This window comes from Dipodomys merriami, unplaced genomic scaffold (genome assembly GCF_024711535.1).
Source record: "Dipodomys merriami isolate MVZ:Mamm:240054 unplaced genomic scaffold, mDipMer1.0.p SCAF_614, whole genome shotgun sequence".
Lineage (NCBI taxonomy): Eukaryota > Metazoa > Chordata > Mammalia > Rodentia > Heteromyidae > Dipodomys > Dipodomys merriami.
In genome coordinates this window covers 67,535-128,482 of record NW_027206196.1, presented here as the reverse complement: position 1 = coordinate 128,482, position 60,948 = coordinate 67,535, and the positions used below count along the sequence as shown (strand labels likewise).

The 60,948-nt window shown below is 41.5% G+C and overlaps 1 long non-coding RNA gene across 1 annotated transcript; it reads right to left on the bottom strand.

Annotated features, from left to right (window-relative positions):
• Positions 1-5,236: 5,236 nt before the first annotated feature.
• Positions 5,237-35,631, bottom strand: LOC138814825 (uncharacterized). Its single transcript, XR_011368100.1, has 4 exons — positions 35,366-35,631; positions 22,595-22,645; positions 12,172-12,412; positions 5,237-5,461 (listed from the first exon to the last, which is right to left on the bottom strand). It is a non-coding gene; the product is annotated as an uncharacterized lncRNA (long non-coding RNA).
• Positions 35,632-60,948: the final 25,317 nt, after the last annotated feature.

Sequence of the window (60,948 nt, the reverse complement as noted above, 5' to 3'; positions counted from 1 at the left end):
CACCTGTTTATGGGGGTCATTTGCTTGGTAGATTTTGTTCCAGTCTTGCACTTTCAAAATGTGTTTGTTTTTATTGGCAAGTTGTGACTCCTGAAGGCAGCAGATGGAAGGATTTTGTTTTTTAATCCAACTAGACAATCTACGTCTCTTAATTGGAGAGTTAAATCCGGTAATGTTGAGAGATAGTACTGAGAGGTATTTTTTTATTGTGGAAATGCAGTACAGGTGGTTTACAATTACATGGACAAGATAATGAGTACATTTCTTATCAAGCATTATTGCCTCCTCCTTTGTTTCTGCATCCCATCACTTCCCAGACTCACCTTACCCAATCCACTCCCCCCCACCAAAATTGTAAAGTTCAATTTTCAACATAACGACTTGTATATTTCATTGTCGCAATAGTTCCACCTGTATTCCTATTTAAACAATTTGTTTTTTCTCTAACCCTATTCAAATTATACCAACTATAATACAGTGAAAACTGGAGTTGTTTTTTGTTATGTAGAAAAACGAACATTACAACTTTGGCCAGGGAATGGGGGAGGGAGGGAGTGGGGATGAGTGTGGGGGGGAGGTGAAAGGGATGTGAAGAGGAAACAAAGGAGGAGGCAACAATGCTTGAAAAGAAATATATTCACTACCTTGCTCATGTAATCATAACCCCTTTGTAGAGTATTTTCACAATAAAAATCTTCACTTATTATAATTCAAATACCAAGCAAGAGTAATTTTATATAATCATTACAAGTATCATTTTATCACTATCATAAAACAGAATAAAAGAGCAGTCCCAATTATTACCTACCTATCATTATGCTTAATTTCTAATCATTACCTAAATATCTTAAACAATCTAAATAGTCATGTCTTTAACATAGACATAAATATTCTATAATTTTACCTAAACATTTCCAGGGTCATACATTCATGATTCTAAGAAATGTGCACAGCAGTTAAAAAATGCTTTTGTGAAATTAATGTGAGACATGTTGTTGTTGTTGTTGTTTGCAAGTCCTGGGCATTGTCCCTAAGCATTTTTGTGCTCAAGGCCAGCACTGCACAACCTGAATCACAGGGCTAATTTCTGTTTTTGAATGGTTAATTGGAGAATAAGAAACTCAACTGTAGTTTTCTGTTTGGGCTGGATGTGAAAACAATTGTTAGATTTCAGCACCCAGAGGAGCTAGATTTACAGGCGTGAGTTACTGGCACTTGGTTTGATGATTTTTTAATTTTAATTATGTTTTAAGATGTTTGTTTCACTATAATGCACATAATTCTATAGATAAATTTATATATATATGACGACAAATTCCCTCTAAAAATGTATGACTTTCTACACATAACATTTATACACACACACATATAGATGTTTCTGAATATATATACTTCCTCTAAAATTTTTATGCTACTATTTTTTTACCCTTTTCATTTCAAAGATATAGTCTATTTTTCCAAAAGTTTCCTAGAGTAAAATGACTAAAGTTTCAATAGAAAGTCGAACATATTATTTTTAAGGTAATTTTAGATATACACATGATATAGTAGTAATATTTATAGTATATTAATTGAAAAATTCTGTTCAAACCCTTAAATATTTGTTTGTAATGGGAGGAAGAGGGGAAGTTAATTCACACTGGTTAGAAATGTGCAATGCTTCTAAAATCTGTTCAATAATTTGTTATAATCACATAATCAAGCTACCTGTTATGATTTAGTTTTTTTGTTTCTTATTTATTCAAAAATTTAACACGGATGTATGCACAGTGGTAATAATAAAATTATTAATAAAATACAAATAATACAAAATCATAGGCACATACCAGATTTTCAATAATTAACACTTAAGATCCTAATAATAATTTTGTTGAAGATGATGATAAGAATGACTTTGATAATGGCAATGTTATAATTGAAAAGGAATACATTTTAGACATCTTTGAATTTAGATTTCCCACATTGAATACATAATAATAAACAGTGTTGGATTACATACAATAAGGAAGCAGTAGGGAGGTTGTCAAAAGACTTCACATAGAACTCCCCTATGACCCAGCAATCCCACATTTGGGCATTTACCCAAATGTTTACAAACAAGACCACACTAAAGCTACCAGCACAACTATGTTTTTTGCAGCATTATTTACCATAGATAAGATATGGAACCAACCCCGATGCCCCTCAGTAGATGAATGGATCAAGAAAATGTGGTATATATACACAATGGAATTCTATGCCTCCATCAGAAAGAATGACATTTCCCCATTTGTTAGTAAATGGAAAGGTTTGGAAAAAATTATATTAAGTGAAGTAAGCCAGGCCCAAAGAAGCATAGGTCCCATGGTTTCCCTTATTTGCAATATCTAGTATAGGTATGAGTCAAGCGGAAAAGGTCAGATAATGTGATGTCAGGAAAATGAACCCTTAGATGTGTACTTTAATGTTTTTTTTTCTTTCATGCATGAGGTTCTAATGCATTTATAAGATTATCTCTTTGTTGTTTTGTATATCCCTCCCCCACATTATAACCACTGCTTTCACTATATTTGATGTCAGTATAACTTGTGGAGGAGATGGGGAAAAACCAGTTGTTTAAGGATACAGGTGGACCTGTTGCAACAATGAGAAGTACAAGTTTTCATGTCCAAAACTACCTTTATAATGTCGGTGCAGGGGGGGGGAAGAGAAGGATTGGGATTGGGGGGAGGGGGGAGGCTGGGAAGGGATGTGAACAGTAAACAAAGGAGGAGGCTGCAATGCTTGGTAAGAAATGTATGCATTATCCTGCCCACGTAATTGTAACTCCTCTGTACAGTATGTTCACAAATAAAACAAAATAAAATTAAAAAAAAGAATAACAATAGGAGAGTTTCAATATCAAGAAATAACAATCACATAATCATGTGAGACAGTAAATCCCTAATGTTATTCTTGTAGTCTCTCTAATGTATATTCACTTTTCTTGGTGGTATTGTTTTCTTATAAATAAAATTGTTTATTTTCACGGTTATTATCCCACATAGATAAAATATAATAAGCTGACTGCTTTGTTATCAAATGATCTTGTTTGTTCTAGCCTTGGGAACTTAGGAGAAAGCCTTTCACCACCCACATAGCCAGTGGCTTAGTTATATATCCCTAGAAGGTAACAACACATGCCACAAGCATGCTTCACTCATTAGGCAGAAATCCTTGGTCAGTTTTAGTTTCTATCCAGTTCACTGAAGAAAATCTATGTATAAATTTATGAAGCACACTTGGCAGCACATAAAGCAATAAGAAAATTCTGATGGACTAAGATTAGTTTTCAACCTAGTGTGATTAGTTCAAGTAACTTCTCATATACATACTATTCAATAACCAATGTTTTTCAGAGATATGTTGAGTATGTTCTTCAATACAAATGTAGACACATGACCTACTTTACATAATATCAATTACATATCTGTGGTTGCCTTAAAAGGACACAGCCCTTAGAGCGAGGAGGTAAAATTTATTTTTATTTCTGCATGAAGCAATTTGTGACTTTATACCAACAAACTGAATTTGACTCTTTCCTTATTTGTAAGCTAAGGTGGAAAATGTAAGGACTCTTCACTTTTCTTTTTTCTTCCTCTAGGAGTAAGCAAAGTATTCTTCAATATTTCTGGTAGATTACATCCATTTATAGATGAGAAATGTAAGGCCAACAGTCAATTTAGTGAGTAAATAATGATACTAGAATTTGTGTCTGAGCTCTTCCCTCTGCACACTTAACAAGGAACAGTAATTTGTTGATGGAGAGGACCAATATGAAAACACTATGTGGAAAAAATATACTTTGTAAAAAGTTGTTTAATACTAGGTGACCAGTGATGAGTACATGAAACAGACTTGTGTCAGGGGCATAAAAAGGAGTACATAGAAATCATATTAGTGCTGGGCACCAGTGGCTCATGCCTGTAATCCTATCTACTCCAGAGGCTGAGATCTGAGGATCATGGTTCAAAGCCAGCCTGGGCAGGGCTCAATCTCAGGTCCCGGGATGGACCTAACCCTCTATTGGCTCACAGAATGTTGTACTCACCATGACCCATTCATCACTTTGGTTTGCTAGGCCTTGAGTTAAAATCCCAGAACTGTCAAAAGATGAATACTGATGTGAGAAGCCAAGTGATCTTCCTCTTTTCCTGTGCTGTGAGAGTCCTGCTTCTCAACTAGGAATGGAACATTCTATATAGGCAAATCTATAGCCATGAGAACAGGTTGACATCCATGTCAGCACAGTTATACCTGGCACCATACTCAGTAAAGTACACAATACCTCCATGAATTAGACACAAATTAAGGAGAAGTGCACTGAACACAAGATGCTGTCTACACATGTATATCAATAGAGGTCCTATGTTTAAATTATGAATTTATGATCATCCTGGCCCTCCCTGGTGCTCAATGTCAGGTCCTGGAAATGGTCTAGCTCCTCAGTTGATCACATACCAGTGTCCTCACCTTGACCCTTTCACCAATTCGGCCTGCTAGGTCCTGAGTTCAAATCGTAACACTGTCAAAACATGAATCCTGATGTGAGCAGTACATCAGTTCACCTCCTTTCCAGTCCTGTGAATGTCCTGGGTCTCATCTAGGATGGACAAGGCATATGCTACTCTATAGACATACGAATATGTTGTCATGCATGTCAGCACATTTATATCTATCATCACACTCAATAAAATACCAAATTCATCTCTGACTTAGACACACAACAAAATAAATAACTAAACTGAAAGCATGATGCATTCCACACATGTATGTAAATAGAGATCCTATGTGTAAAATAGGTAGGCATATGATTTTTGTCAGTGTTGGGCTTTAATTCAGGCACTGGGATCAGGCCTGAACATGTAGTCTTCAAGGAAGGTGATGTTCCCCTTTTTCCACAGTGCAACAGAGTTACCCAGACCTGAGTTTTAATCCCAGCTCTGGCAGTAAAATGGGGAGTATTCGGACTAGGGTGCTTCCTTCATAATTTTTTTTAACAGAGTCAGAGATTGAACTCAAGTTGTGGCAACTCTGATCAGTTCCGAACATCTTAGGCTGCAACCTCTGGACCTACAACCCATCATCGGATCCTAGGACCCCAGGGCTTGCAGGAACAAAAAAAATAGCCGCGAAGGGAAAAGAAAAGTTGCAGGAAGTTCCACCTGGCACTTTTATGTTCATTTTCCTTTGCATGGTGATCATGCTGGGTCCGAACTCAGCGGCCTGCAGAGTGAAGGTGACCTGGAGTGGCTGAAGGTCTGCTGGCTCTCGCGGAAGCCCAAGGGCATCGGGGTATCGGAGACCTCAAGGTCGAATCCAAGTCAGTCCCCCTCCATTGAGGGAATGGCAGGAGATCCTGAGATACTCTTTTCCAGCACTTGGAAGGGTCGTGGAATTTGATCAATCTCATCTGTGAATGAGTACTTTTTGCAGGATGCACCTAGGAAATGATAAGCAAGACTCATTGTGTATAGATTATTTTCAATGAAGAGTTGATGAAGCTTGACCATAATCATCACAGTCATGAAATGGAGGCATCGGGGAAGATCCAAGAATCGGTAGTCATGGGGTATATTGGATTCCATCACAGGTCGCCATCTCTCCTAATGTATGCAAATATGCAGACTACCTTCAGCTTATGAAGGGATGAGTATTGTGCTCTCCCTCTGCCACTCCTGGGGCTCAATCTCAGGTCCTGGGAACAGCTTAGTTACTTTTTAGCTCTCAGCATGGTATCCTCACCTTGACCCTTTCTCCTGTTGTGTTTGCTAAGCTCTAAGTTCCAACCACAACAGTGCCAAAAGCGGAATGCAGATGTGAGAATCCAATACATCCACTTGTTTTCCTGCCCTGTGAAAATTCTGGGTCTCAGCTAGGATGCAGAAGGCTTAAGCAATGTTACAGACATGGGAATTAGTTCTCATCCCTGCCAGCACAGTTATATCTCTCATCATAATCAATAAAATACAAAATGCATCCCTAAGATACACAATAAAAAGAATAACTACAGTGAACACATGATGCATTCCAGACATGTATTTAAATAAAGATCATATGTTTGAAATAGGTGGGTATATGAATTTTGCCAATGCGGGGGCTTCAATTCAGGCCCTGGGAGCAGACCTGACCTTGTAGTCTTCAAGGATGGTGATCTTCCCCTTCACCCACAGTGCTATAGTGTTACCCAGATCTGAGTTGGAATCCTAGCTGTGGCAGAAAAAATGGCAGTGCATGGGAGAGCTGAAGATGTCGGCTTCTGTGGTCAATGATCACAGAATGAGACTGAAATATTCTCTGAACAGCTGCATGATGTGAACCTTCTGCTCAAGGAAAAGGCCAGAATCTTTGATTACCTGGAGCAAGTAAACTCAAAATTATAGGAGGAGCTGGAAGTGCTCTGGACAACAGGAAGAAAGGAATCTGCAAGTTCCAACAAGCACTGGTGGGCATGAGGTACTGAAGAGACTTCTGGACAACTTGAGCTGACTGGTGAGCACAGTGAATCTAGAGAGAGACATCTTCACAGAAGACCTGAGCATTGAGAGGTCCACGTGGAAGGAGGAGGCCCGGCTGCTGACCCAGTGGATGAACGAACTGACAGAGGAGAAGGAGCAAAAGGGAGAGGGGCGAGGCAGGTGTTTGGCCTAGAGAACAGGCTGGAGGAACTATGGCCCATCTCAGGTCGAGTGACAGTTGCAGGCCCATGCCTACTGCACGCACATGGAGTTGAAAAACCAGGAGGAATAACTTCACATCCAGGTCCAGGAAAACCAGAGGCTCCGTCTCCAGAACCCGGAGCAGCAGTAGCAATGGTGGAGACTGGAGGAGAAGGCCAAGGATTGGCAGGAGATCCCTGAAACCCTATGATGCGCACATATGTGTGACGGACAGCTGGAGGAGCAGCTGGCCCTGCTGAGGGATGCTCTCCACAGGGTGAGCGGTGAGAAGGAGGAGCTTGGGAGCATCCTGGACACAGAGCAGCAGGTGAAGAAACACCTGCGGGAACAGCTGGTCCACACAGAGGAGAAGATAGAGGAATGGAAAGAAGTGGCTGAGATAGAAAGAAAGCCAAGCATCTCAGGACCAGCAGGAACAGTCTCTGGCCCAGCTGCAGGAGCTCAGAGCCACCTGTGAACAGCACAGCATCTCCAATTAGCGGCTGAGCTCCAAGAAGGAGGCCCTGCAGCAGCACCTAGAGAGGCAGACCCAACACCTGTAGCAGCTGAAGCAAGTGCACGGCCCGACCAACTGGGGAGACTAGGTGGTGCCACCAAAGTGGCAGGACACTCTCAAGTGCTTGAAAGCAATCAGACCACAGGAAGAGGGGCGGCAGGCCCAGCTGAGCTTCCTGGCTTTCCCTGGGGAAAGGGAAGTCAAAAACCCTGGAGAAGCAAAAGTTGAGGAGTCGACTCCCCCCATACACATGAACATTGCAGAGGATGGAGACATTCCCCAAATTGATAGGGATGTGGATTTGTGAGCACTCTTAGTGGCTGAAATCCACAGGGGGAAACTCCTGTAGTGGGAGTGGCAGGCCTGCTGTGGGCAACCGGTTCACCTGGCAGCTCAAGTGCCAGAGAAAGCTTGAGCCACAGGCCCTCCATCCCATGAGCTGGCACCACAGCCTGTGTGGGGATGGGAAGAGGGACACCTGGGTGTCCGAGAAGAAAATATACTTTGTCCACGACCTGCCTGATGAGATGGACTTCCATAGTCCAGCGGGTGATCCTCAACATAGATACAGCCAGCTCGGCACACATTGCACTGTTGAGGAGTCCCTCGTGGCATGTAAAGAGCAGATGTTCATTCTGGCTGAGCTGTGTCAGAAGAAACCTGAGCGTGTGTACCAACTGTCCTAGGAGAAGATGGAGAAGAGGAGAGAGCTGCAGGACCCGCTGTCACTCCTCACAGGGGAAGACATGGACAACGGGCTCCAGATGCCAGCACAGGCTGAGCCTCCTGTCGCTGCCGCCGCTTTGGATGCCTCCATGCTCCAGGGCGGGCGAAATGAGGGGGGAGCAGAAAAGTTTTGAAGAATTACCACTTCAACACAGTGTGGAAACTGCAAGAGGAGAGATCAAGGTTCCCAACCCCATAGAGGACTCCCCCACAAAGCACATCCTGCCACGGCTGCCCCACATCTAGAGACACCCACAGCTCATGGGCTCAGGTGAGGAGCACTCCCTCCCTTTCTTCTGTAGAGTGATGCAGATGATGACTATGTGACATGACTCTTCAAGGCCTCAGCAGCCAACATATGTAGGTGGCCAAGTGGCCTTCTCTCAGGCCTACATCTGCTGGGTCATGGTAATGGTAAACTGCGGTTTGGGTAGGGCAAAGGCTTCTGGGAGGTGGCCCAAATTCAAGGGGCATCTAGTGGCCTATTGGTGGCCAGGGAAGAGGGCTATGTTACGCTTATCACAAAGAATAAATTGTTTTCAAAGGAAAAACAAGCCTCCAATAAAGAAGGCTGTGTGCTGAGTTATCCCAATGGGTGCAATATGCTGCATCCTTGAGAAGAGAAGAATGAGGAGAGTGCTGTCTGCCGAGTCCTGTAGACTGTTTGCTCTGTACTGATTTTCAAATGGTGCTGTGTGCTGAGTTCTTCTACAAGGTGTTATGTGCAGAGTCCTTCAAAACTATGCTATGTGCTGAATTTTTAAAAGGGTGCTGGACACTGAGTGTTTTACACAGGGTGCTACATACTCAGCCCTTCAAAGTGTGGTGTGTATGGAGTCTTAACACAGGGTGCTATTTGCTGAGTCCTGGGAAAGAGTGCTACGTGCTGAGTTTTTCAAAGCGTGCCATGCACTGAGTCCTATACACTGCGTGCTATGGACTCCCTCATTCAAAGGGTGCTGTGTGCTGAATCATCCCAAAGGCTACTATATGCTAAGTCCTTCAAAGGGCACATTGTGCTGAGTCTATTACTCAGGGTACTTTGTGCTGTTTTTTGAAGTATGCTGTGTGCTGAGTCTTCTCAAAGGATGCTATGTTCTGAGTCCTTGAGTCTGAGTATCTCTCAGTATCTCAGTCTCTCAGGCTCTCTCTCTTTCTTTCTCTCTCTCTCTCTCTCTCACTCAGTCACTGTGCACGTTCTTGATATGTGGAGTGGAAAGGCTTGGAGGAGTGTCTCCTCTAGTAGTGGAGCTGAGGGGAGATTCGATCCCCTGAGCAAGTGCTAGGGTTGGTGGGGAGTGATGAGCTGAGGTGAGGCGAATGAAATGGAAGGTAGAGTGTCAGATACAGAAGACAGAATACACCAACTGGACCAAAAAGTGACAGATATGGAAAAATCACTCAAATTAAACCAAAGGAAAATTCAAGACCAAGCAGATAATGCCAAGAAATTTAACCTTCGTATAATTGGAGTGGAAGAAGGTGAGGAATTCCAGAGCAAGGGAATGCAACACCTATTGAACAAGATAAAAAAATTATACACTATGAACAGGTAGGCTTCATCCCAGAGACTCATGGATGGTTTAACATACATAAGTCAATAAATGTAATCCAACACATCGACAGAGCCAAGGTGAAGAATCACATGATTATCGCCACAGATGCAGAAAAGGCCTTTGATAAAATTCAACATTCATTCATGCTAAAAGCTCTGGAGAAAATAGGAATAGAAGGAACATTTCTAAAAACAATAAAAGCCATTTATGACAGACCAATAGCCAATATTATACTTAATGGGGAAAAGCTACAACCAATTCTCCTAAAATCAGGAACAGGGCAAGGATGCCCACTCTCTCCACTCCTCTTCAATATAGTCCTGGAACCCTTAGCCAGGTTAATAAGGCAAGAAATAGACATTAAAGGGATCCGCATAGGGAAAGAAGAAGTTAAACTACCACTTTTTGTAGACGACATACTATACCGTCACGATCCAAAAAACTCCCTCCACAAACTCTTAGAAATCATTAATCACTTCGGCAAAATAGCAGGATACAAAATAAACCCACAAAAATCAGTGGCCTTCCTGTATACTGACAATGTACAAGAAGAGAGGGAAATAAAGGGAGCATCCCCATTCACAATAACCTCCCAAAAAATAAAATATTTAGGAATTAACCTAACCAAAGGTGTAAAAGAACTATTTAATGAAAACTATAAAAAGTTAAAGAAAGAAATTTCAGAAGACACTAGGAAATTTAAAGACCTCCCATGCTCTTGGATAGGCTGACTTAATATAGTAAAGATGGTAATACTTCCAAAACTAATATACAAATTCAATGCAATTCCTATTAAAATCCCAATGACATACATCACTGAAATACAGAAAACAGTCCAAAAATTCATATGGAACAACAAAAGACCTAGACTAGCCAAAACAATTCTAGGGGATAAAGACAATATGGGAGGGCTATCCATGCCGAACTTCAAACTCTACTACAGAGCTATAATAACAAAGACAGCATGGTACTGGCACAAAAACAGACCCGAAGACCAATGGAACAGAATAGAAGATCCAGAAATAAATCCACAGGCCTACAGCCAGCTGATATTCGACAAAGGAGCCAAAGACATACAATGGAAGAAACACAGCCTCTTCAACCACTGGTGCTGGGAAAACTGGGTGGCCACATGCAGAAAACTAAAAGTGGACCCCAGCCTATCACCATGCACCAACATCAACTCAAAATGGATTAAAGACCTTAACATTAAACCTGAATCTCTGAAACTACTGCAGGACAGAGTAGGAGAAACGCATGAACTAATAGGCACAGGAAGGAACTTCTTGAACAGAGTCCCAGGGTCACAACAAGTTGGAGAGAGACTCGACAAATGGGACTACCTTAAAATAAAAAGCTTCTGCACAGCTAAATCTATCGCAACTAAGCTAGAAAGACAACCAACTAATTGGCAAAAAATATTTACCAGCAATATATCAGACAAGGGGTTAATATCCTGTATATACAGGGAACTCAAGAAACTAATCCCTCCCAAACCTAACAAACCAATTGCTAAATGGGCAAGGGAACTAAAGAGGGACTTCTCAAATGAAGAAATAAAAATGGCAAAGAAACACATGAGGAAATGTTCATCATCCCTGGTGGTGAAGGAAATGCAAATAAAGACAACCCTGAGATACCACCTTACCCTAGTCAGAATGTCCCACATCCACAAATCAGCCAACGACAAATGCTGGAGGGGATGTGGAGAAAGAGGAACCCTATTACATTGCTGGTGGGAATGTACACTTATACAACCACTTTGGAAAGCAGTCTGGAGGGTCCTTAGAAAGCTAAAGATTGACCTCCCTTACGACCCAGTCATACCACTTCTAGGCATCTACCCTGAACAACGGACACATGCACCTCCATGTTTATTGCAGCACTATTCACAATAGCTAGGATATGTAAACAATCCAGATGCCCCACCACGGATGAATGGATCCAAAAATTGTGGTATCTATACACAATGGAGTATTATGAAGCCATTAGAAATGACAAAATAATGGCATTTGCAGGGAAATGGATGGAGCTAGAAGGAATCATGTTGAGCAAGGTAAGCCAAGAACGATGAGACAAATGGTACATGGTCTCCCTGATAAGTGTATGCTAAATCCAAAATGTTAGGTTATACGACAAAACCAACAGGACTTAAGAAACAAAGAACTCCCAATCATCTGGTCGAACCACTACTAAATAACCCATGCTGCTGATCACATGTATGGTGTATAACATGTGAACACCGTTATATGTTACAGACTGTGATAGACAATTTGCTCCAGGAAAGTTAGAATGAACCTATGACTTTAAATGAGCATCATTATTCCATAATACTGTGAAATATGGGAAATTATGTAATCACTTAATCCCAATAAAAAAAAAAAAGAACCTCGGGGAAGGTAGGGAGGGAAGGGATGGTAGGAGGAAAACAATGGAGGAGGTAACAATGCTCAATAGGAAGTGTACTCATTACCTCACTCATGTAACTGTAACCCTCTGTATAGCATCTTTACAATTCAAAAAAAAAAAAAGTTCTATAGTTTATAGGCAAACACCCGGGGAGATTTTCTCCTGATAGCGTTATGCAAATTGGAGTGGTATCTGTCATTCCTTCATAATTAATTGTTTGAGAAATCATATGAGAATTAGAATAGTCCTCCAAACCCCCTAGCAGGTCACTATTATTTGTCATTACCTGTATTATATCCTTATCCCTCCCATCCCACGGGATGTAGAAGAGGAGGATTAGGAACATAAGTCCAGTATTGTTCTCCTGAAACAGACACTGCCTGCACAGCAATAATGGCAAGCATAGCAAGAAACATATTTTCAACAGTGATAGTCTTTCCTGTAGAAACAACAATCTCCTCCGCAGAATGGCTGAGCTTCTTAATTAGTTCCCAGGTTGGTGGTTGGGCTTCTTTTGTTGTCTTCGCCTGTTCAGGAGAAAGGTGAAGAATTTTGAGCTTTTGCATCGCTTTCTTCATTTGCATCTTCTGTTGTTTTTTTTTTTCCCCTGGGTTTGTGATTAATTACAAATAAAGCATGATGGTTTCTCTAGTTAATAGGTCAGCCATCATATTTCCAAATGAAAGAAGACCTGGTAAATTTGTATGTCTCTTATGTGTTCAATAAATAATTTTTCTTTTCTAAGTTGAATTAATTTTTGTAACTGATGTAACAAGTCTATAATTTTTTATTGTCATGATAAAAGAGCTGTCTCTATGGCGGGAAATAAGTTAACCACATGCTTACAGTCTGTGTAAATGTTAGGCTGCTGGGGAAATATGGTTAAAGCTAAAATTACAGCAATAATTTCCGCCTGTTGCTCTGAAATGTCGGATGCCCTTTTAGTAATGGGGAAGTGGTCTGGAATGTATACCACCGAAGTTCCATTTGAGAACCCATCAGTAAAAACTGTTAGAGCTCCTTCTAAAGGTGTTCTTACCACTAACGGAAAATGGTTTTTATCTCTTCCACAAATTTTAATAAAGGATGTTGAGGAACATGAAATTTTTTTTGTCCTGTATAATTTAATAATACTAATCCCCAATTCTCATCATTCTGTAATAATATTTTAATTGTTTTTTATAATAAGGTATAATTATATTATTCATTTCTTTCTCAAATAACTCTAGGCACCTACTCCTTGCCTTGGCAATGAGTTGGCTGCACAAATATACAAAAGAAGCTATCATTCTTGTCTGACTGTGAGGCAAGTGAAGCCATTCCAGGAATGCATCTTGCCATAAACATCTTGTATGGGTATAAGATGTCTTTAATATTATAAAATCCCAGTCATTATTATAGTCCAATTGGACCACTTTTGCTTGTAACTTTTATTCCACCAATGAAATTTTTCTAACATTATTGGAGTGAATCGTCTCTTAGAGTTAAGATTAGAATCACCTTTTAGGGCTTCACACAATGGGTGTAATTCTCCTGTGATAATTTTCAAGTAGGGTCTAACCCAATTTATGTTCCCTAGTAATTTTTGAAAATCATTTAATGTTTTTCATTTATCTAGCCTAATACTCATTTTTGTGACATGATGTATTATTTTTCCTAAATAATTTAAAGGTTTATTATGTTGAATTTTATCTGGAAAAATAAGCAAACCAAAGTTGTTTAATTGCTCAATGGTTAATTGTTAAAATTTGTTCTGTTAAATGTTTACTTTCAGCAGCTATTAAAATATCTTCCATATAATGAATAATATAAGCATTAGAAAACTCTTCCCTAGTTTTTTGTAAAGCTTAATCCACAAATTTTTGACACAATGTAGGAGAATTTTTCATGCCTTGTGGCAAGACCTTCCACTGATATCTCTGCCAGGGCCTTTTCCAATTACATGAGGGCACACGAAATGCAAATCTTTGAAAATCATTAGGATCCAATTTTATTGTAGGAAAAATCCTGAAAATAAATGATTATTATATAATCTCCTTTAGGAAGAGCCACAGGAGATGGAAGTCTTGGCTGAAGAGTCCCCATGTCATACATGGTGTTATTAATGGCTGTGAGGTCTTGTAACAACCTCCATTACCCAGATTTCTTTTTAATTACAAAAACTGGAGTATTCCAAGGGCTATTGGATTCCTCTAAATATCCTTTCTGTATTTGCTCATTTACCAATTGTTCTACAGCCTGTATCTTCTCTTGAGTTAGGGACCACTGATCAAACCACACTGGCTGATCATTTTTCCATGATATTGCATCAGCAAACTTCTCATCAGCGGCCCCTATGAAAAATTTTGTACACTAATGTAATCTGCGGTAACTAATTTTAGTTCCATGTTTTGCATAATGTCTCTGCCCCATAATGTAAGGGCAAAGAAGATATAATATAAGGTTGAAAGTTTCCAAATCTATTTTCACACTCCCACTTTAAAAATTTTGAAGTTTGAGCAACATTGTTAGCCATATCCAATCCCATTAATGTAGATTCTGTCTTCATAATTGGCCAGGAGGAGGGCGAGTCTTTTCCTGCAATAAATGTTGGGTCTGACCCTGTGTCCACGAGACCTTTAACAGGCTTTGTATCCACTTTTTTGGTTTTCATGGGTCCATCCTTAGAAATAGATTGTACCCAGGCCACAGTTTCTGTGGAACTGAAACCTCCTGTACCTCGATCTTGTTTTAGGATTTCATTTCGAAGATGGACATAATTTAAAATTAAGATTTGAGATAATCTTTGATCCATATGTATTTACATATTTTCTTTTAAAAACCTTACCGTTACTTTAATTTCCCCTTGATAATCTGCATCAACTACTCCAGGTAATATCTCAAAGTTTTGTTATAATTTGAGCTTCTACCAATTATCAAGCCCACAGTTCCTTCAATTACAAGACTGTAAACTTGAGTGTTTATTAGCTGAATACCATACATGATAGAGACAATGTAATCTCTTTTTTGCTGCCAGATCTAACCCTGCACTTCCTGGAGTAGCTCTTGGCAAATCCCATACTGCAAATGAAGGTGACAAGAGATTTAATGGAACTGATCCCTTAGGGGATTTTTGTGTAACAGTAGGTGTTTCCCCTCTTTCGTTTACGGGGCTGAGGGAGCACCCCTCTTCTTGTTTTTTGTCTCCTTTTCTTCTTCTGTTAGGAGAATTCTATCCTTATGATATTTTGATCTACACTCATTTTTCCAATGATTGCCTTTATTTCATTGTGGACAAAGTCCAGGCGCTTTACCCTTTTTATTGTTACTAGGCTTATTTTTCTTTTGTTGAAAATCTTTACTCATGTGTTCTGACTGGTCACATGAGAAACAGACCCCATTTCTGGCCTGAGGTCATTTCTTATGTAATTTTTGTACATAAGCACTGAAGGGTTCTCCTTTCATTGCTGCAGCATGTGCCATTCCTTGAATGGCTGCTGGTGAGGCATCTATGCATGCTTTAACATTATCTTGCAATGATCCTGTCAGTAATTTTAAAGTACTTAATTCATAACTTTTCATACTTCTTACCTCCTCCCTCATTTTTCTCACAGTTTTCCTTTTCCTCAATACCTCTCACAAGTTGTTATGTACATTTCCCCTATATTGTCTTGTGAGCATTGCTATTGCATTGGTTTGCCTTTTGTCTTTTTTCTCACCATTTTGTTTTTCCTCTTCCATTCCCTAATTAAGGTAAATGTATACACAAAATACAGGGCACCAAAATCAAATACAGCAGGGATTAAACTATAGGGAGAAAACCCAAAGCAAAATAGAAATCACATACTACATTAAAAACAGCAAGCTAATAAAAAAGCCTCTGTTTCCATATCTTGTAGTTCATTTTGCTCGGCATTAGCTTCTATAGTAATATATATGCATAACAAAGCCACTGGAAAAGAATAGTTGCATGGACACTATATCATAAAAACAATGTTAGCTGTTTCTGATGGTAAAGGTGGAATTAGGATTGGTGAATTTGCGATTCTGATAAAGGAATTTCAAAAGAGTTTTACAATTATGACAGGTAAATTTTAATTCTTCAACATTTTTAACAACTTAGCCTATTAAGAAAATTTAAAATTGTGGAGTTCCAGGAAGATGGCGGAGGACAAGCTGGAGGCTAAACAAGCTCTCACATATTAAGCAGTTTTAGAGTTCCAGTGAACAGTCCTAAACCAGACAATCACGCCAAGTGTGCCATCACACAACAGAGAGTTAGGCCAGAGAGGAAAAATCCAAGCAAGGGGACAGATCTGAGCTCTTCCCAGCAGCTGCCACTGCGGCAGCAGGGGTGGTGGCGGCCTTACTGCCATACCTGAAATAGTGAGAGTCCAGGAGGAAAGAGCCATACACAGCGGGTGAGCAGATTCTACTCAACACCAGCAAGAACCGACAAGGAGCAGACATTTTCATCCTGCAGTTCACAGACCAGAGATGATCCAGGAACCAAGATTCGGCAAGAGTTGAAGCCTGATGTCCTCACTCCTTCTTAGGGAGCAGAGGAGGGAAGGCCACCCTTCCCCCCTCCCCAGTACTGGAGACTCCATCTTGGATACCGACAAAGCTTGGCAGAGCTGCTAGCTCCAACTCAGGCCTTGGAATAAAAGGAGTCATTTAGCAGGTCACAAGAACTTAACGGCGTGACATGCCAGACTCAGCTCCACCCAGGGAAAAGTCACCCAGTGAAGAAAGCCACTCAACAACCATGAGAAGGAATATTACAGAGCTAAGCCCTGGGATACACAAGTATGTAAAACATGACAAATGAAGAAAAACAGTAATACGTATGTAATGCAGACTTATATGGGTAGGTATTTTTAATGTTTAAGGCTATGAACTGATTGTGTGATGACCTAAAATTAAGAAATTGATAGGTTCAACTATCCTTTGGTCCAACCATAGCTGATAGTTTAAGTGAAACGGGGCCACAGTAGTGTGCCTTGATTTACCAAAGTGAAAATAGGCCAATATTTGGAAAGCTACCATTTGGACATGTGGTTGGAGTGGCAATTACTTCAGTTTGTTGAAGTGTCAGTAGAAAGCTACAGTTTTAGCACAATGATAGAAAACTTTCAGGGATCTGGTAGATTTTCCCTTTGTCTTCATTTTCCCTTTTTATCTGCGAGCTAAAGTATCATTACTGGAAGCCTGTCCAAATTGTGCCTTTGGCAAGTTAACAGATAGTCTGTCACATGCCAAATAAAAGAGAATTGGAACAGTCTATATTGAGCACCACAGTAGACGGGTCTCTGGACATTCTCAGGAAGAGCCTTCTGCCATTGTGGGATAGATAGGACTGGATAATATGCAAAATAGACACCATAGATTGAAAGTATTCTGCTAAGTTGACACTTGAGATATCAGATGTAATGCATTGTATTAATTTTTATGAATCAGTTAATCAGATTCATCATACCATATGATGTTACTAGACTGTCATATGCATGCTTATTGCATTTCCTTTGTATAACATATAATATGTTTTGAAATTTGGTATAAAATATTTGCATTTTCACTTATTTATTTTTACTCTGCATTACTTTAGTTCTCATGAGTAGGGAAATGCCCTGGAACTTTGTAATTTGTTGTCATATGTAATTTTTTTATTCTTATTTATTGTCTATTACAGCACCCGGCTATGTGTAATTTAAACTGTAGTTTTCTTCAAGTGTATCCTCCTACACTGAAGTTTTTTTTTCTTACAAGCTTTCTAATAAATATGTAATCTATTCAATTTTGAAAAGTACTGCTGTACCTCCCACTTATTTGTGGCATTTCTGAAATCCAAGTTCCTCTGTGTGTCAGAGTGGATACTTTTGCCTGTAACAGTTTTGTTATTGAATACATAAAATCTGGCTACTTAGGGAACAAAGGATGTGAAGCTACAGTATTCCAATAAAGAACTTCCAGGACAATTCAAGGGCAACTCATGTACTCTCTGTGTAGGTGAATAGGAGCATAGAAAAGAAATTCTTATACATGAAAGTGACTGGGAGTGTGTGCACATAGGTGTATCTGTTGTTATAGTTTTACATATTCCCTATTATTAAACGATATTTCATATATATGAATACACACACACACACACACACACACACACACACACACACACACACACACACACACACACACATATATATATATATGATCACAATTTCCAAAATCCAGAGAACCACATTCATGGGCATTGCTTTCCTATGTTGCTCTTTGGGTAATAAGAATGAAACCTGGTATTGTCCTGTGGTAGAGAAATAACTCAGAAATTCAAACATTTTTCTTTCAATATGTTGCCTGTTCCTACATCTAAAATTAGGAAGTCTTTTAATACATAATACATGTTATAATATATTTAATATATTATATAATGTATAATATATTCTATATTATAATATATATTATATATCATAACTGACAGTGTTATATATTTATAAGGAAAAATACAACAAAAGTATCAATGTCCATACTTTCCTAGCCATGATTAGGTTCAGTAGAGTCAGGTGCATTACATCTCAACAGGAAAAGTCTACTAAAGTTCTGATGACCTTGAGCTAGATTAGGAGAATTTCTGTAAAAGGAACCTCTCTTCAATTTTGAGAAAAGATAAGTTTGGAGGTTGTTTCTTTTGTTTGATTTTATATTTTTTTGTTTTTATTTAGGCCGGACAAGGGGCCTGAACTTTGGGCCTGAACACTGTCCCTCACCTCTTCAATTCAAGGCTAGTTCTCTACCACTCGAGCCATAGCAGCACTTCTGGCTTTTTCTGCTTATGTGGCACTGAAGAATGGAAACCACGGCATCATGCATGCAAGGCAAGCATTCTACCACTGAACCACATTCCCAGCCCAAGTTTGAAGTTTTTGAGAAGAGGAATTTGGCATTTGATTTGCATCCTTCATTAGTAAAAAAATAGATATCATTTTGCCCCAAATTTTGTCTCCTTTTATGTTCCCTAAACAGTCACACATGATCATCATTCCATCGCATATCTTTAAGTCCTTCTTTTATTTCTTTTATCATTATTGTTTCTTGTTGTTTTGCTGATCCTAAAGCTTGCACTCAGGGCCTGGGCATTGTCTCTGAGCTCAAGGCTCATGCTCTACCACTTGAACCACAGCACCACTTTTGGCTTTTTCTGCCTGGGCTTACTTTGAATCATAAAATTCAGATCTCAGCCTGCTGGGTAGCTAGTATTATAGGTCTGAGCCACCAGTGCCCAGCAAGTCCCTCTCTTTTAGATATTATTCTAAAAGCCTCCTATCAAAGGTCACTCCTAAGATAGTAAATGGACCTATGCCAATAGATCCTTCATACTCTCATCTCTTCTTATGGCTATGGTGTGTCTTTTCCATTGTATCCTGAACCTACTTCACTGTTGCCTTCCTAATCCATAATTCTAGATGTATTACTAATAATTACCTAATTTTTTGTGGCTATAAACCCTAAATTACTCAACTATTAATTTATTTTAATTTTTTTCAATATGATTGTTTTTTCTGTACAAAGCTTATATTCACTTCTTGCATCTACCTCTTGGCATGAGGAGAGCCTGGGCCTATTCTACCTTAAATGTAAGAGGTTAGCCAAAGAATAGCCTACAGTATTCCTGCCTAGGAGTCAGGACAAGTAGTTGAGTGCCTGAAAGAAGCAATGCATTCCTGACATGAGAGGGGGTCAGAGACACAACAGCCTAGAGAGCAAACTGGCATTCACAACATTTAACAACTTCTCCTTTGGGGAAACTGACCTCCTGCAAAGTGGCAGTGAGATAACTTACCTAGTGAATTTTCTTATATGAAGGAAGTTGTCATGTCTCACTACACAACTCACTTGTAGTCAAAGAGAGGGTCATTCTTTTGTTTCTTCCTTAGGCCCAGTCTCAGTTTATCTCTATCTTAGATTTTGCTCAGACTCTATTCCTACCAGAAGGTCCCTGATGAGGAGGAAAGTGTGATCTCTTGGTTTCTGACTGGCCCTTTGGGACCTGAGGTCACTTTTAGTTTTCAACCTGTTCCTTCTGACAATGGGAAAGCTCATTCTTTGAATTGTGCCCTAGTATCAAAACTTCAGAGAAAGTCAAGAAATGACAGATTCTGCCTGAGGGAGTGAGTTTCTCCATTTTCAAAGATGTCAATTAATATCTGATTCTGAGACCAAGGTGGAAGTCCTTTACCAGATCCTCCAAGCTGGAGTGGATGTTAGCTCAGACTCCAAGCCATCTTCATCTTTCTCCAGCTCTTTCTCATGAACCAAAATGTTACAGGAGTTTAGTTCAGAAACAAGGAGAAATGAGAGTAGCAGAAGAACCATTGGCAGAGTGAGGAATTAGAAACTGTTGGTGAAAAAAAGGCCTCAGAAAACCTAGGATCAGGGGGCTGGGAAAGTGGCTCAGTGGTAGAGAGCTTGCCTTGCATGCCTGAGGCCCTGGGTTTGATTCCTCAGCACCATATAATCAAAAAGAAAAAAGCTGGAAGTGGCTCTGTGGCTCAAGTGGTAGAGCGCTAGCCTTGAGCTGAAGGGCTGAGGGACAGCGCCCAGGCCCAGAGTTCAGGACCCACCACCGGACCCCCCCCCCAAGAAAAAGAAAGAAAATCTAGGAACACTCACATCATTTGGGAATCACATCATAAGATTAGGGAATAAAAGTAATAAATTACTACCTAAATTACTAACTCCACTACTCTACATTACAAGTGTTCTGTCAAAAGTTAGCTGTCCTAGCTCTATTGTGATAAGGAAAACGGAGCACATTCTTTCCTCACAAAGTTCTACTGAGTATCTTTATCCATACCCCAGGTTGTTCTTACTCTCTACTTCTCTGTTACTTTCCTTTGCTGGATTAAATCAATGACACTTGAAAGTGTTAGCATCTTCAGACAAGTAGTTACACTTTCTTCTAATCCATTTGTTATAAAGTAAAACAAATTATGGGGAAACGTATAGCAATGGTACATTTTCTTCCATGGCATATTTATTTGATATTATTAAGTATTATTTTAATAGTTTCATTGTTAAAACTTGAGGAAAATGTTTTACTATTAGCAGTAATTACTTGCACATTTTTTGTATTTTTCCATGTCTGTGTATTTGTTAAGCTTCTAACAACATCTTTTTCCCCAACTGTTGCCTTCTTAAAATTGCTTCAAATCATAAACTATATATGATGGTACTCTATATGTTCATTGATATATTTAAACTTTAATCTAATATCCACATATTATAGGATATCTTCAACCTATTGTAACTAGTCTGAAAATCAATATGGACATTCTTCCTTAAAGCAAAAACACAATGCCACAAAACGTCGTGAAAGTAAGATTAGGTATATATTCAAAATATTTAGCAATGATACAGTAGAAACATTCACTTCTCATATATCAGAACATGTTTATAGCTATGAGTAGCACATTTTCTTCATTCCTTCTTTCTGGTGCATCTAGGTTGATTACACAGCTTGGTTGCTAGGAATATTGCTGCCATAAACATGGATGTTCATGTTGATTTATATTCCTTCAATATGTATCCAATTGCGGTAAAGGACATCAACACATCTGTCTTTTTGATATTGTGTAAATTTCCATTAAGGTATCCCTATGGTTTGCGCTGGTTTACAATGCCACAGAACCAGATATAGTTCCTGATTTATTTCAACCTCTCCAGCAGTTTATTTATTTGAGTGGTGATAGCTATTCTAGTGTGTAAGATAGGATCTCAGTGACTTTCCTCTATTTTCCTTTGTATTTGCTACATGGATATGAATCTCAAACATTGTATTTATTTATTAAACACTTACATTTGTACTTCATTCCTGATTAGTGTCTTTCTTTTTATTTTAGTACTTGATCAATTTTCAAGGTTTGTAACATTTGATTTTTCCCATTACAAATACTCATTTTAGTTTAAAAAGATTTTTTTATTAGAGTGGTGCACAATTAACTAAAAACAACAGATAGTACATTTATATCACTGGATGTTTTTGTTTGTATTTACAGCCAGGAAATTGTTTCAATAAAGATACTGAACTTCTTTCACTGATATACCTGAAAGTATAGTATCTCTTATTCGCCTAAACTAATCTCAGAATTAACAGTCACAGCCTGGGGCACCACAGTCTGGGCTAAGTAAAACCATTAACACAGCACAAACTGCATTTAAACAGAGCAATGGGCTTCATACAAGTTAGAATAAAGGCATCACCTTCATGAAGCCAATGTTGAAGTTCACAGGCAGACCTTAGGAATCTGAATATCAAGAAGATCAAAGGATAAATGTATTTAGAAGGCAACTTTAGAACTACAGATTGGGGAGGTGGGACAAACAATAGATACCAAAACTAAATGCTGAAGGGAAGAAGTATTTTATCCCAAACTTCACCTCTGTCTGACTCTCTCACACAACACACACACACACACACACACACACACACACACACACACACACACACACACACACACACACACACCAATTAAACCCTCTACTTAAAAAGAATTTTGTAGTATCCTATAGAATATGATATTACAAACAAAACCGAAATATTTATTTGAAGTCTAAACTCTAATTTAGCAAGTTCTATAAAGACCTACATTAGATGAACTTTGCTATTCCTCCAGGTTTATGCTTTTGTAATCCTTCATCTTTCCTTGGAATCTAACAGAATGATGATTACTTACTTTTTCAAATTTTGGATGGGAATAATGAACCATTTTGCATCTAGGAATATTCTGTAATAAAGAGAACATTTAAACACAACTGAGGATGATATACCAGTTGCATTTCAATAGAAATCTTGGCTTCTCAAAACATAATGAAGAAATTAGCCCAAATTTCCAACTGTGTATTCCTTTCTTGTTTGGTTTATTTTATTAAGACAAAATTATACTACCTGGTCTAGGGAAGGTATCAGTAGAAATTCCAGTCCCTAATCTCCTGTCAGTCTGAGTGCTAGAATTCAAGGCTTGTATCACATTGCCCAACCATAGTTTCTTGGTTTATTTATTTTGTTTGTTTGTTTGTTTGTTTGTTTGTTTGTTTTTGGGTCCAGTAATGGGGCCTAAACTCTGGGCCTGTGTGCTGTCCCTCAGCCCTTCAGCTCAAGGCTAGCGATCTATCACTTGAGCCACAGAGCCACTTCCGGCTTTTTTCTTTTTGCTTATGTGGTGCTGAGGAATCGAACCCAGGGCTTCATGCATGCAACACAGCACTCTACCATTGAGCCACCTTCCCAGCCCCTTCTTGGTTTATTTAATCTAGATACTGACTAGCAATTCTGAACTTCTCTAGTGATATTATCCGCTAGAATTCTCAGACTGTTCATGTACTATTTTCAAAGATGTTCTAACATTTGACACAGGGTATGAACATTTTCAAGTGCACCTGCGGGGTCTCTGATTCATTCCTCCATGGATCCAATCCTTTTAATATTGATTACTTGACTCTCTTACTATCTCTGGTCCCTACCTCTCTAATATGCTCAAACATTTTGAAGAAAGTTCACTTGAGGATTTTCTAATTTTAAAAATTAGCACTTGATTCCAGTCTTACTCAGGACATATTTTCTATTGTTTTCTAACTTTTCTACATATTTTGAGAGTTGCTTCATTTTTGTATATGTGTGTGCACATATAAGTGCCTCTGTGTGTATGTATATGTTTATATGTATGTATGCAAAAGCCTCAAGCTCTTATTCATCATTCTTGCTCATGACTGTTATTCCATCACCTGAGCCATTTTTCCAATCCAGATTTTGGGTGGTTAATTATAGATAGTGTCTCAAACACTCTTCTGCCCAGGCTGGATGCAAACTGAACCTCCCAGACTCCTTTACATTCTTAGGTTTCATTTATCCAGTAGAATCAACTTTTAAACTACAAACATTTTTTGAGTTTAAAGTCTAAGCTGTAGTCCAGATTTTTAACTCAAGATTTCATATACAGATAGATGAATATACAAATTACATATGCTGAGTGTACACTGTTAGAAATGTGATCCTAAGCTACGTTGTGGTGAGATCTGAGGATTGGGGTTCAAAGCCAGCCCAGGTAGGAAAGTCCCGGAAACTCTTTTCTCCAATTTACTGCAAGAAAACTGGAAGTGGCACTGTTGGCTCAAGTGGTAGAGCATTAGCCTTGAGCGGAATAGCAGAGGGACAGTGTCTAGGCCCAGAGTTCAAGTGACAAGACCACCACCAACAAAAAATATATAACTAAAGGAAAGAAAAAATGTGATCTTATCCACCAGTTCATGGCTAGTATAATCCCTGCTCTCTCAAGATGGACTCTTTTTTTCCAGACAAGTCCATGCTCTTATATCTGCCTTGCATTGGAAACAGAATTATTCTTCCATTCTTCTTTCTACAAAGATGTGTCGTTAGCAAGTGTGATTTAGAATACACTTCGTGTTCCACGTAGGAGTAATGCTTTCTCTATATCACACTCATAAATCTACATACTGGATTTGGCTTTATTGTTTCAACGTGGTCTTATTTGTAGAGTCTTAAACACAGAATTTCTCTTTCTCTTATTATTGTTATAGTTAACATGAGTTAACAAATTTATGTAAACTTGGGAAATAATGCGCAGCATATACACTCAGAAAAAAATTATCTGAGAACCATATTCCCCTTTAAAATTCACCTTAATTTACAGAGAATTTACAAAGTTTGAACTCAATATACTCATGGATAATGTATTTATAAGAAATGTCAATTTCATATTTTCTCTATACTAAGTTGTCTCTGAAACACGTGTTACCTCAGGTCCAAAGGTGTCCTTGGGTTATTTCGGTGAAGCCAGAAAACATTCATTATACCTTAGACAGCACCATAGATTGTTCCTGGAAATAACTATTACTGGATGTGGAAACTGATCCCAGGAGAAGAATGGAACATAGAGGATTGACAAAGTTCAAGTTAACTTGTGCTTTCCTTTTTACTGTAAAAGAAGAGAATCCGAAGGCTTGAAGGAAACTCTGTCCCTGACTTTTTTTAGTGTGTTTTTACTCATATATAATTTTTCTGTAAACTTCTAAATTGAGAATATTACAAAAAGATATAATGTGCCATTTGATGGCCAGCATAGAACAAAAGGAAATAACGTTGTTTTAAATATGTTCTACTGCAGGGACTGTGAAGGTGACTCAGTGATAGAGCATTTGCTTTGCATGCTTGAGGCCCTGGGTTCGATTCCTCGCACCTCATAAGCAAATATAAGCCATAAGTGGTGCTGTGGCTCAAGTGGTAGAGCGCTAGCTTTGAGTTGAAAAGTTGAGGTAAAGTGCCCAGGCCCAGATTTCAGGCCCACGACTGGACCCCCCAAAAAATCTACTGCAAAGAAACAAAGACATGGAGGTTTTAAAGTGTTTTATGGATGGATATTTTACCCCTGAGATGATTCTTTTGTTGCAGGAGTCAGTTATCAATTCCTTTTGTTTGGTCCTGAGTTCTCCAGAGCAATAAGGATTCCAAAAAAGCAACCAGTATGTATGAACAGCAAAAGGAGCCATTTCTCACACCAATAGTCCTTTAAGGAGGGTTCCAATGAAATATCTGGTTTTTTGTTTGCTTTTTTGTTTAGCTGGTGTTGGTTCTAGGGCTTGAACCCAGAGGCTGGACCCTGTCTCTGAACAGTCTTCTTTCCTGCTCACCTAGTCCCAAAGCTAGTACTCTACTGCTTGAACCAAAACTCCACTTCTGGCTTTTTTCCTGTGTAATTACAGATAAGACTTTGACAGACTATCCTGCCTGGTTTGGCTTTAAACTAGGATAGTAAGAAAGCCAAGTGACATCAACTGTATAGACTTCTCTTTTCAAACGAGAAATATTATATGAATTTTATTGTAAAGCTAATATTTGACAATTTTTACTTCCTTTTTACTGTGAGCATACCGTACAGAGAAGTTACAATTACATGGGCAAGATAACCAGTGCATTTCTCATCAATCATTGTTATCTCCTCTTTGTTTCCCCTTCCCATCCCTTCCCATATACCCCCTCCTCCCAGGCGACCCTCCACCCCCCACCAACGTTGTAAGGTTCGTTTTTCAACATGATGACTTGTACATCTCATTGTTGCAATGGTTCCACCTGTATCCCTAGTTAAACGATTTGTTTTTAAAGAATATGTCCAGCATAGAATCCATAACATAACTCAGCAAAAGTAGGCCCACTGAATCATTTTGGAATTTTTTTTTTGCTTGGGAAGATTATTGATCTTGTCGTTCCTTTTGGGGAAACTTAAAGTCATATTTCACCTTTTTATAGGTTGTGGGGCTTGAACTCTGATCCTGGGTGCTCAGCTACAGCACCAGCTCTGGGTTTCTGGTGGTTAATTGAAGGTTACGGTCTCATGAACTTTCCTGAACAGGCTGGGTTTGAACCACAATCCTCTGGTCACAATCTCCTGAGTAGCTAGGATTACAAGCGTAAACCACCAGCACCTGGCTCATATTTGCATTTATGTGCACTGAATGACACAGTGTAGACAAAGAATGGAAATTTTAACCAAATGATGACATTAAAATTGAAGTCCTCCTTTTCCATTTGCCGACATTAATAACTCATGAGCTATGGGACCCTTACATTAGCATCCTCTGCCATCTGTATAAGTGTATTTAGTATCAGGAAATGTTCATAGAGAAATATAGAAAGAATGAGATTTTTAGAAAGTAAAGGAGATAAGGTATGAAAGAATAGCATAGGCGATACATTTATCACACAGAGATGAAGAGCTAGCCTAAGAGATTTGGAATTCTAAAGGCAATGAGGAAAAGCCTAGTTAACAACTAGTTCTACAATAACCAAAAATTGTTTTCAAGACCAGTTTCTGGTATACCTTAATTACTATCATTTATTCCTTCTATCTGGAGTTATTCCTTATTTTCTGTCACAACTATTAATTAGCCTCTGCCTTTTTGGTGCCATAATGGACCAAAAAAATTTCAAAATCACACTTAGCCTACCCTTCTTTTTGTGATTTTCAGTGATGACACAAATCCTGGAATCGTTGAATTTCCAGAATTAAACTTTACCTGGCATCTAAGCACATTCCTAGTATTAATTGCTGTGACTTAATGAACAAAGATTTTTTCAACACAGTATCCTCATATAAGTAAAGTACATGAATTAGGGACTGTTGTCAGGTGTCAGTATGAAAGGAGCAATTATATATTCCAAGTATGGGTTCTTTATTTTTGATTTACTAACTAAATGGTTTATTTGTTTTGTTTTGTTTCGTTTTTGTTCTTTTTGCCAGTCGAGGGGCTAAAACTCAGGGGTAGGGAGTTTTCCTGAGCTTTTTTTTTTCTTGCTCAATGCTAGCTCTCTACCACTTGAGGCACAGCACCACTTCCAGTTTTTCTTTTATGTGTTACTAGAGGAATTGAACCCAGGCTTTTATGGATGCTAGGCAATCACTGTACCATGAAGCCACATTCCCAGAGCCCTAAATAACTTTCTTAAGATGGCATTACTTTTTCATTCCATAACTACGTATCATAATTTTGGCCAGGTGCTAGAAAATGATGTAGAAAGCAATACAATAAGTCTAGTAAGGCAGGAGGGACAATGAATAACTGTCACGGTCTAGCCAGAGGGGCTTATCCCATGGAGCTGTTTCAATAACTGAGCGAGACAGCTCCTGACCCACAGCCAACCTCCAGAATGAGAGGGCCACCTCGGGTTCCAGCCACATGGGGATCAGTACTTTTGAAAGAGAGAGAGAAAAAAAGTCAGAATTACAATTAAGTCTGGTGCTAGTGGCTCAGAATTCTAATACTAACTACACAGGACGCTGAGATATGAGGATCATGGTTCATAACCAGCCCAGGCAGAAACGTCTGTGAGACTCTTATTTCCAAAGAACCACCAGAAAATCAGAAGTAGTGCTTTGTGCTCAAGTGGTAGAGCACTAAATAGCCTTTTGCTGAGGCTTTCGGGAACAGTGCCCATGCCTAGAGTTCCAGCCCCACAACTGACAAGAAGTGAACTTCCTAACACAAGAAGTGGACTGAATAGCATCCATTCTCCTAGGGAGCAGGGTATCAAAGTCAGGCAGAGCTTCCTGTGAAATTGAAGTCATAAGTAGGTCAACTGGCTTCTCTGTGCTTTGGTTTCACCAGCTACAAAACTCAACATAGTGAAGGATCCTCTTCCTCATGGCGATAGGGTAATGATGAAAGAGAGCCATGTTTTGTTTCATAAGCCCACATCTGTTGGACAATTAATAACAGGCCCCACCTGAGCCCTTCCCAGCTATCTTCCTGTCATTTGCTCACAGAATTGCGGAGAAACTTATCTGAAGGCTGCTCCCTCTGTGCCTAGCCATGCTCCAGAGTTCCCTCTGTATAAATCCCTTGTTTCCTCACAACTGTCCTGAGAGGAGAATGAGGTCTGATGGTTGTGACCCTACCCAGAGCTTCACCTGTGGTCAAGAATCATCTGCTGTGATTATTCTGCCTGCTCAAACTGACTTAAGAAACCATTCAAGCCACAGGAAAATCAAAAACCACAAACAGACCAGAGACTGCAACAAGAGACAGCTTAAGGACACAAGGGAGATACATTATATTACCATCCCCACCCAAAAATATCAAAGAACTCTTTTTTTGTACCTTTATAAAAAATGTTTTTCTAAAAGTTTTTTTTTTAATTTTGAATTTTTTACTTTAATTTTTTTTGTTTTTTGTTAACATTTTTTTCTTCCTCTCCGAATTTTCATTTTAGGGGTATATGTGTGTGTACTTTTTTCTCTTGTCTTCTTAAAATTTTTTTTGTTTAGCTCTACTGACCATTTGCCCTTTGTTTCTTTCCTTCTTACTCTTTTCACTTTTTCTTCTTTCCTATCTTCTTTGCGTGACTTAATTGTTATTCTGCTAATCCTCAGATATGCCAATAGTCGATTATTAGACCTTAGCCCCATTGTGTACACCCTTAATCCAGAAATTTATTACTCAATTTAAAACCTCTTAGCCTTAAATTTCTTAATAGCAGTACTACCCTTTTTACCTGTATAATATTTTAAGAATTTTTATTTTTAAGTTTTTCACATCTCCTTTCTATCCATCCCCTTCTCTTATTCTATCCACGTTCTTCTCTGAATATTACGTTTTCATTTTGCATAATTTTTAAGTGTTGAACTTCTTAATTTTTATTTTTTTGTTTTTCTATTTTTTCTTGTCTTTTTTCTTTCTCTTTCTTCTTATTTCTCTCTCTACTATCATTCTATCCAACCTATTTCCCGCTTTGAGATTAGGATTGAGTTAAGTTAACTATCCCACTGCCTTTCCACATACTTATGTGCCTATTTTTACCCATATCTCTCCCTAAACTTAATCATTTCTGTTTGCCAAATTCTTCTTTGCGGTTTGTAGCCCATTAATACATAGTTGTTTGATGTTGAATAGGTATATCTGTAGAACTAGATTGTATCTGCAGATTTTTGAGTGTGGAACTACAGACTTTGGTTGATGCTTGCCTTAAAATAGTGTGCTAGCACAAAACTGGCATTACTTTCATCCCAAATGGGCAGAGCAACCTGGAAAAACACAAGAAAAATGACAAGTCCGGGTATCTCAACTCCCACTCATGGTAATCAGGGGTCAGAAAAGATAATCAATAATCCAGAGGAGAGTTCTCAAAAAGCTCTATAAACACTACTGGTAAATATAGTAAATGAAAAGAGTGAAAACCTGCAAAGGACTCCGCATGAGCGTGATAGGGAGAGAGAGGAGGCAAAACAAAGATTAATACAAGAATATCATGAGCGTGAGGAAGCTACTCAAAGATTGATACAGGAATTGCATGCGCAGATGGAGAGCACTCAAAGAGAAATAAAGGAATGTCATGAGCAGGCTGAGATCAGTCAAAGAGAACTACAGGAACTGCGTGAACGTGAAGAAGCTAATCAAAAAAAATACAGGAATTGAGAGAGTGAGATGAGAATGCAGAAAGATCACTAAAGGCATTCATGGAATCCATAAACAGAGAACTGAAAGAAGTCAGAGAGACCACAAAGGGAATGCTGAATGGAACCCCAACAGAAGGAATGGGAATAACAAATCAACTAAGGGATTTGAGAATAAACACTGAAAACCAAATTAAGGAAGAAAAGAAGTTCATACAAGTTCTAAAACAATGCTGCAACAAAGAATTTGAAGCCAACAAAGTTGACCAACTATAAGAAGAAATTTAAAACAAAGTATAAAGTCTCTATTGTAGGTTAGACCATGCAGAAGATCGACTCTCGGGGATTGAAGAGAGCCTAGATATTATAGAGAAAGAACATACAACTATTTAAGACAAATCCAAGAAATATGATAAATCTATCCAACATTTGTAAGACACCATCAGAAGGCCTAATCTGAGGCTAACGGGTGTAGAGGAGAAGCTAGAGACAGAAGTTAATGGTCTAGGAAATTTGTGTAACAGGATCCTAGCAAAGAACTTCCCAAACACGCAAAAAGAAAGTCCTATTCAGATACAAGAAGCTGGTAGAACTCCAAATAGACCAGCCCAGAATAGGACATCCACCATCAAATTATAATCCACACAGGATCAATTCAGACCAAAGAAAAGATCCTTAAAGATGACGAGGAGAAAAGATCAATCACCTATACATGGAAATCAATTGGAATCACCTCAGATTTCTCAGCGGAAACAATCATTGCAAGAAGAGCCTAGAATGATGGATTCCATGCCCTAAAAACAAACAACTATCAAACAAGAATTTTGTACCCAGCTAAACTCTCCTTAACTGGAGGTAAAATAAAAACCTTCCATAGCAAAGAAAAATTGATACAATATATCTCCACAAAACCAGCCCTACAAAACATTCTTAAAGATGTCCTACACATAGAAAACCAACAAGATCACAATAAAGGCCAAGAAATTGCACCCAAACTGAGAATCCAAGAACCATAAGAAGAACCCAGTTGACTCAGCACTCAAGAAGGTGGATAAAATGGCAGGTACTCCCAAATACCTCTCAATCTTAACTCTCAACATTAACGGACTTAACTCTCCAATTAAGCATCGTAGACTATCTAGTTGGATTAAAAGCAAGATCCTTCTATCTGCTAGGATCAGGAGTCACATCTTGCATATAAAAACAAACACATTTTGGATATGAAAGGCTGCAACCAAATCTACCAAGCAAATGGCCCCCATAAACAGGCAGGAGTTGCAATCCTAATATCAGATAAAAGAGACTTCAAAATGAAATTTGTGAAAAGAGATAAAGAAGGTCACTACATACTAATTAAGGGATCTATCCTTCAAGAAGATATTACAATTCTGAATATCTATTCGCCAAGCAATGGAGCCCCCAAATTTATCCAAGAAACACTACTTTCCCTCAAATCTGACAGAGATCCAAAGAGATTAATTTGTGGGGTATTTAACACACCAGTTTCCTCACTAGATAGATAAACTCAGTAAAAACTCAACAGAGAAAACGCAGATCTAAACAACTGCATAGATCAACTAGATTTCACAGACATCTACCGAATATTTCACACAGCATCATCAGAATACACGTTTTTCAGAAATATTGAAGTTATACCTTGCATTCTCTCAGACCACAAGGAAATAAAATTAAAACTTAATACCAAAAGCCACCAAAGAAAATCCTATAACACATGGAGCCTGAAAAACACACTGCAGAATCACGAGTGGGTCATGGAAGAGATTAGAAAGGAAATTCAAATGTTCTTGAACACACAAATTACCAGCTCCTCTGGGACACAGGAAAAGCAGTACTCAGGGGCAAGTTCATCGCTCTGAGTTCCTACATCAACAAATTCGAGAGATCTGAAACCCACCATTTGATGAGACATCTGAGCCTCCTTGAAAAAAACAGCAAGATAATCCCCCATCCAGTAGACGGTAAGAAATAATTAAAATTAAATCAGCATTAAATGAATTAGAATGCAAAAGAAATCATCAAAAGAATCAACAAAACAAAGATTTGTTACTTCAAAAAATTAACAAAATTGACAGACTCTTAGCAAATCTTATCAGAAAAAGAATAAAACACACGCAAATAAATAAACTCAGAGATGCGAATGGAAACATCACCACAGAATCAACCAAGATTCAGAACATTATAAGGAAATATTTCTGAAAACTTTATGCTAATAAGTTTGACAACTTGACAGAAATGGACCTTTTCCTAGCAAATATTGACATGCTGAAACTAAACCAGGATGAGTTAAACCATCTTAACAGGCCCATATCAAGCATTGAAATAGAAACCACAATAACAGACCTCCCATCTAAGTAAAGCCCAGGACCAGATGGCTTTAGAGCAGAATTCTATAAGGCCTTCAAAACACAGCTCACACCAATACTCCTCCAAATCTTCAATGAAATTGAAAGAAAAAATTCACTACCGAACACATTCTATGAAGCCATCATAAGCCCCATCCCCAAACCAGGCAGGGACTCATCACAGAAAGAGAACTATTTACCCATTTCTTTGATGAACATTGATGCAAAATTTCTCAACAAAATTTTGGTCAATCGATTTCAACAATTCATCCAAAAAAATCATACACCATGATCAAACAGTATTCATTTCAGGGAGGCAAAGCTGGCTCAATATACAAAAATCAAGTAATATAATTCATCACATCAACAGGAGCAAGGGTAAGAACCACATAGTTATCTCAATTGATGCTGAAAAAGCATTTGACAAGATCCAACTCCCCTTTATGATTAAGGTTCTGGGAAAACTAGGAATCCATGGAACTTTCCTCAATATAATAAAGACTATATAGGACAATCCTACAGCCAGCATTAAACTTAATGGTGAAACATTAATGCCATTTCCTCTTAACTCAGGAATGAGACAAGAATGTCTCCACTTCTCTTCAATCTAGTGTTAGCATGCCTAGCTACAGGAATAAGACAAGACGCAAACGTAAAGGAGATCCAAATAGGGAAAGAAGAAGCAAAACTCTCCCTCTTTGCAGATGACATGATCTTGTATTTAAAGAATCCCATAGACTCCATTCCCAAATTACTCTAGCTGATTTAAAACTTTGGCAAAGTAGCAGGGTATAAAATTAACCCTCAAAAAACAATGGCTTTTCTGTATGCCAACAATGAGAAAAGTGTGGCTGAAATTAGGAAAGCATCTCCATTCGTAATACCACACAAAAAATAAAATACCTAGGAATTAACTTAATCAAAGAAGTGAAGGACCTCTATGATGAAAATGTAAAAAACCTGAAAAAGGAAATCAAAAGAAATCTTAGAAAGTGGCAAAAACTCCCATGCTCCTGGATTGGAAAAATCAACATCATGAAAATGGCAATACTTCCCAAGGCTATCTACAAATTCAATGCAATTCCTATGAATATTCCAACCTCATTCTTCAAGGAAATAGAAGAGGCAATCCAATAATTCATAGGGAACAATAAAAGATCCCGAATAGCAAAAATGATCCTCAACAGAAAGAACAGTCCTGGATGAATATTAATTCCAAATTTCAAACTCCTCTACAAAGCAATAATAATCAAAAGAGCTTGGTACTGGAACAAGAACAGACCACAGGACCAATGGAATAGAATTGAAAACCCAGAAATGAACCTACAGACCTATAGCCATCTAATATTCGATAAGGGAGCTAAGAAAATAGAATGGAAGAAAGAAAGCTTCTTCAGGAAATGGTGCTGGCAAAATTGGTTAACTACTTGTAGAAAACTAAAACTAGACCCTTATATATCACCCTGCACCAGAATCAACTCCAAATGGATCAAAGACCTCGATGCCAAAGCAGACACTCTGAAAACATTACAGGATGGAATAGGAAAAATCCCAGGTCTACTTGGCAAAAGCTGAAATTTTCTGAATAGAGACCCTGAAACACAACAAACCAAAGAAAGGTTGGACAATTAGGATTGCATGAAATTGGAGAGCTTCTGCATGGCAAAGGATATAGCTAGCAAGATCAATAGAAAGACCACAGACTTGGAGAAAATCTTCACTAGCCATACAACTGACAAGGGTCTCATAGCTAAAATAAATCCCCCAACAACAAATCTTCAAAGAAACAACTGCCCAATAAATAAGTGTGCTAAAACCTTAAAGAGAAACTTCTCTGAAGAGAAAAGAAGGATGGCCAATAGACACATGAACAAATGCTCAACCTCTCTAGCCATAAAAGCAATGCAAATCAAAACAACTTTGAGATACCACCTCATCCCAGTTAGAATGGCTATAATCAAGAACTCTGATAACAACAGATTCTGGAGTGGATTTGGAGAGATGGGAACTTTATTGCAGTGTTGGTGGGAGTGTAAATTTGTTCAACCACTTTCAAAAGCAGTATGGAGGTTCCTCAAAAGACTCTATGTACAGTTCCCCTATGACCCAGGCAATCCCAATTTTGGGCATTTACCCAAATGTTCACAAACAAGACCACATTAAAGCTACCAGGACAACTATGTTTATTGCAGCATTATTTACGATAGCTAAGGTATGGAACCAACCCAGATGCCCCTGGGTAGATGAATGGATCAAGAAAATGTAGTATATATACACAATGGAATTCTATGCCTCCATCATAAAGAATGACAGTGCTCCATTTGTTAGGAAATGGAAAGACTTGGAAAAAATTATATTAAGTGAAATAAGCCAGGCCCAAAGAAACATAGGTTCCATGGTTTGCCTTATTTGCAATAACTAGTATATGTCTGAGTCAAGCAAAACAGGTCAGATAAGTTGATGTTAGGGAAATGAACCTTAAAATATGTATTCAATATTTTTTCTTTCATTCGATTGTTTCTATTACATTTATAAGATTATTTCTTTGTTGTTTTTTATGTCCCTCCCCCACAGTATAATCCCTGCTTTAACTGTATTTGATGTTGTTATAATTTATGGAGGGGAAGGGAAAAAACGAATCATTTAAATAGAGATTACAGGTGGACCCATTGCAACAATGAGACATAGAAGTCGTATGTCGAAAATGAACTTTACAACTTTGGTAGGGGGAGGTGGAGGGACAGGAAGGGAGGCAGGGAGAGGATGGGATGAGAAGGGGAAACAAAGGAGGAAGCTACAATACTTGATAAGAAATGTACTCATTATCTTGCCGATGTAATTTTAAACCCTCTGTACAGTATTTTCACAATAAAAAAAAAAAAAAAGAATCGCCTGATGTGGACTAAAAGTTTGGGATAATCCATCTAAATTGATGACTGAGCATGTTGCTACATATCTACTATACCAACGACAGAGGACCAGGCCTGGTGGAGCATACATGTTATAGATAGGAGGACCTCGATCCAGCCCAGCCAGAGCATATATTGAGGCTCTGTTTCAGGAATGCCCCAAACAGAAAGGTGGCTTCTCAGAGCCAGGGATTGGACAGAAGTAGGAGGTCATGGTGCCCCCAGAAGGGTGTCTGACCCGGGGTAGGGGTAGTTTTGGGCCAGCCACTCACATGTGCTGCTGTGAAAAGTTGCTTGAGGCTGCTCCAGGTGGGGCGAGCAGTGATGGCAGTTGCATTTCAGACACATGGCCTCAGAGCCAGGGACCAGGTTGGGCTTTACGCGGCCTGGCAGGGTATTGCCTGATGTCTGAAATCCTGAACCATGGGCAGGGAGGGCACTGGGGCATGGGCAGCCATATCATTTTCGTTCAAAATTCCAAAGTTGCCTTGAGTCTCTTCCTCACCACTCAGCCATCTCTACCTTCCTCAACTGCTGGTAGTGGTGTAAACTAACAGAGGGAATCCCGGTGCTACCTGGCAGCATGGAATGTGAGCGTGGCCACCATTCTTGTATCTCATTGGTCAGAAAGAACCATGAAATAATTGGGGTGTGGCCAGAATCCTGTGATGCAAGCAGCATGGGCGGAGTCAAGGAGATAGCAGCTCCCCCAGTCCTTTTCCTGGGGAACAATGTCCAATTCAGTTGGAGACAAGAGGGTGACCTGCTTTAGAGGGATGACCACACAGATTGTTGTGTATGTCTGTTTGTTCCCAGTCCCAGACGTTGAACTGAGGATATGGGCACAGTCTGTGAGCTGCTTTGGCTCAAGGCTAGCCTTCCACACTGGAGCCATAGGGATTTTGGCTTTGTTGGCACTGAAGTTGGACTTTCCTGCCTAGGGTGACTTCGACCATGATCCTCCCATCACAGCCTTGTAAGTATCAAGGAAGACTGCTGAGAGCCACTGGTGAGTGCCTAATCATTGGTCTTACTGATGTTCTTGGACAGACTGGTGAGCTCCCTATCCTCGGATTTAAGTGGTGGGAGCTGTAGCCCATAGATGGAATCCTGGTTCTGCCACTTCCAAATGGAAGGAGATCCTAAGAAACTTAATCCTGTCCATATGATTACCAATGGAATATAGTGTATGTCCTGATTGAAAGAGCAGTTCCTGAATGATTCTATGATAAAATTATATACAATTGCCGGGCGCTGGTGGCTCACGCCTGTAATCCTAGCTACTCAGGAGGCTGAGATCTGAGGATCGAGGTTCAAAGCCAGCCCGGGCAGGAGAGACCGTGAGACTCCTATCTCCAATAAACCTCCAGAAAACCAGAAGTGGCGCTGTAGCTCAAGTGGTAGAGTGCTCGCCTTGAGCTGAAGAGCTGAGGGACAGCGCTCAGGCCCAGAGTTCAAGCCCCACGACCGACAAAAAAAAAAAATAAATAAATAAAAATTATATACAATTATGTTATAGGAAACTGATCGATGTGAGTTAATGTTTATGAAGCATTTAAACAATCACATTCATAATACGGAATCATAATGCAATACCTAAGAATTACTATTCTATTACATAATATAAAGGTGCCATTTTTCTGCCAGGAATGGGATTGGAACCTATGGACTTGGTAACTCTCTTGCAGTGTGTGGGAAGGGGAAACTGGCCTCCTTGAAGTCAAGAAATTCAAGTCTGTTCCTTAGGCCTGAAATAGATCACCACCACTAGAAAACATCCTATTCATGTACAATTTACATATGATTTATATTTATATACATATATTGACTCCATATTGCATTCAGTGCAGTTATTTTTTTTGTTTTATTCATGTATTGACCATTTATTTTTACTATTATGGCACATAAAAATTGATTACATTGATTACATAAGATACAGGTCTGCATATGTATTCCACTTCATACCTGACACCCAGGACATTCACAGAAAAAGAAAACATGTGTCACGATCAACTTCTTATTCCATAATTCATTTTTGGGGAGTGCTAGCATCTGAACTCATGGCCTACAAGCCTACAAGGCCCAATTCATGAATGGGTGAGGGTTACCATGCCATCCTGGGGCAAACTGAGCTGACAGGCTGTTCCCAGGGCCTGAGATCAAGCCACAGGTGTTAGCAAAATAAGAACAGATTGACAGGCAGATGGCAGAAAGCTAATAAATATGTATTTTTATAGTTTTTAGAGATGTCTATATATTATTCAGTTATATAGACTACATTCCTTCCAATTCCTGGGTATTAATCATGCATCCATGTAATTAATGTTATTATTTTCATCCTTACACTATTAAAGAAATCAATCAGTGTCCTGAAATTATTGTGTTCCTTTAAGTAATAATACTCTTTTTATGCTTCACAAATATTAAATAAAATCAATTAGCCTCCTGAAATGATGCTGTCTAAATTTATAGGAGCATCATTCATGATCAACTCATTGAACTTTGACATTGATAACATTCCATTGTTCTTCCTATGGATGGGAACCATTTTCTTAGTATTTCCTGCCGTTGATTGGTGTTAGGAGGGGGATTTGACATCAGGGCCTATGTTGCCACGTGGGCCTATGGATTCCCAGATAGTCTGTCAGCCCTCAGCAATGCAAGGTGAAGTACCTTTTGCAACAGTGTCATTCAGAGCCATGAGGATCACCGTGCAAAGGAAGAAAATATAAAAAGGCCACATTTTTTCTGTGCATTGCTTTCTCTGCAAGACCAGGGGGTCTAGGATCCCAGAAGCAGCTGTAGGTCTAGTGGCTGCACCCCAGCCTAGGGTGATTGAACCTGAGGCACAGTTGCCACAACCTGACTTCAAGCCCGTACTGAGAAAAGTAAAATAAAAAATTTAGCTCCCTCCCTTGCAATTCATGATGTATATTCTTCTAGACTTTGGATTTGAACTCAGGATCTGGGTAAATCAGCAGCAATGTGGATGAAAGGGAAGATCACTGTACTTGAAGATAAGAAAGTCAGGCCTGTTTACTAGTCCTAAATTCAAGCCCCAGCCCTGGAAACATAATATTTATATACATTGTAAAGATAGTTACCTATAGATGTTCAGTCCATACATGTGTGTGGTTATTCCTTGAATTTTTTGTTTTATTCATTTATTTACCATTGATTATACTATGATGATACCCATTCCGTTTATTACATTGATGACATCCTATCAGAGACCATCTAGATTTGTATAAATGTTCTCCATCTTGTCAGTGTTCTCAGGTTCACAAATGATATTCAAAGAAAGGAAGACAATTTCACCCTTGGCTTTTTACTCCACAACCCACTTGTTGGTAGTGCTGGGATCTTAGCTCAGGTCCTAGTAGGACCAATTGGCTAAGAAGTCAAGGTGAACACACCAACCTGTGAGCAACTAAGGATGTAGGCCATTCCCAGGATCTGACATTGATCCCCAGAGTCATCCAGTATAGTCATAAATTCATAATTTAAACATACAATCTATATTGATATACATGTCTAAACATGTTGCGGCCGTCTACTTGACCAGCGAGGAAGAACGACCACCACACCAGGAGTCTTCTCAGATCACACTTTATTGGAGAGCCTTTTAGTTGTAGGAGAGCTTGGGCGCGAGAGAGCGAGCACAGAAAAAATGGCCGCTTATATAGGGAATAGGGACACGTGTCATCCTATCATTGGTCGTCTGCCTTTCACCGTCACCAAGTGCCACGGGATTGGCTGGGGACTCTACGTGGCTCGCGCATGCGCAAAGCCCAGGACCCACCGTCCCGCCAAGCACTGCCTAATATGGAGTTGTTTACCTCAACGCTGGAAGGGAGTGGGCGGTGGGCGGAGTCTAATTGCGTTCGCCCCGGCTCCCCACAGTTCCCCCTTTTTGTTTTTTGGCGACAGGTAAGAGTAGAGGTTGGGCCTCTGTCTAAAACATTAATGAGAGGACCTTGCACTGGTCTTCGCCTGAGGGGCACCTTCCCCAGTGATGACCAGGCCCGTCCGATGCCTTTTTGCAGAGGTGGGATCTTGGGCATCATCCCACATGCAACCCAACATGCTCTTCTTGAGGCGATGGTCCTCCTCAAGTGCAGTGCACTTGCCTCGCACCCTGTCCCAAATTGCAAGTTGCATACCTGTCCCGGTGCAATGGGATCCCCTGATCCCTCGGGGTGCTAAGGCTATGCAAAATGGTAAGGCTTAATTGCCTCTCAGGGCCGACAGCCAGATCTGGGGTGAGGATCCACTCTCCAAAGCGGCTAATGCTTGTGAGATAACAACCTTGTCCCTTCTGGTTTGGGCTCGAAGGCGACAGACCAACCATAGGCAGACCACGCATCCTCCCAAGCAGCAGGCCAAAAATAATCCAACTCCCACCCACTCCTTAAACCAGGAAACAGCAGAGGAGATCCAAGATTGAAGTCCCTCCACGAATTTAGGGTCCACGCGTGTAGAGTTTACGGTCACAATGGCAATCCTCAGCTGGTCAAGCATATCATCAAACTCGCCAGACCAGTTACCTAGAAGATAACTTGACAACTGCTTAGACAAGTTTGCAGCCTGCGTAGCGTTGTTATACTGTACGCTTGTTACACATAACCCCTCATACTTCCACTGACATCCCAGCTGGGCAATCTGCCACAACGTATCTACCTGTTCTTGGACTAAATCAATCCTCTGATTAACCACCATCAGCCCTCCCCTCAATTGTGAATTAATCCCTTGTTGTACATCCAAAGCATGTGCTGTATTGGCAGAAAGGTCATTTAGCGTTTGTGCCATTTGTATTGATTGCCCCATGGCAACAGCTGCCGTTGCAGCTCCCACGGCAGCTAACGAAATAGCTGTCACCACGGCAGCAGTAATGCCGAAATCTCTTTTTTGGCGTAAAAGGGTCAAGGCACTGGAAGCTTTAACAGGTACTGGCACCCAGCGAGGAATGCGAGCAATAAGCGCATACTCATATTTAGAAGCTTTCCAGCATGAAGTATAAAAACAAGAATCATTAGTACAGGTCTGCAGACCTTTGTCACTGACTATAAAAACAAAAGGGGGATAAACACAGACTGGGGTAGCCTTATAGCTAATATTATAATATGGTTGAACTCCATCCCCCCCACAACCCACGGTGGATGACCAAGCGACAACGCTATCGGTCCTGGTAGGGCTCTCGATCTCTGGATCCCAAAAGGCCCAAGGTTTGGAAGTGCTCCACCCAAACCGACTCACTCCAATCTTTCCCCCTCCTATCATTGCCATAGGCTCTAAATTTATACAACTGCCTTTTACGCCACACAGCAACCAAATATCAAATGGATTGGAAACATAGGCCTGTGAAGGGTTTTGGTCAGTATAATTCTTTCCCTTATAGGTTTGATTAAAACTTGTGCTAATGCCGGGGGAGAAATAAAAGGTTTGGTCTTGCGTAACCCAGGCCCCCGTACGGGATTGACAGCCCGTCCAGGGCCAAGTGTCTCCAGAGTGCCAACCCATGCAAAAGGGGGCCCACTTTGGAAAGCTAGGCAAACCCTTTTCCTGACGCTTTGCCGGCCACCAGCCGGAAAACCAATTGGCATTGGACTGTTTACAGGGGCCGCCGCCGTGGGGAACATCAAACCAGCCTGCAGTCTGAGATAAAAGCAAAATGCATGGGGAAAAGGAGGGAGCCGACTTGTCTTTCACTAACTGAAAACAAAGACTCCCCCCCAAGTGGAAGGATCTATTTTCCCCAATGGGGGCTTCCTCTGGGTCCAACAAAAGATACGGAAGGTCCATGGTCCTATTGGTGCCAAACAGGCGGGGAAAAAGTCTCGCATCATGTCGAACCGGCAGCGGCCTCGGGAACGCCAACAGAATTGCCCATCTGTGTTCCTCCCTGCTGAGATGAGTCTTGATCATCAATTGTATCACCAACAGCAGGAGCCTGGTCATTTTGTTCAATTTTTTCTTGACCTTGTAGGACCGGCCGCGTCAGCCGACTCGGGACCCAGTGAGGTACTTCTTGATCCTGTGGAAAAACACAAACAACTCCCCTGGATCTCGTTATTACCGGATCCGGTCCATACCATTTGTTATTAATAACATCCTTCCACATGACCATGTCTTTAGTATCCATGGAGTCTCTTGTCATATGCCGATCTGCGGCAGACTGATCATTGTCATTTAAAATCAGAAAATTGAGGGTAAAGAGTGTAAGAGAAAGTCTTTCCCTGGGGGACGCAGACTCAGCAACTCCCCCTTTTTGTTTTTGAAGCACTTCTTTTATGCTTCGATTAGCTCTTTCCACTATACCTTGTCCTTGAGGATTGTAGGGCAATCCGGTGGTGTGGGCAACCTGCATTTGTGCGCAAAAGGCGCGAAAACCATGGGAAGTATAAGCAGGGCCATTATCCGTCTTGAGTCTAAGGGGCTTTCCCCAAGCTGCCCAAGCTTCCAAGCAGTGTATTCTGACGTGGGACACCTTTTCTCCTGCCAGAGGTGTGGCATGAATGACACTAGAAAAGGTGTCCACAGACACATGTAAATATTTCAATTTACCAAATTCCGTCAGATGAGTAACATCCATTTGCCATAGGGCGTTTGGTCTCAACCCCCTGGGGTTTACCCCCACATGGGGAGGATGAAGAAAGGTAACACAAGATTTACAGGCCTTAACAATATCTCTTGCCACATGCCTGGACAAATTATATCTTTTCCTAAGGGTATTAGCAGGTACATGATACAATCTATGAAAGTCTTTTGCCAATTCTACAGGATCAGCAGCAACCAGAGCCACAGCCCGAGTTGCCTGGTCCACCAAATCATTACACTTTGTCATTGGGCCCGGCAACATAGAGTGGGCACGAATATGTCCAATATAAAAAGGGTATTTTCTGTTTAAAATAAAGGATTGAATCTGTAACAAAACATTAGAAATTGTACTGGCCTGCTTAACTGAAGCAGCAACTTCAAGAAAGGCAACGGCATTTACAACATATAATGAATCCGAAAACAAATTAAAAGGTTGATCAAATCTTTTAAAAACTTCAAGCACAATTAAACATTCAACAGCCTGTGGGACATTCGGCCGAAAATTAAAAACTACCAGCTGTTTGTGTCCTTGAACAAAAAAGGCACCCTGTCCGGATTTTGATCCATCCGTAAAGATGGTCAGAGCATCAACCAAGGGCTCCTTTGAAGTGACAACAGGAAAATACACTAAATTTTTGTTAACTATGGCAAGCAGAGGATGCTTAGGATAATGATTATCAATTACATTTGGAAATGAGCAAACAAGAATTGCCCACATATCCATTGTGGCTGCTAAAATTTCAACTTGCTCACGGGTGTAGGGAATAATCAATTTATCTGGAATTTTTGCAAAGTGTATCAAACAATACTTCATACCCAAAATTGCCTGTTTTGCCACTAATTCAGGAAAATATTGAACAGTTTTTGCTCCCACAGAATTACCATGGAGCCACAATAAGGGGCCATTTTGCCAAAGAACCCCCGTGGGATAATTTTTTGTTTTCAATATACATAAATCAATAGGTAAGTTTAAATCAACCCGTGAAAGTTGAGCCCTAGACAAAGCTGCCTCAACCTTTTGTAGGGAATTTAGTGCTAAAGGTGTCAGGGATCTAGAGGAGGTGACTTCAGGGTCGCCCTCCAAAATAGCAAACAAGGGTAACAGCTCTGACCGAGGGAGATTAAGAAACCCCCTTATCCAATTAATATCCCCTGCCAATTGTTGAAAATCATTAAGTGTTTTAAGGTGATCAGTCCGAATGGAAAGTTTTTGTGGTTTGACCTCAGTAGGAGAAACAACGGTTCCCAAAAATTGAACGACACTAGTCTGCTGAACCTTCTCAGGGGCAATAATTAATCCTTTATCAGCTAAGGTCTCCGTTACCTGCCCAAATGCCTCATGAAGAGTCTCTACCGAGGGAGCAGCCAACAAGATATCATCCATATAATGGACAATCCGCACCTTTGGAAATTTTTCCTTAACAGGGGTTAATGCAGCCCCCACGAACAATTGACAAATTTTTGGGCTGTTAGCCATCCCTTGGGGGAGGACTTTCAACTGATAGCGAGCATCCGGGGTTTCATGATTAACAGAGGGCAAAGTAAAGGCAAAGCGCTCCCTATCCTTCTCATAAAGAGGTATGGGAAAAAAGCAATCCCTAATGTCTAAAGCCAAGATAGGCCACTCTCTAGGTAATGCCGAGAGCAGTGGAAGTCCCCTTTGGATGGGTCCCATAATTTGCATCTGGGCATTTACTGCTCTAAGGTCATGCAATAATCTCCATTTTCCGGAGGCCTTTTTGATCACAAAGATTGGGGTATTCCAAGATGACACTGAAGGCTCAACATGCCCCAACTGTAGCTGTTCCCGGACAAGAGTTTGTGCCGCTTCCAACTTTTCTCGAGAGAGGGGCCACTGTGGAACCCACACTGCCTTTTGCGTTAACCAAGGTATGGGCACCGCACCTGTGCTGGAAGCTTTATTTTCAGAGGCCCCTAAGAAAAACCCAAACCCTTTCGATCCTGTTTGGGGAGCGGCTCCATCGGCTCCTTGCATCCTTGGAGACGCCGACCGAGCCCTAGGGCGGGCACAAATCCTTGTTGTTTCATCATGTTTTGGCTGGCCTCAGAATAATCATTTGTTAAGGTCAACTTTAGCTGCTGCTGCACATCTCTCCCCCAAAGATTGACAGGAACGTCTACCACAAATGGCTGCATTTTTCCAACCTGGCCTTCGTCTGTTCTCCAAGTCAATTCCTTTGCACTTAACTGTGGGGCATCGGCATAGCCCAGCCCTTGTAAGGTCTGGGAGGATTTCTGAGTTGGCCATTGCTTTGGCCACTCTCCTCTTTGGATGATGCTTCGATCTGCCCCTGTATCCACCAGTCCCTCAAATCTTCTCCCTTCCACCTGGAGAGTTAGCATGGGTCTCTGGTCTAAGGTTATAGATAGGCATGTTAGGTCAACTCCAGTGGAGCCTAGCCCCTTATCTCCCCTCTCTATCGCCTTTGCAGTGAAGTTGTCATGAAGGGAAGGCAAAAGCAGAAGCTGTGCAATTCTGTCCCCGGGGGAAATAGACACCACCCCATGGGGGACATGGCAGAGGACCTTAATAGTCCCCGTATAGTCCGGGTCAGTAACTCCCGTAAAAATGATCAAACCTTTCATTGTAGAGGAGGAACGTCCTAAGACTATTCCCACAGTGCCTTTATCTAAGGGTCCTGTCATGTCTGTCTCCACGACCTGGACTCCCATTTGTTGTGTTAATACCAGTCGGGAGGTGGCACAGAGGTCCAACCCTGCTGAGCCTGTGGTTGCCCTCCTTGTGGGTTGGGAGTCAGATCCTGAGCTGCCCCATAAATTTTCGGGCCCTGGGGACGGGGGCCCCCCATCCCGTTTTTTTGATCCTGATCTGGGTTAACATCTTTGTTGGCCTGGGGAATAAGGTGGCCATTAATGTCTCTGACTGACCTGCACTCATTAGCCCAATGCTTCCCTTTTTTACATCGAGGGCACACCCCAGGGGTCCTAGCGGGTCGGGACACTTCCTGGGGAAGTTTTTCCTTCTGAGGGCATTGTCGCTTAAAGTGGCCTAACTGGCCACAGCGAAAGCATCCCTTTTTGCTGTTATCCCGGGCCGCTTTAGCGGCCGACAAGACCGCAGCAGCCAGCCCCGCGTTGGTTAGGGGACCGCCAACCTCCCTGCATGCTTTTAACCATGCCTCCAAGCTCTGAGTTCTTACTGGGGTAATAGCCCGCTGGCACTCTTTAGTACTCTGCTCAAAAATGATCTGTTGTACAAACAGCATGGCAGTCTCTAGGTTTCCCAAGACGCGCTCTGCCGTCTCCAACATGCGAGCAACAAAATCAGAAAATGGCTCACTAGGGCCTTGGGTAATTTTTGTTAAGGGACCCGCCGTTTCCCCTTTATTGGGGAGGGCTCTCCATGATTGGTAAAAAAGGGCATTTACCTGTTGATACACCTCAATAGGGTACCGCGTCTGGTTTTCAGTATAGGGCCCTAGCCCCAAAAGCATGTCCACGTTCCATTCGGGGTGCCCATCTCGAATGTTTTGTCTATACTGGGCCTGGGCTTTATCCTGGGCAATGGATCGGAAATCTAGGTATTGCCCATGATTAAGGCAAGTCCGGGCTACCTCAAACCAATCAGTGGGTGTCATAGCGTGTACGGTCAATCTCAAGAGCAGGGCTGTAGTATAATTAGCTGTTACCCCGTAGGATCGGACTGCTTCAACTAAATCTTTAAGTTGAGTATAAGACACGGGTTCAAAAGTTCTCTCATTGGTGGTAGGATTTTCAAAGACCGGAAACTCGGCCGCTAACCGCGACCAAGTATTGCCTTTTATAAAATGGCTCCTCCCCGTTTCTGGGTATGGGGGGGGCAGATGGGCAGAGGCCAGTCTGGCCGCTTCCCTTTTGTCGTGGCCTTGTGTCTGTTGTCAGAGCACGCCACCCCCCATATCTGCCTGCCTCATACTCGGCTGCTACCTTTTCTAGATCTTCAGCATCGCCCGGATCGAGCTGACTTTCCTCTCCCTCTGAGTGACTTTCAACGTCACTTTGTGGGTCCCGCCCTTCCACATGTAGGGCGGAGAACCGATTAGAAAATTCCTTCAGTGAAGGGTATAAAGAGTTTTTTATTGGAGTCTCCCTTTCAGGGGTTTTGTCAAGGCTCTTTTCCTTTTGAGCTTGTGAGGGCTGCAGTCCCTCCTGTTTTGACTCTCTAGAGTCCTTTCCTTTTTTCTTTTTTCTTTTTTGCCTTTTTTTCTTCCTCCCTTTCCGATGCTGACTCTGAAAGGCTATCCTGGTGTTGCATCAAAACCCTACGCCCCTCCCGTATTAGATCAGAACCACCCTCCTCAAGGCAAGTGCGAATCATTCGCCACAGGGGGAGAGTCGCACCTGTCACTTGACCCTCTTCCTGGGCCCTAGCCAGGTCCTTACCCAGCTTATCCCAGCACGGGAGCGTAAGGTCTCCCGAAACTGCGAACCATGGGGCCTGTCTGTCAAAATCACTCAGCACCTTCTGGACCGTGGCTTTGGAAACTTTAAGCCCCCGCTGCCTTAACAAGGCCTGAAGAGGTGCATAAAAGTCCGTTAAGCCGCAGGGCTTCTCTTGTCCGTTTCCCATGTCGCACCCTTATGTACGAGTGACTTATCTCTCGGGGCGAAAACCACGTGATCTACCGTGGCTTTACTTTCGCTTTACAATTGTTTGCTATTAACAGCGGCAGGCCTTCCCAGGTTCGCTACAATGTAGGCAAACGCAGAGAACCACTAAAAAAACAAACCACAAGGGAAGAAGCAACGCAAGCAACCAGTAATCTACCGTGAACAGCATTCCTGGGGGATACTTACCGACGTCTCCTCTCCGTGTGTTGAGTTCTGGCTCCTGTTCAGCCTCTCGCACGGGTCCCGGGTTTCGGCACCACTTGTTGCGGCCGTCTACTCGACCAGCGAGGAAGAACGACCACCACACCAGGAGTCTTCTCAGATCACACTTTATTGGAGAGCCTTTTAGTTGTAGGAGAGCTTGGGCGCGAGAGAGCGAGCACAGAAAAAATGGCCGCTTATATAGGGAATAGGGACACGTGTCGTCCTATCATTGGTCGTCTGCCTTTCACCGTCACCAAGTGCCACGGGATTGGCTGGGGACTCTACGTGGCTCGCGCATGCGCAAAGCCCAGGACCCACCGTCCCGCCAAGCACTGCCTAATATGGAGTTGTTTACCTCAACACTGGAAGGGAGTGGGCAGTGGGCGGAGTCTAATTGCGTTCGCCCCGGCTCCCCACATAAACAGCATCTTGTATTTAGTGAACTTCTCTTTATTTTGTCTCTATTTCATGGAGGTATTGTGTATTTTACTAAATATGGTGACAGGTATAACTTTGCTGACATGGATGACAACCTGTTCCTATGGTTATAGGGTTGCCTATGAATTCCTCTTCTTGGTTGAGATTCAGGACTTTCACAGGAGAGGAAAACGTGTGCAACAACTGGCTTCTGACCCAGAATTTGCACAGCACAGGAAAACAGGTGCGACTGGCTTCTCACATCAGGGTGAATTTTTGGCAGTGCTGGGTTTTGAATTCGGGGCCTAGGAGGCCCAACTGCCCAATCAGTCCATGTGATCACACCAGACTTTGAGCCACTAAGGAGATGGGCTCTTCCCAGGAACTGAGATTGAGCCACAGGGAGGCCAAAATAGTGCTCAATGCATCATTGAAACATGGGATATATATTCACATTCGTGTGTGGACTGCATCGTTCATTGAGTGTACTTATTGTGTTTATTTTGTATGCTATTCATGGATGTATTGTGTATTTTCTTATGTATATGATGACAGGTATAACTGGGCTGACATGGATAACAATTTATTCCCATAACCAGAAGGTGGCCCATGCATTCTCCATCCTAGCTGAGACCCAAGACTTGCACAAAAAAGGAAAACAGATGCAACAATTGGCTTCTGACATCAAGATGAATCCTTTGGCAGGGCTGGGATCTGAACTCGGGGCCTAGCAGGCCCAATTGGTGAATGAGTCCACATGAGCACACCAGCCTGTGAGCAACGAAGGAGCTAGGCATTCCCAGTACCTGAATTTGAGCCCCCCTGGGGGAGAGTGGGGAGCACAATAGTCATCCATTCATAAGCTGAAGGTAGAATGCAAATAAGTACATATTTGTATAGAGTAGGATTGATGGTGACCTGTGGTGGAATCCAATCTGTGAGTACCTATATTTGGATCTTTCCTGATTTATCCATTTCATGTCTGTGATGATTATTGTCGTGCTTTTACTAACTCTTCTCTACAAATAATCTATACCCAATGAGTCTTGCATATTATTTCCTACTCACATCATGCATGAACTACTCATTCAAGGATGAAATCAATCGCATGCCATGACTCTTTCTAGGTCCAGAAACAAGTATCTCAGGATCTCCCGCCATTTCCTCCTCCTAGGGAAACTCAATTCAAGCCTTAGTCCTGGAAAACATACTCCTTATACACATTTTAACGATAGGATTTATATTTCCATTCAGATCTTCAGTCCATATTGTGTTTGGTGCATTTATTCATTTTATTTCTTGTTTTATTCATTTATTCACCATTTATTTTATTGAATTTGATGACACCTATACCATTTATTACATTGTTTACATCCTAACACATAGAATCTAGATTTTAGATGTGTTCTCAATCATGCCTGGCAGTGATGGAGAACTCAGTGCCTAGCAGGCCCAATTCATGAATGGGTGAATTTGAGCATGGGAGCCTCTAGCCAATGAAGCTGTCAAGTGCTTCCCAGGCGCTGAGATCGACCCTCACTTTAGGCCAAAACAGCGATATATGGATAGGCAGACAGTGGTATACAAATAAATATATATTGTTAAAGAGTCCCAGAGCCATCTATCTATGATTGAATGACACCTACTACGTTCCTACCAACTTTTAGGTATTTATTATACCACCATTGAAGGAATATTATTCTTTTCATGCTTAATGAACTATACGTTAAGATCAATCAGCATTCTAGGACAATTGCATCCAATTTTAGATTAGACGGATGCATGAACTCATTCAATTGGTATTCCCATGAATAGGAATGAGTCTCTTGTGTTCTCCTGCCATTGGTGTCAGGACTGGGATTTGAACCCAGGGCTTATGTTGACAGGTTGGCCTATGGCTTCACTGATAGCCCACCAGCCATCAGCAATTGCAGGTTAGGTCCACTTTGCAGCCATGTCATTCAGATCCAGGATGGTCACCATGCTAAAAAAAAAATCATAAAGTGCCAGCCCTCTGCAGCTCACCACTTTTTGTGTTTTCCAGCTTCTTTTTTCTTCCTGCAAGCCCTTTGGGCCTAGGATCTCAGGATCAGCTATGGGTCTGGAGACTGTACCCCAGCCTAGGGAGATCCAAGCTGAGGAAATGTTTCCAGGACGTGAGTTCAAGCCCCATGGATGGCCAAAAAATAAAAATAAAAATATTAATTATTTAACTATATAAAAAATAAAGCTCCCTGGTTTGGAATTTCTGCCAGTTTTTTTTCGTAGCCTGGGATTTGAACTCAGGGTGTTGACAAATTTGTAGCAATGTGAGGGAACAGTTGCCACTACTTGAGTTCAAACCCCATGCCAAACAAAAATGAAAAACTAAGTCACTGACCTTGGCAGGGGAAGTAGTTGTGGAGATAGGAGGGAAGGGATGGCAGGGGGAAAACAAAGGAGGAGTCAATAATGCTCAATAGGAAATGTACTCATTACCTTGCTCCTGTAACTGTAATCCCTCTGTAAAACACTTTTGCAATAAAAAAGTACAAAAAAAGAGAAACAATGTTGTTCTCAGAGAAGCAATTTAGAAGTAAGGAAAGGATGTCTGAATAGCTGTACAAATTCCACACTGCTTTTTTTTAATGTTCAGTATGGAACTGAGTAACCATAAATGTTTCCATTTAAAAAAATGTCACTGTCTTGGAACTGGGGCCAGTATTTCTGCCATTGCTAGGATTTGAGATCACTGACCAGGTAACTCTTTTACACCATGGTTGAAGGCGAGGTTCACTGTCCTTGAGGAAAAGAAATTCAGGCTAGAGTTCCCAGGGCCTGAATGAAGGCTCTGCAATGCAAAAAATGTTTCTATACATGTTTAATATATGATATACACTTACATATGTATGTTAATTTCATATTAAGATTTTTATTATTGATTTTGTATTTTATTTATCTTGTATTCATTTATTGATTGATTATTGTATTTAGTATTATTATACACATAATATTTATTACAATTTGCACATCTATAATAAAATTCTATACAATAATTTAGGATATGTACTCATTTTTATTAATATTTTATTAAGTGTTGAAACATAATACATAATTAAATGGAAGCATTTGTCACAGTCTTCACATGTTTAGAGTCTCTCCCAAGTATGAGCTTTGTGCAATCTTTGAATATCTTCCTATTGGGATTTCTTTCAATGATTTATAGTCAGAAATCTTTTCCTGAGTATAGGCAAGTGAGGGATAAAATTGTAAGAGTGGGACTAGAAATGTGGCTTAGTGGTAAAGAGCTCGCCTAGCATGCAGGAATGCCAGGGTTTAATCCTCAGTGCCACATACTCAGAAAAAACAGAAGCTGTGGAGGGGCCTAAGTGGCTAACCTTGAGGAAAAGGAGCTCAGAGACAGTACCCATGCCCTAAGATCAATCCCAAGGACTGCCAAAAACAATAGATGAGATGTCAGTGGCTCACACATGGAACTCTAGCTTTTCAGGAGGCTGAGAGCTGAAGATCACAGTTCAAAGACAGCCTAATCAAGGAAAGCCTGTTAGACGCTTATCTACAGTGAACCATGAAAAGACCCCATGTGGCACTGTGGCTCAAGTGGTAGAGTGTTCGCCTTGACCTGAGGGGCTAAGGGACAGTGCCCAGGCTTGAGTTCAAGACACACTATTGGGAAAAAAAAGTGAAGGTTAATCCAGGTACTTTTCTAATTTTGCTAATTATTATTTGCTAATTATGAGATCATACTTTGGAAAATGAACACTGATGTATACCAGAATTGGATTCAGAGCTTAAGGTTCAAGTGTAACATATCCATTTGCCCAGCCTCTCAGACTGTAGCATTGTAATCTTATGTCCTACAGGGTTCTGAAAGGTCAATGTTGAAAGGCTTAATATGCTCCTCAAGCCCTTTGTGATAAAGTCATTACAGTTCTGAACCTAGCAGAACACCAGTAGTTCAAGCCCATCATCCTAGCTCAGGAGGCTGAGGTCTGAGGATCACAGGGTGAAGCCAGCCAGGCAGAAAAGTCTATGACACTCTGACTTCCACTTCTGAAAGGTCACATATTCAAGAGCTTCCTGTGTTTCCTTTGGTGATGAGAAGTACTTGCACTCTAAATATTCTTGGAGTTTTGAGCTATAGAAGCAAGAAAGAAACATTATTGACCCATCCTGGGTTCAGATGAAGTTCTCAGGATCCAAGCCCTAGCCCTGTTAGCAGGAAGAACTCCAGTGTAACACTGTATTTGAAGGACGGAAAACAGTTTCAAATGCCAGGCTAGGTGCAGAAACAGGCCTACAGGATTAGGAGGCAGAATGTACACATTCAACAGGTAAGTGAGCAGCAAAACCACTTCATTTATTCCAGGCACTGCCAGCAATGGGGAGAAACCTGAAACATTTGTTAGAGTTACACCAGGGTCAGGCTTTTCTCAGCCTATTCAAACAATTTCTAATTAACCTTCCTCCCACAGGTGAAGGGACTTTCAGGATATCTTTTGGCTAACAATAAAGAGCAAATTTAGTGGGGGAGAGGGGAGGAACAGAGTAGAAAAACCCTGCTCTCTGTTCTTAGGGAGTGGGCTTTTGACTCTCCATCTGTCAGATTTGAAGGCCATTCTACTTCTGCCAGTCCTTTCTCCTTCCTTCATTTTCCACATAATTAATGCAAATCCCCAGACCCACTAGAGTCAGGGATGTTTCTCTTCTTTCTCCAAGCACAGGAGTTAGAACCTGGCTCTGACCAATTGTCTCTGGGGCCCTTGGCTACCTGAGAAGTGGGAAAGAGACAGTCTTCCTACTCTGTGGGTGTGTGAAGGCGATGCTGGTGTCCTGGCACACTGCATAAGGCCTAATGACTGGGAAATGTTCCCTTCTTTCCTCCTGAAATCCAAGACCAGATTCATCTATCATCTTTCTATCTTTCTTTCTTTCTTTCTTTCTTTCTTTCTTTCTTTCTTTCTTTCTTTCTTTCTTTCTTTCTTTCTTTCTTTCTTTCTTTCTTTCTTTCTTTCTCTCTTTCTTTCTCTCTCTCTTTCTTTCTCTCTTTCTTTCTTTCTCTCTTTCTTTCTTTCTCTCTTTCTTTCTTTCTCTCTTCCTTTCTTCCTTTCTTTCTTTCTTTCTTTCTTTCTCTCTTTCTTTCTTTCTTTCTTTCTTTCTTTCTTTCTTTCTTTCTTTCTTTCTTTCTTTCTTTCGTTCTTTCTTTCTTTCTTTCGTTCGTTCTTTCCTTCTTTCTTCCTTTCTGTCCTTCTTTCCTTCCTTCCTTCCTTCCTTCCTTCCTTCCTTCCTTCCTTCCTTCCATCCTTCCTTCCTTCCTTCCTTCTTTCCTTTGTTCGTTCTGTGTGTCTGTCTACCTACTTACCTACCAACCTACCTACCATTCTACCTAGGTACAGAGCACATGGGAAGCAAAGATGGCTCTGAGAGAATAGAGTGGGCTGAGCCCAATTGGCCTTATGTTCAGTGGGGAACCACCCCGTGAAAGCTTAGGTGCATGATAAGGTGTGACCTTGACAGTGATTGGTTCCTCTTCCTCCCCTGCCCTGCCACCTGCCCTTTTTTGGCTTTAAAAAGGCTGCTCTCTGTTAATAAATGAGTTTTTCTTCCTGCTTGACTTGGCTCCCGGCTGTGTCTGATTGTCCCCCGGGCTGAGGGAGACTAGGGAATGGTCGAGCGCCACACTGACCTTTCTTCAGACCCTATCCATCTTTCATGGGATGGACGAAGACCCAACATCTGGTGCCCAATGTTGGGCATGAAAGGAAAATGCTTTATCACAGAAGAAGGAGGAGGAGGCAACATTAGGCCTAGAAGGAGTACAGAAGGACTTGGGAAGTGAGAAGGAAAAGGACCAGGTCAAATTCAACCAAGAATGCACTGAAACATGCCCAGTGGAAGTCAAAATGAGGATGAAAGTTAACCCCTCTGACTCGGGTGACCCTGAAGGTCTTAGGCCCCTTCCCTATTCCCCCGATTGGAGGGGAGGTACTGCACCCTATGAGATCTGCGAAAGGGACTTGCAAGACCCAGACCCCTACCCCATGGAGGTGCTGAGGGTTGGGGAAGTAACCTACTGGAAGACCTTCCCTGGAAAGGAAGGGCCACCTGAGAGCCCAGACTCTAGGCCACAGGATTTGCTTCCCCAAGCATATCCATTCAATCTGTCACCAGGGGCTAACAGGCCTTTGGAATGGTATCCGTGGGAAGCTAAGGATCTTAAAGAGCTCCTCAAGGCCGTGGCAGAGGATCACCCAAACTCTCCTTGGGCCCAGACCCTATTACAGTTGTCCCTAAGGACTGGCTGGATGTGGCCAAAGCTGTCCTTACTAGTTCTCAGTTTATTAAATGGTGTGCTTTCTTTGAGGAGGAATGCAGAGTGTGGGTGGAGAATAACTGGCAGGCTCAACCCATGATCCCTATTACTTCTGCCATGTTAGCAGGGATAAGGGAAGGGCATTCCACTGATGTCCAACAGGCCACAATAACTGGCCCGTACTGTGACCAGGTGAGACAGGCAGGACTTGCTGCCTGGTACAAACTGGATGATGGGCCTACCAAGACCCCCATAGCAGGAGTGAGACAAAAACACTGGGTGAGCCTCTACCGGATTTCATAGACTGAATCCAATTGAGCATTCACTGCAAGCTGCCGGCAGGGAACCTCCAAGATCAGTTTGTAAAGCTGCTGGTCTGGGAAAGGATGAATGCAGATCACCACATGGCCTGCAAGGGATTGAGAGAGAGTTCCCTGGGCAGATGGGTGGGGACCTCCCAGGATGTGGGAATCCAACAGCACCACTTACAAACTTTAGCTTTAACTTTACAGGCTCAGACATCTTCAATGACTGAGGCTATTACCCAGGGATTGGTAGCCCAGGGCCAAGAAACCCCAAGATCATCTGGCAGAAGGACTTGTTTTCAATGCAGGCAAGAGGAGCACTTTAAGAGGGACTGTTTACAACAATCCCGCACCAACCGGCCTGGGGGCAAACCGCCCCATACACTCTGCCCTAGGGGCAGAGAGAGATACAAGTTTGATTTAGATGGGAAGCCTTTAAACTAGGGGAAGGGCATCCTCCAGCCCCACTAACTCAAGGAGGAAACCCCTCTGCTGTGAGGCCCAGGCAGCCTTGTGGCAGGGCGACCCTAGCCCATTGGACCATCCACCTGGTGGAAGGACTCTGCCCTAAAATGAGTATTCACGTAGTCGGAAAGAGGTTTCACTGATTAATTGACACTGGGGCAGATGGAACCATACTCAGGGAGGTGGAAGTGCCCTTGGACTGGAAGCTTGCACCTGGGCCCCTGATATTGGTGGTAGGGGGCAACTCCCAGTCCCAAGAGATGGTTGACCTTATGACATGGACTAGCCCAGATGGAGAACAGGAAAAGATATGTCCTTTAGTGGGAAAACCTCACTGCAAATTTACTAGAACAAGACATGCTATGACAAATGGATGCCATGGTCCCTACAGATCATCAAGCATCCTATGATGATATCCTGGATGGGCATGAAGCACAAAGGCTTAAACAGGATCTAGAGGGAGGTAAGGTAAAGGATTTTTTTAACTTTCATAATTACAGAGAAGAACATAGGGGACAATGCTTGGTAAGAAATGTACGCATTATCCTGCCCATGTAATTGTAACTCCTCTGTACAGTATGTTCACAAATAAAATAAAATTAAATTAAAAAAAAAGAAGAACATAGGGGACATGCTCAGGTGCACCCCCAATCCTAAAAGGCCACTGCCCCCGATAACCTCCCATTAGGTGGAAGCCAGGAAGCCCAATCTGGGTGGAGCAGTGGCCATTGACCAAACCTAACACCCGTATTTGTTATTCAAAAAGCCTCCGGGGTTTAGCATATGCTCCAAGATCTACATAAGGTACATGAATGGATGGAGCTAGTAGGAACGCCCCTAAGAGGCATGCCCTGGACTCCTGCTGTACCTTCAGAATATACCTTGGTTGTGAAATATTGTTTTTTTTCTATCCCCTGACACAACAATGAAGAGGACCTGACCCCCTAGTTACTATGGGCAGGGTATTTGGATGCATTTTTTCCCATAAGGGAGACAGCCCCTATTTGGATGCCTGCCAGGAACCTTAAGTTTCTACCCATCTCCTCTATACAGGAGGATGCCCAAGATAAACTAACCAACAAGGAAAGAAAAACAGACATGGGCGAGGCTTGTGTTTAAAAGAGAAAAGCCAGAAAGATAACTAATAACCTTCCCCAAGGGCAACCAGCCCTTGAGAAGCTCTTGTGTTCTCTAATAACTGCACATGGCGATATTCCAGCTGTTGGCTGTCCTGATTCTCCCAGTTCTGGCAATGACCCTACGGAATCTGCATCAACCTCAATGGGTGACCCGGGCAGTGATCAGCGCTGGCAATGCAGAAATCATAAATAGCATCACAAGAGAAGCTGTCCCTTTGACCTGGTGGCCTAAAATTCATTTTGATCACCACCTTATATCATTTTAATATTACCTGCTTTAATTGTTCTTTTACTAATTGCTTGTATAGTGGCATTGAATCTATACTTATTGTTAAACAACCACCTTTTGTTACAAGCCCCACCTCTGGACTCTGAAGTGGCAAAGACTGCTATCCCATCCTTCACTAATGTTAAAGGACTGGTAATGACATTTCCTGGCCTGGTAATGCTTTTGCTAATGGTTTTTCTATGCCTTCCTTGCATTATACGTGCACTGTATAACTCTTATGAGCATAGACAGCCTGTTACATAAGATCAATCTCCAAGTGAATGAATTTCCCCCCAAGAGGAATCGGAGACAGAGACGGGTAAGAGGGGGTGTCAGTCTAACCAAACTAAGACAGGGCCTTCAGCTTCACTCTGAAGAAGTTTACGATGACGAGTAAGACAGACAAGGTGATCCACCCAACCTAAGACAGGCAGGTTCGCTTCTTTTAACAAAGATGGGGGGAGATGATTTTGGGAGCCATTGACAGTAAAGCTCAAAGGTCATTTTGACCCCTGTGCTAGCTTAAAGGCATGTACAAGGAACTTGCTTACTTAAAAGACACCAGGTGCCCAGGATTGCTTTGCTATGTCTGCAGTTTTTTTAAATTTTCCTTGTTTTTCTGGACTATGGTAGAATGGCCTGAGTATGGGGGCCCACAAGGATGTAACAGTGCCACATGTGTGGAACTCCCAATATCCAGGCTATCCCATGTTCTAAAGAGGATGACCTTACGAGATACTGAAACTGACTTTTATATATGCCCAGGAAATAATGGAACTGTTTCAGACATTTCTAACTGTGGTGGGACTGATGTTTATTACTGTGCTAGGTGGGGATGTGAGGCAACTGGGACAGGCTCTTGTATCATGCACAAGTGCCCTCCCTATCTTTGTCTGGTGAATCTCAACCCCCAGACTTGCCTCAAACCCCCTGTGTGGCAAATGCTATACTTACCAATATAATCCTGTTAAAACAAACAAACAAAAAAGGTGAGGGGGAATCTGCAGGGCACATGGGCAGTGAAGATGGCGCTGAGAGAGTAGAGTGGGCTGAGCCCAATTTGCCTTAAGTTCAGTGAGGAACCAGCCCGTGAAAGCTTAGTTGCCTGATAGGGTGTGACCTAGACAGTGGTTCGTTCCTCTTCCTCCCCTGCCATGCCACCCACCTTTTTTGGCTTTAAAAAGGGCTGCTCTCTGTTAATGAATGAGTTTTTCTTCCTGCTTGATTTCGCTCCCTGCTGTGTCTGATTGTCCCCCGAGCTGAGGAAGGCTAGGGAATGGTTGAATGCTGCACTGACCTTTCTTTGGACCCCGTTCCTCATTCATGGGACAGATGAAGACCCAACACCTAGGTATATTTTTGCCAGTTCTTGTTTTGAACTCAAGGCCTGGGCACTGTCTGTAGCACTCTACTACTTGAGCCACAGTCCAAATTCTGGCTTATTCTGTGTATGTGCTACCGAGAAATCGTACCCAGGGCTTCTTGCATGCAGACCAGCACTCTCTCAATAATCCACATTCCCTGCCCCCTCATCTTTTCCTTAATGGTAGTTTCTTACATAATTATACTGCCATTTTACATCCCCAAGTTTTATTTTCTGAATATTGCTTACTTCTACAAAACCTGATCTTCTCTTCCCACGCCTGGTTTGTTACTTTTCCTGCAATGGCCTCATAATAAAATGTAAATAAAAGCTTCTGAGAGCGTCAGTGTATCATATAAGGACACAGGATTGGAACCCTGGAAGAGAAAAGACATGGGCCTGTAATGAAGAGAATGATGCAGTATGCACAAGGAGTATATCTGAAAAATAAATCAGTAAATAAAAGGAGAAGCATTGCATAAGGTATGTTTACATTCAGGGAGGTAGTGTACAGACTAAGTAGGTAGAGCACTGAAAAATTTTTGTGGCCATACTAGGGCTTAAACTCAGGGCGTTCCTCAGCTGTTTTTCCTAATGCTGAGGTTTTACCAGTGCCACAGCTCTACTTCCAGCCATCTGGTCATTAATTGGACATAAGTGCCTCCCAGGCTTTCCTTCCTGGTCAGGCCTGTGAATCCTGCTCGGCTTTCTCTCTTAAAGATGGAGCTCTATTCTCTGGACCACTGTACTACGTCTGGTTTTCTGGTGGTTTATTGGAGATAAGAGTCTCACCGAATTCCTGCTCAGGCTGAATTTGAACGGCAATCTTGCAAACAGGATTCAAGCTGCTTTCCTCAGGAAGACACCAAGGAGCCCCTCCACACAAACCCATAGTCTAAATCTCGAGAGGCACTAGAGAAAAAGAGATATATGAAGAAGCATCTAGTGTGTTCTAGATACTTAAAGTTGGAGACACACAACACTCATAATTATCAGATCATTTTATAGACAAAAGGAGCAATGAGGACAGCATGAGGATCACTCCAGCTTTTGGTCCTCTCATCTTGAGATGGCAAATTCACTGCAGCTCAATGCTAAGTGACAGAACTGGCGTGTCCTGTGGACATTTGCTCCCTAATCCTGTGACACTCACTTCTCATTTTTGGCTTCAAACCTGTGACTGAGAGGAGAAGATGAGGAGAGAAAATCCTTCTCAGAGAAACAGCTATAAAGAACATTGGGTAGTTAACTTATAAATTCAAACCTTTGGAATGACCCTGTTAAGAAGTCAGCTTGTCCAGATTAAAAAATGAAGAAGAAAAGAAAGAAGGTGCCAGTGGCTTCTCACTGTAATCCCAGCTTCTGAGGAGGCTGAGGTGTAGAGAATCTGAGTTTGAATCCAGCCAGTTTAGCAAAATCCATGATACTCTTGTTTCTAAGAGATCACAGAAAAACCCAGAAGTAAGGTTGTGATTCAAAGTTAATGCACTACCCTTGAGCAAAAGGAATTCAGGGACAATGCCTAGGCTCATAGTTAAACCCCAGGACCTGCCCCATCAAAAAGAGCCTGTACCTCCATGTCTTTGTGTATGTATGGATGTATTCTTATACATGAAGCTGCAGAGTATTATGATGAACGGCACCAAGGTAGGAAATTTGTATTCAATAAAATGATTTCGTAACAGAGACTGTTTTCATGACAGTGCATAATCCAGAGCTCCCCTCACTGTTCCCAGAGTAGCCTGAGGGTTTCTCTGCATCCCAGGCCAGCTGGTAGAAGTCTCTCTTATTGTCTGGACAGGCAGACAAAAGCCCTCACTCCTGTACAGCTGTGTAATCAACAACTCCATCTGGGTCAGATAGTGAGGATGATTTTGGGCAGGCTCTGAAGGTCAGGCGAAAAAGGTCTCTTTGTTCCCCAAACTATCTCTCTCCCCAGTGCTCTGGTTTGACAGGAAGCCTTCATTTCTGCCACCTCCTGTGGCAGGCCAAGTCCTGTGCACTTATCCTGCCTTTGTGAGACTATATTCCGGTGCTCAGATACAGTGTTCAATATAAATCAAGATTCCTTCTGGCAGACAACTAGGACCCTTAACTTAATGAAATGTTTCATTGCCAGTGATGATGGGCCTATGATGCCTCTCTTAGGTTTCTGGAAGCTTGGGAAATCCAAGCACATATCTAATATCACAAAGCTTCCTCTCATCTAGGGCTGGTGAATTCAACAGGTTTTTAAACATTTGACCTCTCCTAGTTTGGCCCTGGGTGGCTAGGTTTTGGGGTTGAACACAGGGCCAGGGTGCTGACCATGAGCACAGTGCAGAAGCCCGGTGCTTTATCATTTTGGGTAACAGCATCACTTCTAGTCTGTGTGTGTGTGTGTGTGTGTGTGTGTGTGTGTGTGTGTGTGTGTATGTGTACACGTGGGCACACAGGGGCAGGGCACATACATCATTCTTTGAGGTTGAACTCAGGACCTGAGCATTGTACCTAACTTCTCTTGTACAATCATAGCGTTCTCCCACTTGAACCACAGAGCTACTTCAGGCTTTTTTTTTTTTTTTTTACTGTTGTGTTCCTGAGAAATGAAACGCAGGGTTTCATATTTGCAAAGCACTCTACCCCTAAGGCACATTCCCAGCCTTCCACTTCAGGTTTGTTAACTTGTTTCTCTCTCTTTTTCTATTGTAGGAGTTGATGTCTGGGCCTGGGTCCTGTCCTTGAGCTCTTCAGCTCAAGTCTTGTGCTCTACCACTTGAGCCAAACACCATTACAGCTTTTCTGGTGGCCCATTGGAGCTAAGTGTCTCAAGGACTTTCCTGCCCATGCTGGCTTTGAACTATGATCCTCAGATCTCATCCTCCTGAGTACTAGGGTGACAGGCACCTAGCTTCCACTTCAGATTTCTTAGTGGTGAACTGGAGATAATATGCTCATGGGACCTTTTGTGTCTGGGATAATTTGGAACGCAGATCCTCAGATCTCTGCTTCCTGGGAAGGCAGGATGAGAGACCTCAGCTATAGACCTCTAGGCTGTGGCATCTGCTGCAAGGGGGTCCATGGCTCCAAGAGGTGGAGTGCTAACCATGAGCCCAAGAGGTAAGGGTCAGAGCTTAGGCTCCTATTTCAAGGTTTATGACTTTGAAAAACCAGAACAAAACAATATTGTCTGTAGTAGACAACTCATTAGTCTTCAGTAATACATAATTTTGTACCTGCCATGGAGACATATCTGAGCCTCAATATTCTTGTCTGCATAATCATCTCAGTGGGGAGATCTTACAAGGACCCAATGAAAGAATGCACCTGGTGAAGGACACAGCACATTGCACTCTTTGCATGATTCAGCACACAGCATCCTGTGAAAGACTCAGAACCCAGCACCTAATGCAGGACTCAGCACACTGCACCCTGTGAAGGACTCAGCACATAGAACCATGTGCAGGACTCAGCACAGAGTACCCTATGCAGGACTCAGCACATAGCTCTGTTCCACAAGCTGTCATTAGACTTAGGGTGCTCTAATCAATATCACCATTCTATGAGGAACATTTCACAAACCACACAAGTTCACACCTTACAGTTTAGTGAGATTTCTTTGTGGGGGGGTTTAGTCATGGAGCTTGAGCTTAAAGCTTTGGGATATTATTGTTCTAATAACATTTGCACAAGGCTAGAACTCTACCACTTAGAGCCATATTTCAAAGAGTCTAGCAGACTTCCTGGCAGGTTTTAAAGCCCCAGAGAGGCCAGGATATCTGGGGTAAGCCAGGGTAAGCCAGGATGATGGGGGTAACCCATGGAGCTGGGTTGCAGCAGTTTATATCTGGCTAAGTCAGCATCAGACTCCTAGCTTGCTCTGTCATGTGGTATTTGAAGTCCTGTCCCTCTACAGTTGTAGTTAGAACATTGTAACTCTTTTTGGCGGCAGTCCTGGGGCTTGAGTAAGGGTTTTGAAACTGTCGCTAAGCATTTGTGCTCAAGGGTAGAATTCAAGTGATTGAAAGACAGCAGAACTTCCAGGTTTTCTGTTTATGTGGCACTGAGGAATCGAGCCCAGGGCTTCATGCTCACTAGGTGAGCACTCAACCACCGAACCCCAGGAGTGAATGAGGTATAAATAGATAGAGATTGATGTATATAAACACTATA